At 34.1% G+C, this 72089-nt stretch overlaps 5 protein-coding genes across 5 annotated transcripts in view; 3 read left to right on the top strand and 2 right to left on the bottom strand.

Annotated features, from left to right (window-relative positions):
• The first annotated feature begins 863 nt into the window (after positions 1-863).
• Positions 864-4110, top strand: LOC133338730 (pre-mRNA-splicing factor ATP-dependent RNA helicase DHX16). Its single transcript, XM_061546853.1, has 5 exons — positions 864-1210; positions 1272-1725; positions 2081-2297; positions 2353-3385; positions 3452-4110. Exons 1-5 carry the CDS (start codon positions 864-866, stop codon positions 4077-4079), a joined length of 2679 nt encoding a protein of 892 aa, XP_061402837.1. The 3' UTR covers positions 4080-4110.
• A 12028-nt stretch (positions 4111-16138) lies between these two features.
• LOC133338739 (probable phospholipid-transporting ATPase IA) lies at positions 16139-30616 on the bottom strand. Its single transcript, XM_061546862.1, has 3 exons — positions 30461-30616; positions 30264-30400; positions 16139-19767 (listed from the first exon to the last, which is right to left on the bottom strand). The coding sequence occupies exons 1-3, from the start codon at positions 30614-30616 to the stop codon at positions 16182-16184; spliced, it is 3879 nt and encodes a 1292-aa protein (XP_061402846.1). The 3' UTR covers positions 16139-16181.
• Positions 30617-49412: 18796 nt separating this feature from the next.
• On the top strand, positions 49413-50358 carry LOC133338732 (prohibitin 1). Its single transcript, XM_061546855.1, has 2 exons — positions 49413-49844; positions 49910-50358. Exons 1-2 carry the CDS (start codon positions 49413-49415, stop codon positions 50309-50311), a joined length of 834 nt encoding a protein of 277 aa, XP_061402839.1. The 3' UTR covers positions 50312-50358.
• Positions 50359-52786: 2428 nt separating this feature from the next.
• LOC133338738 (acyl-coenzyme A diphosphatase NUDT19-like) lies at positions 52787-54674 on the bottom strand. The gene is made up of 4 exons (XM_061546860.1): positions 54370-54674; positions 54048-54314; positions 53257-53338; positions 52787-53194 (listed from the first exon to the last, which is right to left on the bottom strand). Exons 1-4 carry the CDS (start codon positions 54672-54674, stop codon positions 52787-52789), a joined length of 1062 nt encoding a protein of 353 aa, XP_061402844.1.
• Positions 54675-70292: 15618 nt separating this feature from the next.
• Positions 70293-72089, top strand: part of LOC133338733 (aromatic-L-amino-acid decarboxylase) — an 8551-nt gene continuing 6754 nt past the window's right edge. Inside the window, exon 1 of the mRNA XM_061546856.1 lies at positions 70293-70367. The gene's annotated coding sequence lies outside the window, so the exon portion shown is untranslated. The remainder of the gene's footprint in view (positions 70368-72089) is intronic.

The following is a 72089-nucleotide window of genomic DNA, read 5'->3' as shown; positions in this document are numbered from 1 at the left end:
ACCTTGTGAGGGACCCTTTAATAATGTTTTTAATAATCCACGTCTTGTGTTGGACCCTTAAATAATATTTTTAATAATCCACGTCTTGTGTGGGACACTTAAATCATATTTTTAATAATCCACGCCTTGTGGAGAACCCTTAAATAATATTTTTAATAATCCACGCCTTGTGGAGAACCCTTAAATAATATTTTTAATAATCCACGCCTTGTGTGGGACCCTTAAATAATATTTTTAATAACCCACGCCTTGTGAGGGACCCTTAAATAATATTTTTTAATAATCCACGCCTTGTGAGGGACCCTTAAATAATATTTTTTAATAATCCACGCCTTGTGAGGGACCCTTAAATAATATTTTTTAATAATCCACGCCTTGTGAGGGACCCTTAAATAATATTTTTTAATAATCCACGCCTTGTGAGGGACCCTTAAATAATATCTTTAATAATACACGCCTTGTTTGGGACCATTAAATAACATTTTTATAATCCACGTCTTGTGTGGGACGCTTAAATAATGTTTTTAATAATCCACGCCTTGTGGAGAACCCTTAAATTTTTTTTTAATTATCCACGCCTTATGTTGGACCTTAAATAATATTTTTTTAAAAAATCCACATCTTTAAAAGTCCCCAGAAATATTTTTATTTAAAATCCTACGCCTATAGAAGTCCGCAAACAGTATTCTTTAAATTTACACTCTTCAATTATGCCGTATGTCGCCCACCATCACTTCGACTACACAACAATCGATAACTTGTGTTATCGGTTTTTGTTTTGATTTGCCGGCCATCTCCATACAACGTTTATACATTTGTTGCTGATTTTTTTGTTTTGGAATAGAAGTCCTCCCACAGAAATCATGTCCCGTAATAATAGGAAACGGGATGCCCAGAGCAGTAGTTCCGAGGAATTGGACAGTGAGGAAGAATCTCGCCTAAGAGATATCAAGGAAAGAGATGAATTTGCTGAACGTCTCAAGAAACGAGATGAGGAGAGGACAAGGAAAATTATGGAAGCCTCCTCCAGTAGGAAGGCAATTGAGGAGGCTGCCAAACGATTGAAATTGGAGCTGGAGGATAGGGATAAAATATTGCCCAAATTGCGTATAGAATCACGTAGGAAATATTTGGAGAAACGTAAAGAGGATAAGGTGGCGGAATTGGAGGCAGATATTTTGGATGATGAGTATCTGTTTGAGGAATCGGTGTAAGTGTTAAAAATTTGTATCTAAACTCCCCCAAAATTACTGATTTTCCCTCCCTTCCAGTCTCACCGAAAAGGAGAAACAGGAACGTGAATACAAAAAACAATTGCTGACCATCGCCAAGGAACATGAAAAGGCCCGTGAACTGGAACGCATACAGAGATATCATATGCCCAGAGATTTGAAAAAGGGTGAAAAGGAAGAATATGTCGAGGTTGATGAAAATGAGAAAATGCCCCACTCGGAGCAAAAGAAATGGGAGGCAGAACAATTGGCATCAGCCCGTTTTCAATTTGGTGCCAAAGATGCCAAGGCTCAGGAGGAATATGAACTGTTACTGGATGATCAAATTGATTTTATCCAAGCCCTGACTATGGATGGTTCGAAGGATAAATCATCGAAAGAGCCAGAATTATCGGAGGCAGAAAGAAAACGTATGACCATCGAAGAGACAAAGAAATCATTGCCCGTATATCCGTTTAAGGAGGATTTGATAGCCGCTATAAGGGAACACCAGGTAAAAAGGAAATAAAATGGAATGATTTCTTGGAGACTTCTATGGAAATATTTTGAAAAAATCCGCACCTTGCGTAGGTCCACGCCTTGAAAAATATTTTCAAAAAATCCACGCCTGAAAAAAATATTTTTAAAAAATCCACTCCTTGAAAAAATATTTAAAAAAAATCCACTCCTTGAAAAAATATTTTTAAAAAATCCAGGCCTGAAAAAAAATATTTTTAAAAAATCCACTCCTTGAAAAAATATGTTTTAAAAAATCCACGCATTGAACAAATAATTTTAAAAAATCCACTCTTTGAGAAAATATTTTTAAAAAAATCCACGCCTGAAAAAATATTTTCTTTTATTTCCAGATCCTAATTATCGAAGGTGAAACTGGTTCGGGTAAAACAACACAAATCCCCCAGTATCTGGTGGAGGCAGGTTTCACGGAGGACAAAAAGAAAATTGGCTGTACCCAGCCACGTCGTGTGGCTGCCATGTCTGTGGCGGCACGTGTGGCCGAAGAAATGGGAGTGAAACTGGGCAATGAGGTGGGCTACAGTATACGTTTCGAAGACTGTACCTCAGGTAAGGTCAGATTAAGAGGAAGCTATACAAAAATATTAATATTATTTAATTTCAGAACGCACAATCCTCAAATACATGACTGATGGTACCTTACACAGAGAATTTTTATCCGAACCAGATTTAGGCTCCTACAGTGTCATGATTATCGATGAGGCCCATGAACGTACATTGCACACAGATATTTTGTTTGGCCTGGTCAAGGATATTGCCAGATTTCGTACGGATTTAAAATTACTTATTTCCAGTGCCACCCTGGATGCTGAGAAGTTTTCACAATTCTTTGATGATGCCCCGATATTTCGTATACCCGGCCGTAGATATCCTGTAGATATTTTCTATACAAAAGCCCCCGAAGCAGATTACATTGATGCCTGTTGTGTATCGGTGCTGCAGATTCATGCCACCCAGCCTTTGGGTGATATTTTGGTTTTCCTAACGGGTCAAGATGAAATTGAAACATGTCAAGAGGTATTGGCGGATCGTGTCAAACGTTTGGGTTCGAAAATTAAAGAGTTGATTATTATACCCGTTTATGCCAATTTACCCAGTGATATGCAGGCGAAGATTTTTGAACCCACACCACCGAATGCACGAAAAGTCATCTTGGCCACAAACATTGCCGAAACTTCACTGACAATTGATAACATCATTTATGTCATTGATCCAGGTTTTTGTAAACAAAATAATTTCAATTCCCGTACCGGAATGGAATCTCTTATGGTTGTACCGATTTCAAAGGCATCGGCAAATCAGAGAGCAGGTCGAGCAGGGCGTACAGCACCGGGTAAATGTTTTAGGTTATATACAGCCTGGGCGTATAAACATGAATTGGAAGATAATACCGTGCCGGAAATACAGCGTATCAATTTGGGTAATGCAGTGCTGATGTTGAAGGCCTTGGGCATAAATGATCTGATACATTTTGATTTTTTGGATCCACCGCCTCACGAGACATTGGTATTGGCCCTGGAACAGTTGTATGCCTTGGGGGCATTAAATCATCATGGGGAACTGACAAAGCTGGGTAGGAGAATGGCCGAATTCCCTGTGGATCCCATGATGGGGAAAATGTTATTGGCCAGTGAAAAGTAAGAAAGGGAGGTTTCCGATCTATATGTAAAACTAATATTTTTTCTTCTTCCCCTCCTTTGCAGATACAAATGTTCCGAGGAACTCGTCTCCATCGCCGCCATGCTCTCGGTGAACAGTGCAATTTTCTATCGGCCCAAAGATAAAATCATACACGCCGATACGGCTAGGAAAAATTTCAATCATGTGCATGGTGATCACTTGAGTCTCATGCAGGTCTATAATCAATGGGTCGAAACGGACTACAGTACCCAATGGTGTTATGAAAATTTCATACAATATCGTTCGATGAAAAGGGCACGAGATGTCCGCGAACAATTAGTGGGACTTATGCAGCGCGTTGAAATTGATATGGTCTCTTGTCTGCCGGAAACAACAAATATTCGAAAAGCGATTACAGCGGGATATTTTTATCATGTGGCGCGACTATCGAAGGGTGGAAATTATAAAACAATTAAACACAATCAAACGGTCATGATACATCCAAATTCATCGCTATTTGAGGAATTACCACGATGGGTGCTCTATCATGAATTGGTATTCACGACCAAGGAATATATGCGTCAGGTTATTGAAATTGAGAGTAAATGGTTGCTGGAGGTGGCACCACATTATTATAAGGCTAAAGAACTGGAAGATTCAACAAATAAAAAAATGCCAAAGGTCCAGGGGAGGGCAACAATGACCGAATGAAAACATTTAAAAAAATATTGTTTTTATTTTTTTTTTTCAAAGAGGGTATTTTATAGAAGGCGTGGTTTTTTTAAAAAAATATTTTTGGACAACTACATACGGCATGGATTTTTTAAAACATATTTTTGGAGACATACATAAGGCATGGATTTTTTAAAACATATTTTTGGAGACATATATAAGGCATGGATTTTTTAAAACATATTTTTGGAGACATACATAAGGCATGGATTTTTTAAAAAATCTTTTAACATTTTTTTTCAAAAATATGTTTTTAAGGTATGGGATTTTTTAAAAAAAAATTTTATATATATAAAAAATCATATTTAAAAGCTCTTTGTTTTATAATTACATTTATTTTATTTTCGTTCTTGTTTTCTTTTATTTTCATTTGGTGAAATATTACAAAGATATCATCATGGCGAATTTTGTTTACAGCTGTTATTTATTTTTATTATTATATATATTTTTTCAAAATTAATATGTATTTTACTCTGCCTCTTTATTTTGGTGGTTAGAAAGAAAATTATATTTTTAGGTGTGTGTTTTTTTGAGGTTTATTAAATTAGTTTAAATAGTTAGAGAGGGTTTTTTTATTTATTTTAAAATTAATCATTAGAAGATTGTGGGTGTCAGTAGGTTTTATTTTTTTATAAATTTCATTTTTGGTATTTTTTCGTGTTTTTTTTTCATGTTGTGGTTTTTTATTATTTTAAATAATAACACTTATCCGTAAATGTAAGACACATAGAATAGAGTTTGATGAGTTTTGTTGTTTTTTTATTTATTTAATTATTTTTTACCATTAGATGATTAATATTATAATTAGTAATTTAAGTAAAAATGTTTGTTTTAGTGTGTTTTTTTTCATTTTTCTTCAAAGTGTAAAATAATATAGGAAACAGAAGGAAATTAAGGACAGTATTAATGAAGAGTTTTGTAATATACCGAATAATGTGGAAGGAACTGTTGTTTGAAAAAAGTGAACCAATAATGAGAATTTTTGGTAGGAAGTTGTACTACCCATTAATAACTCAAAATACTAAATTATAGCTAATTCGATTAAAAAATGTTGCAAAATTCCCAAAGTAACGAAATTTGGAAGGTGCCATTAAATGGGAGCTATTCTAAAAAGTGGACCAATGTTGATAATTTTTAGTAGAGCTAGAGCTATCCAATGAGAATTCAAAATACTAAATAAATAAATTATAGCCAATTCGATTGAAAAATGAGGTTAAACTCCTCACAATGACCAAATTTTGGAGGTGCCGTTATATGGGGGCTTTCTTTTTCACTTTTTTTTATCCAACTTTGTTTTGTAAAAAGTAAAGAAAAAACTAACAACTAATTACTGATTGGATAAAGGGGTCCTCTGAAATTAATAGAGCTTCCTTTTGAAGTAACACATTTTTTCCACATAACCTAACCTCACTTTATTTGTATAACCTTAAAAAATTGTGATATTTTGCAAAAATATATTAATTTTGGATTACACACATAGATGGGTATACTGTTTCTGTGCATAATTTTGAGTTAGTTTTTTTTTAAAGAGAAATAATTGATCGACAAAAAAATTTTATAACCTAACCGCACTTAGAAAATGTTCATAACCCAATATTATTTTGAAACAAAATATATTTATATTTACTTATTGAATATGAAGGACCTCCTCTGAAATGGCTATTTCCATAAATGGAACAATACAGTTGTTTTTGTATTGATCCAATTAACCTAACCTTAACTTTAACCACTTTATTTTTTTTACCTCAAATTTTCTATTTTAAAAAAATATTTTTTTGTATACACTCTTAAATGAGTCTTTAGTTTTTGTGGATACTTTTGTATAATTTCTTTAAAGTTAATTAATTGATTTACAATGCAATACACTTTTATAACCTAACCTCACTTTGAAAATGATCATAACCCAACTTTTTTTTAAAAAGTACTCATTGAATATGAGGATCCACTAAAGTGGTTAATTATATTTAATGGAACGACACATTTGTTATATATATATATATATATCAAATCCTCAAGGGTGATCGGAATGCTGTTAAAAATTGTAGACCAATTTCAATACTTCCATCAATGTCAAAGATTCTCGAGAATGTAATGAACGAGCAAATACTAGAACATTGCCAACGATATTCAATTTTTAATTCTTGCCAATTTGCTTTTCGTAGAACTTACAACACTGCATCAGCTTAAATTTCAATAACTGATTCCATTAGGCAACAGTTGGATAATCATGTCGGTTGTACCCTAGCTTCTTCGGATGTCACCAAGGCTTTTGATCGTATTAGCCATGGTATTTTATTTTTGAAGCTGCGCGACCACTTTAAATTCTCAAAAACTGCATGTGAACTTATTTATTGATATCTCTTTGGGCGTAGACAGTATGTTACTGTAAACGGGGCTACATCTTCAATTGGCAATGTGACATCTGGTGTTCCACAGGGATCGGTTCTAAGCCCGATTCAGCCATTGTAAGTCAAATTTTCCAGCCATATGTCTATGCTGACACACATTTTCACACACGCCATCAGGAGACTCCTTGTCCAAGGATTGCTTTAAATGGACAAATGATAGAATTTGTACGTTCCTTAAAATGCCTGGGGATAAGACTTGACTCTTGTCTTATTTTTATTGATCATATCAATGACATATCTAGAAAAATATGTTTCACTTTAAGGAGATTGTATAGTCTTAGAGCTTACACCTCAGAGAATATAAGAAAACGTTTAGCCTGTTCGATATTGATGTATATCTTTAGTTATGGTATCGAAATACACTCTGGTACTTGGTCTTATAACTTAAACAGAATAGAAAATATCATACGCAAAGTAGGAAGATATGTTTTCCAACTTAGGATACTCGATCATGTTCGCGCATTTGAATTAACATCTGTTTTTCTTGGTTGTAAGGTTGACGGAACTATATAAGTCAGCGCATAGTTCTTCATTTATATAAGGTAATCAAATTACAATAGCCTGAAATTTTAATCAAGCAATTTGCATTACACTTAATTCTACTCGCAACGTGCAGATCGAAGTACCCTTGGTCAGATCATCAATTTATGATCACTCATTTGTGTTCGTGTCTTCAGAATTTCGAACTGTTAAAATCATTTCTCAATATTGGCTGAAGAGCCATTTAATTTAATCTGTACATATTTTTACGCAAGTTTCTTTTTGGTTCAACTAATTTTTCTAGTAGGAGTGAATTGAGTTCTAACCTCATTTTGATATTTTTCATAACCAAACAATTTGAAAGTACCTAAATGGATGAAAATATTTTTTATTATTATTGTTGTTATTTTTTATTTATTATTATTTCATTTGGACACACAAGTTTAAATAATTAGAATTTTTTAAGTTATAACCTCACTTTTTTAACCTTACTTTTAATAATGACCTTTGATAGTACAAATAAATACAGAGTTAAATTTTGTATTAAGATTTTATTTTATATACATTAAATTAACCTCTTCTTTTCAACCTAACCTCACTTTGAAAATGATTATAACCCATGTTTATATTGAAAAAAGAAAAACATAGATTTGCCCATTTAATATCAAGATCCTTTGAAGTTGTAATTTATCAGGAATGCCTTTTTCGATCCACTTAATCTAACCTCACTTTTTTTTAATTTTGTTATCTCAATTTTTTTGGCTTGATACCCAAATGTCGTTGGAAATGTGTTTTATTTTCTGCATATATTTATAAACTGATTGCTTTTGGGTCAATTAATTGATCCAACAGTAGTAAGTAGAATTCTAACCTCACTTTGATAAATTTCATCTACAAAATTTTTTAACAAAAGAAAAAATATTTCAAAAATTCCTAAATATATAAAAAAAAATTTTTTTTTCTTATTATTGAATTCCTTGAGGCATTACAATTTGAATTTCATTTGGACACACCAATTTAAATAATTAAGAGATTTTTTAATTATAACCTCACCTTTTTTGAATAAAAAGGACAGGCAGAGAGATACTACATTCCTACAAAATGAAAATAAATTAAAAATTCCTAAAAATACATTTTTGTGATGGGATAATTTGAATTTCATTTGGGCACACAATTAAATAATTAGATTTTTTTCATTTATAACCTCACTTTTTTTGCAATTATTATTTTTAATGACCTGCGATAACACAAATATATATTTTTTGAATAATATAGTAATATAGAATTTTTTTTGAAGACAAACAAAATTAAATATCACTGAGAATTTTGGTTTTTTATACATTACACATGTCATAACCTCACTTTTTTAAAAATTTAAATGAATTTTATATAGATTTCATTAAAAAAAAGGAAACATACTGAAGATTTTATTAAACAGATATTATTGGAAACATAACCTCAATTGTTGGAAATTGAATTTTAAAATGAAAAATATTTCACATTTCATTACAAGAGAGTATGATTAAAAAAAGAATTAAAGCTCTTATTAAATTACACCTTGAAGGGAAATTATTGAGTTCCATATTTTAGAATTTGTTTTTTTTTTAATTTAATATTTTTTATTAAAGTTTATATATAATATTTTTCTTTGTTTATAGTTCACATCAACAGAGTTTTTATTTTAAATTATTTTTTTTAAATATATAATGAGATTTTTTGTTCGTTAATTTATAATAATAATATTTATTATTTTATATTTTATAATATACACATTATATTGACAACAACAAATAATTTGCACTTATTTTAAATATATATAATTTTTTTAATCTTAAAAATAATTAAAAAATAAACTTAAGGAAAAATTGGTAGTAGTGACAAAAAACATATTTAGAATTTAAATTTATTTGTTTTTAATTTATTTACTTATTTTTATATATAAATAGTATCAAAAAAAGTAATGTGGGGGCGTGTCGTAAAAAGTTGATTTAGATATTTAGGGGGTTTTGGGGGTAGAGGGTTTGTTTGGGTGCATCTTTGGCCATTTAAAGTAGATTAGTTTTTGCTAACTCTCCTCCTGAAGGAGAGAGACATTATTTTATTTAATAATGTTATTTTATTTCATTATTTTTTTTTAGGTTATGTGTTTGTTTGCTTGGAGGTGGTGGTGTTTGGTTTTTATTTTCTTTAAAAAAAAAAACTTAGTCAAATAATACACACACACACACAGTTGGTGTAACAAAAATCGTATCCACAGTGTTGTACAAGACAAAAATTCAATATAATCTGCTATTGTTTTTGGTTTTTTGTTGTATATTGTTATATAAATATATATATAGAGAGAGGGACATTTGGCAATATTTTTTTTGGTTAGGTTATTGTTAATTTGTAAACAAAATAATTGAAATGATTTGTAAATTGTTTATGGGGTGGTGGTTTGGGGGGTACTATTTATTATACATAAAATTTGTTATATATACAAAAATATATAATTATTTATTTATAAAAGTAATAAGCAATGAATGTGTTCTTTTTTGAGGTTAGGATTTTTTCTTCAATTTTTTTTAGTTACAAAAACCCATTTTTTATTTAAATCCAAAGATGTAGTTAATAAATATTTGCAATTATTTTTTCGGGATTTTTTTTCAATTTAAAAAAAAAATTATAAAAAAATATTTTTTTTTAATTTTTTTAATTTTAAGGTTATGTTACAATAAATATGTGCAGATATTTTCAAGTATTTTTTTCCAATCCAAACCCAAAATAAGCCGAGGACAACCATACGATAACCTACACCACTAATTTTATGTAATTTGGACCGATTTCAAGACTTTGATATTCAATTTATATAAAATCGGACGAAAATATATAAGGGAGGTATATCAAAATCTAAACGGATTTCAACAAAATTTAATACATATCTTTTTAGGCTCAATTTAATACCCTATACAAAATTTCGTGACAATCGGACAAACATTGGATATTTGGTGCACCATTTATCGGAATTGCGATAAATTATTATATGGGAGCTATATCGAAATCTGAAGCGATTTTTATAAAACTCAGCACACCTAATTTTAGACTTAATTCAATACCCTATACAAAATTTGGACACAATCGAACAAACATTGGCTATTTGGTGCAACATTTACCGGAATTCCGACAAATTTGCATATGGAAGCTATATCAAAATCTGAAGCAATTTCGATAAAACTCAACACACCTTATTTCAGACTCAATTAAATAACCTATACAAAATTTCGTCGCAATCGGACAAACTTTGGCTATTTTGTGCACCATTTATCGGAATTCCGACAAATTTGTATATGGAAGCTATATCAAATCTATATCAATTTCGATAAAACTCAACACACCCTTTTTTAGAATAAATTTAGTACGCTATACAAAATTTCGTCGCAATCGGACAAACATTGGCCATTTTGTGCACCATTTATCGGAATTCCGACAAATTTTTATATGGGAGCTATATACAAATCTGAAGTGATTTTAACAAAACTTTGCACACCTCATTCTGGATTCAATTCAATACACTATACAAAATTTCATCACAATCGGACAAAAATTTACCATTCTGTGCCAAATTTCATCGCATATCGGAAAAACAACACACTTAATGTTAGACTCAATTCAATACCCAATACAAAATTGCATCACAATCGAACAAACATTGGCAAAATTTACTGGAATTCCGACAAATTTTTATATGGGAGCAATATCGAAATCTAAAGCGATTTCCCTAAAACACAACATACTTAATTTTAGACTCAATTCAATACCCTATACAAAATTTCGTCACAATCTGACAAACATTGCCAAATTTACTGGAATTCCGACAAATTTTTATATGGGAGCTATATCGAAATCTGAAGCAATTTCTATAAAATTTTATACACGCAATTCTAGACTCAATTAGGTAGACTGTGCAAAATTCAATCGCAAACGGATAATCCTTGGGCGTTTGATGCATCATTTACATGAAATCGGTCGGAATTACATATGGGAGCTATATCGAAATCTGAACCGATTTCAATAAAATTTCACACACATCATTCTTGCTTCAATTCGCTAGGCTCTGGTAAATTTCATCACAATCGGACAAATATTGACCATTTTGTGCACCATTAATATCAAATCGGAAGAAAATATATATGACAGCTATATCGAAATCTGAAGCAATTTTTATGAAACTTCATACACGTCATTCTAGCCTCAATTCGGTAGGCTGTGGTAAATTTCATCACAATCGGACAAACTTTGGCCATTTTGTGCACCATTAATCTCAAATCGGAAGAAAATATATATGGGAGCTATATCGAAATCTGAATCGATTTCAATAAAATTTAATACACACCATTCTAACCTCAATTCTTTACTCTGTACCAAATTTCATGGCAATCGGACGAATGTAGCATCTTTGGTGCAACATTTATGTGAAATCGAAAGAAAATATATATGACAGCTATATTGAAATCTGAACCGATTTCAATTAAATTTAATACACAAGATTCTAAGCTCAATTCTTCACTCTATGCCAAATTTCATCGCAATCGGACAAACTTTGGGGTGTTTGTTGCACCAATTACCTCAAATCGGAAGAAAATATATATCGAAATCAGAACCGATTTTAATAAAATTTTATACACTTCATTCTGGGCTCACTTCGATACGTTGTGCAAAATTTCGTAGCAATCGGACAGTTTTTGGCCACTTGGTGCACCGTTCTTATAAAATCGGTCGGAAATATATATGGGAGCTATATCGAATTCTGAACCGTTTAAAAAAACAATAATGCACTTCATTCTGGGCTTAATTCGATTGACTGTGCAAAATTTCGTAGCAATCGGACAAAATTTGGGTGTTTTTTAGAATTATTTTTTAATATCCGTCAAATATTTATTGTTTTTTTTTATTAATTTCGAATTTTGTTAAATAATTTTGTTTAATATTTTTTTGTATCCAATATCGGTAATATCTTCAAATATTTATTTTTTAGTTTTTTAATATTTTTTTAAATTAAATTTTAAATTTTTTTAAATAAAATTTTTAATTTTTTTAAATAAAATTTTTAATTTTTTTGAATAATTGTTTTATTATTTTTTTAATATTTTTTTTCCTATATTTGATATGGGTGCTTATGTGAAATGTTTTGTGCTTGTGTTGTTGATTTTTTTTCATTTTTATTGTAGGGTGCAAATATCTATTATAATTATTGAAAAATATTAGGAATTCATATTTTACTTATTATTAAAAAAATATGTATATAAATACTTATATTAAAAAAACCACATAAATATTATTTATATTAATAATAATTTGTTTTATAAAATGTAGTAAGTACAATACAAAAAAATGTGATTTATTTTATTTGTTTATAAATAAATTAGCTGGCTTATTACTAATAATAACAAAACAAACGTACATACAAAGTGTATATATATACAAAAAAGATTTAACAAATATATATAATTAATTATTATATATAAATAAAAAAACATCAAATGTTGAGAATTAACAAATCATTTCAATTATTTGTTTTACAAAAATAAAACGGGGCGAAAATATACAAAATATTTTTATAAATTAAAAAAAATTGGATTTTAATATTTATTTTAGGAAATTATTTAAATGCATATTTTTTGGAAAAGAAAGCAGTTTGTTTTCAGAACAAGTTTTTCATTGAGAATTTTTTATACAGATTTGTTTTTTTCAAAAATTATATTTTTAAAAATTGAAAAACAAGTTAAACAATTAAACCCTGCATACACACAAAATACAATATTTTAAATATCATTTTAAGATTTTAATTTGACGCCAATACTTTTTTGAAAAATAAAAATTGTTTAATATTTTTTTCTTTTCGAATATTTATTTCAATTTGTTGGTTTATTTCGCTATAAGGTGATATTTTTGTTTTTTAATATTTTGTATTAGGTTTGAATATTTTTTACACGACAAATAACCAGCCCAGATGAAGTAGAGAAAGTCGAAACAATAAAAATTTCCCAAAATACTAAATTCGTGTTTTCTTTTAATTGTTTTGGACTTAAGAAAGAAATTATAAACATGAAAAAACTAAGATCCAATTTTTGGTAGGGAGATTGGCTACCTCATGAGAATCTCAAATATCAATTACACCCACTTGGGATGGAAAAATGTGTCCGAAATCCTGAAAATACTGAAAATCGGAAGAAGTCCTTGTATGAGGTCTATACTTAAAATTGGACCAAATATCAAATTTCAGCCAAATCGGTTGAAAAAATGTGTTCAAAATCCTTTAAATATCGAAAATCGGAAAGTGTTGATATATGGGAGCTATAACAAAAAATGGATAAATTTTGATAATTATTGGTAGGAAGATTTATTACCCAATGAGAATCCAAAATATCGAATTACAAGCAATTCGCTTGGAAAATGTGTTCAAAATCCTTTAAATATCGGTAATCGAAAAAAGTCCTTAAATGGGGTTTAGGCTCAAAGTAGATCAGTATAGATCATTTTTGGGAGGTTTATTTGTTACACCATGAGAACCGCAAATATCAAATTACAGCCAATTCATCAAAATCCTTAAAATACCGAAAATCGGAGGGTATGGTAAAGGTTGGCTAGATAGGAAATTTTAGCAATTTTGATCATTTTGAGTAGTAATATTTATTAACACCTGAAGACTCAAAATATCAAATTACATCCAATTCGTTTGGAAAATATGTCAAAAATCCTTAAAATACCGAAAATCGGAACGTGTCGATATATGGGTGTCATATTTAAATGTGGTCCGATATAGATAATTTTTGGTAGGAAGATAAACTACCCAATAAAAACCCCAATTATTAAATTGCAGCCAATTCGCTTGGAAAATGTGTTCAAAATCCTTAAAATACCGGAAATCGGACGGTACCATAAAGGTGGACTATATCGAAAATTCAAACAATATTTATAATTTTCTGTATGGTGATTTGTTAAACCATGAGAATCCAAAATATCAAATTACAGCCAATTCGGTTGGGAAATGTGTTCAAAATTCTTTAAATATTGAAAATCGGAAGGAGTCCTTATATAGAGTCTATACCTAAAGGTGGACCAATAGAGATAAATGTTGGTAGGGAGATTTGTTACACCATGAGAACCCCAAATATCAAATTGCAGCGACTTTGGTTGGAAAACTTGACCAAAAATCCTTAAAATACCGAAAATCGGAAGGTATGGAAAAAGTTGACTATATAGAGAAAAATAAACCAATATTCATAATTTTTAGTAGGATGATTTGTAATCCCATTAGAACCCCAAATATTAAATTGCAGCCAATTCGCTTGACAAGTGTGTACAATATCCTTAAAATACTGAAAATCTGAAGATAGCATAAAGGTAGACTCTATCGAAAAATCAACCAAAATTTATAATTTTTCGTAGGAAGATTTTTTAAACCATGAGAATCCAAAATATGAAATTACAGCAAATTAGTTTGGAAAATGTATTCAAAATCTTTAAAATATTGAAAAGCGGAAGCAGTCCTTATATGGAGTCTATATTTAAAGGTGGGCCAATGTTGATAATTTTTGGTATAAAGATTTCCCAACACCTGAAGACTCAAAATTTCAAATTAGAGCCAATTCGATTGAAAAATTGTGTCCATAATCCTTAAAATATTGAAAATCGGAAGGAGTGCATCTAACCTCAAACAAGGCTAGTTGTTGTTTTTTTAATACCACATGGGTTTGCTATATGTCAATTTGGTATTCTAGAATTCCATTTGATCTTCTATAAGATTGTAATGACCATTTGGTCTCATAGAAGAGCCCATCATAGGAGGATCAAGTTGTGATCCTGTCGATGACTAATCGGTCTTATAGAACATCCGTCACTAGTTTTTACAGAGGACCAGGTGGTGTTGTAGAGGATTCGATAATTTCACAAAGGTTTAGGAGTTCTTATGGAGGATCTGGTTGGTCATATAGAGATACCACTTGGTCTCATAGAAGGCCAAAAATCATCATGTATCAAGTTAAGTGGGTCTTATAGAGTATCACTGGTCTTATGAAGAACAAGGTGATCTTATAGCAATCCAAGGTGTTATGGAGGACCAAAGTAATCTTATAGAGGTCTAAGTGGTCTTATAAAGGACCAAGTGGTTCTACAGAATTGTGGAACTTTTTGATTAGCTATAATATCTTATGATCTTATAGAAGGCCAAAAGGTTTTATAGCAGGCGGAGTGGTCTTATAGAGACCCAAGTGGACTTATGGAGGTCTAAGTCGTCATATAGAGGATCAAGTTGTTCCATGGAATTTTGGAACCTGTTGTTCTGCTATAAAGCCACTTGGTTTTATAGAAGGCCAAATCGGCATAAACAGGTCAAATGATTTTATATCAGACCAAGTGGACTTACAGAGGTCTAAGTGGTCATATAGAGGTGTCCATTTAGTGTCCTATAGAGGACCAAGTGGTTTAATAGAATTGTGGAATCTTTTGGTCTGCTATAAAGCCAATTGGTCTTATACCAGGTCAAGTGATTTTATAGCAGACCAACTATTTATCAAGTTGCCTTATAGAGGTCGAAATGGTCTTGTACCATACCGTGTGGTTCTATGGAATTGTGGAACCTTTTTGGTTCTTATAGAAGGTCAAATTAACATATGGCAGACTAAAGGGTCTTATAGAGAACCAAGTGAATTAATAGAGATAAATGGTCTTATAGAGGATCAAGTGGTCTTATAGAGGACCAATTGTTCTCATAGAAGAACAATTGGTTCTATAGAATAATGGACACTTTTTATTCAGGTATACGACCATAGGGTCTTAAAGAAGACCAAATGGTTACATTGCAGGTCATGTGATTTTATAGCAAATCAAGTGGTCTTATGGAGGTTCAGGCCACAGAGGACTAGGTGGAATTATTCTGAATTTTTTATTTCTACATTTAAACAAAAATTTTGAAAAAAAAACAGCTACGTGGAAAATTTTGGAGGTTTTCAGTAAAAAATCTACATTTGTTGTTATTGTTGTTTTTATCATTTATCAGGGTTTTCTTATTGTATTTTGGTGGTTATTTTGTATTTCACTTGTTCTTCTTTTTCAATTTTTTTTTTTAATTTCAATATTAATTTAATTTTAATTTCGATTTTTTATTTTGGATATTATATTAAAATCTTTGTCTTGCCCAATACTGCTTACGATTCTAGTTGCCACTGGGTTTTTGCAGATTCGTATCATACGAACGGATTATAACCGATTGTGAGACCGCACCACCTTCCTCCTGTGAAAATGCATAACCATGTGACAGCTCCACATCCGTATCGACGCGGGTATTCGCTCGCCTTATAAATACACTACGCAATAGCCTGGCCGTTTCCGTAAACGATGATCTCGATTCATTCATAACATCATCGGGATCATGTTTACGTATTTCCGATTCTCGTACAGCTTCGGTCAACGATTTGAATACGGTATTTTGTACAAGTTTGAAGAGTACATCGACTAGTAGGGTGGTTATGGGTACAAGGAGTAAACCAAACCAGAAAATGGGCGTTGTGAAGATTTGCCGCTCCATGCCAAGGAAATTGGCCGCGACGGGTAGGAGAGGCCAAAAATTCGAATAAATACAAATGAAAAGGAACCAAAGGCCAATGGAGCCCCAAATGGAGGCATGCGTCAGCCAGGTCCAGGAATTTGTTGAAAGACCAGCTTTCAAACAGACGGTGACCACAACATAGGTGTAGACATGATTACCCAAGAGAAGATAATCGGAGGTTTTGCCATTGGCCCAAATGGTTTCACTGCCCAAAGCCCCCAGGGGCAACCAAAAGAGTATTATCGAATGCAGCAGGGCATTGATGATCCACACCCAAAATACCTGGACATTGAAGAGTTTGGCATTTTGTGAGGGTTTATAGAGCAGGGGATATTTCAGCATGGTCTCCGCAGAGCAGACCTTTTCAAAAATGCCAATGGCAAAGGGTGGCAGGGCGGTGAACACCACATTATACAGACCAATTGTCCACCTTTCGAACAAGATTTGACCCGACCACCCTGAATAGATGGCAAACCACAGCTCTATGACATAGAGGCAGACATTTTTATAGAAGGAATAGAGGATGAGTTTGGTTATACGCCTATAATTCCATGCACCATGTACCAGCAGGAGACGCTTTAAGTAGCGGAATTGGGCTATTGAATAATCTGAGGCACAGGCCGCCTGTAGACCCTCTACCCCGGAGATGCCAACACCGACATTGGCCTTTTGGATCATGGCCACATCGTTGGCGCCGTCACCAATGGCCAGGGTCACAGCCTTGGTGGTGGTGGTAATGAGTTCTACCACCTCGGCTTTTTGGATGGGTGAAACGCGGCAGCATACCACGACGCGGCAGCTGGTACACAACTCCTGAAATTCTCTTCGCAGATCACAGCTTAGGGCATATTTCAGCGTCTTGCCATCGATGATCAAGGCCACATTGCAGTTTTTATTTATCGAAGTCTGTAGCTCACTGGAATGACGATGTATGACTTCGCGGGTGGCATCGAGGCTTTCCTCGTTCAGGATGACAATATCCATGGAGGGGGAGATGAGACGACAGGAATGGCCAATGTTAATGGCGGTTTCTTGTTTATCCCCTGTCAAGACCCAGATGTTTATCCCCGCCTCAATGAGGGAGGCTATTGTTTCAGGTACCCCATCTTGTAGCTTATCCTCAATGGCAGTGGCGCCCAATAGATGCAGGTTGTTTTCTATTAAATTCGCCGCTTCTTCCATTTTACGTTCACGATCGTTGAGGGTGGTGGAGGCTTTGTGATAGGTGGCCTGCCAATCATCGTAGACATCTTGGGGTATCGAGGCCACAGCACAGCAAAGGGTTCGCAGACCCTCTGCCGCAAATTCTTCCAGGTGTTGCAAGGTCACATCACTAAATGATTTCCCCTCATGGGCCAGACGTTCATAGATCACCGAATCGGCTCCCTTGCAATAAAGTTTTATTTCCCCCTCTGGGGTTCGACATATCACCGACATCCTCTTGCGTGTGGAGGTAAATTCCAGCACATTTAAAATCTCATAACGCTCTCTCAGGCCCAGGGCATTAATTTCCACATAGTGCGGCGTGCGGGTATCAAAAACAAAACCATACTGTTTGGCACCATCCACCAGGGCCCGCTCATCCGGACTGGCGGCATGATAGGTTATTGAACCATCGGGATTCTTTTCGGGTATCACTGTGTGGCACACGGAAAGTAAAACCAAAAATTCTCTAATGATCCCAGCATCCTGATGTTTACTAAGGAGATTTTGTACCACCAAACTCTGCTCCGGGGTGTTCTCCGTCGGATAAATTTCACTAACAATGGAACATTTTTTAAAAACCATTTCATTGCGGGTCAGGGTGCCTGTTTTATCCGAAAATATATATTTCACCATACCCAATTCTTCATTTAAATTCGAAGTTCGTGCCATGGCTGGAGTATTCGATTCCACGTGATACATTTGTATATCGCAATTAATAAATTGAGCCTGTAAAAATCTCACCAGTTCCAGGGTAACTTGCAGCGAGATGGGTATTAAATTGTTGAAGAGAATGAAGAAGGTGAGGAGATTGTAGCCAAAGTTTTTACTCTTGAAATCATCGAGGCCCAGATACCAATCGGCTGTGAAGTATTGTCGGGTCCAGATGAAATTGAATACGCCACTGGTCAGGCACAAGACCAGCAGGATCATAAAGAGCATTAAAATTTGGGTATTCGTCAATCGGTCCACGGTGGATCTTTTCAGCGGGGCCGAAGTGGAATTTTTCATCAATTTCGTATCATGCCCCGTGTAGACCACCATACCAAATATCCATGAGGTATTACGCAGCACTGCACCACGTTGTAAAATCTGATCCGGACCTAGAGACACGGCCGGTTTATCATGTTCCTTCAAGACCCCATTGAATTCGTATAGCAAACGATTCGGCAACTCACATTCCATTACCCCAGCCAGTTCGACCAGATCTCGGGTCTCCAGCAACCTTGCCGTGGCTGGCACTCCTTGGCGTATTTTCAAATTTGTTTCCCCATCCAAATTGGAGGTCTCAATAAAACACATGGCCTGAGGCTCCGACGAGGACAGCAATATCAAATCGGCTGGGAAAAAGGTATTATTGGGAATTTTCACAACATCGCCCACGGCCAATTGTTCCCAACGCACAGTCATCCAGGCGCCATCTTTTAGCCTCTCCACCGTGCGATGATTGATTTCATTATCGGCCCGATGCCGCTTAATGTCCTCCACAATTTCCTTAATACCACTCACAGCCAAAATAAATATCAATGGCACTAATGTGGTATATCGTCCCGTTGGCGACACATCGGGAATCTGTTGCAGCAAGGCAATCAGCAGGAAAAAACAATTCGAATACCTTCGAAACTGTTCGAACAGGAACGATGGCAGAAAACTTATAAAACTATATTTTGCTGTGGATATATGATTGTTACAGAACTTCTGGATCTGTGGGCGATTAATGAAGATAATACGTTTCTCGGAATCATCGAGGGGCGTACCCAAGCCGGTGCCACCTGCACCACCACCTCCGCCACCATCTGAGGGGGTTTTCATATCATCATCGGGTGTTGTGGCGGGTGGGGTACGCATATGTATGCGGCCACGTAACTCCTGCCATAATCGTTGACCCCACCACAAGAAAATCGGTTGTTGCTGGCGTCGTTCATGTGTTGAATTGGCGTTTCCGCTTCCGTTCGTTGCGTTATAGTTGTTGGCCATAATAACATCGCTTCTAAAGAAGAAGAAGGAAAATAGAAAAGAAAGAAAAAATGGGTGTGTTAGACAATGGTCAGACAGACAAATGCGACAACAACAAAAATAGTAATATTGATTTTTATTGGTTGGCTGGTTGGTGGTGTTGTTGTTGTGCTCGTAAAATAACCAGAAGCCCTCGGTAGTAGCTGCAGGAATAATTTATAATATTTGTTTGAAGGTTTTAAAAAAATTTTCAGAAAATAAAGACTTGCTAATGACCAGCAGTTCAAGGATAAATAAAGGATTACAAGGATATTCGTGTGTGTGTGCAAAAAATACTGGTGGCGTAGGGGATGATGGATACCAAGCAACGGCTCTGATTGGCTTTAACATGGCGAAGTCCAGGCTTATCTTGGACCCCTTTCATCTCAATTGTAGACTCTGAACTCCCCGTGGTGCCACCTGGGGTAGCTATTTTCATCACCCGATGAAATAATGAGCTAATATAAAACCGAACCTACTATGAACAAGCAAATAAAAAGAAAACCAAACCCCCCTAATGTTGACGACCCCCGCAAACGTATAAAGGACCACGATCTGCACTTGGAATGTGCGCACGTTCTACAGAACAGGCGCAGTGTTCGCTTTGGCGGATGTACTCAAGAAGTACAAAGCCGATATTATTGCCTTACAGGAAATGCGATGGAAAGGGACTGGCGTAAGTAAATCAGACGATTACGCCCTGTATTATAGCTGGCATGAAATGAGACGTGAATTTGGCTGGGGATTTCTGGTTAATATTAGAATAAAAGACCTCGTCCAGATTCACTCCAGTAGATGTCGAAAAACTTCTGGTATCAAATAGTGGCGGTGAAGAGGATACCCCAGAACCAATAAGAGATAACCGTATAGAATGTATACCACTTAGCCAAGATGAAGTCAGAATAGCAATTAATCGGCTGAAGAATAAAAGCAGCAGGTGCCGATGGGTTACCAGCCGAACTATTCTAGACTGGTGGTCAGATGCTGATTAGTACAATTTGGCTAGAAGAATGCATGCCCAATGATTGGAACCTCAGCATCTTGTGTCCCCTGCACAAAAAAAGGAGACAAGACGATATGTGCCAACTATAGAGGAATTAGCCTCCTTCCCATCGCATATAAAGTGCGATCCAGTGTGCTGTGTGAACGACAATGACATTATTGGACCATATCAATGCGGCTTCAGACCCGGCAAATCCACCATCGACCAGATTTTCACTCTGCGCCAAACCCTGGAAAAAACCACGAAAAACACATTGACACACTTCATCTATTCCTCGACTATAAAGCCGCATACGACAGACCTATCCGCTCAGAGTTGTATAAAACCATGTCTGCGTTTGGCATTCCTGCAAAATAAATACGGCTATGCAGAATAACTTTAACTGGCACAAGGTCAGCAGTTAAAGTCGGAAAGGACCTCTCGGGGATTCAGACAAGGTGAAAGTTTGTCGTGTGACCTTTTTAACATCCTGCTGGAAAAGGTCATACGAGAGGCAAAGGTGAACTGAAATGGCTCCACCAAACAACACCATTTACTCGCCTACGCCGATGACATCGACATAATGGGTCGAACACTGAGAGCGGTAACAGCCACTTTTGAAAAAATTGAGAAGGAGTCTGCCAAAGTGGGTCTGGCAGTAAACGGCGAGAAGACCAAGATGATGGTATCAACGCGCAAGACGTCCAGTAGACTCGGACCAACTGTGGAACTTGAGAACTACTGCTTCGAGGTAGTCAAAGATTTTATATACCTTGGTAGCGCCATAAACAGAACGAATGACATCAGGTTTGAAATTCGTAGAAGGATAGTGATGGCCAACCGGTGCTACTATGGTCTGAGTAAGTAGTTTAGAAGCAGGACCACCTCCCACCAGACCAAACTCACACTCTACAAGACGCTGATACTACTCGTGCTGTTATATGGATCTGAAGCATGGGTACTTGTGCAAGCAGATGAGATAGCTCTTGGGGTGTTTGAAAGAAAATTTCTCCGAAAGATCTACGGGCCAATCTGCGTCGACGGTGAATATCGGCGTCGAATAAATCACGAGCTCTACAATTTATACGCGGACATCGACATAGTCAGTTGTATTGAGCTGCAACGACTACGTTGCCTAGGTCATGTTGTGAGAATGGATGAAGATGCCCCAGCCCAGAAGACATATAAAAGCGAACCAGCTGATGGTTCACGCAGAAGGGGAAGGCCACGAATACGATGGAAAGACCAAGTAGAAAAAAACATCTTGGAACGCGGTCTTTCAAATTGGAGAAGAAGCGCACAAGACCGACGTGCTTGGAAATCTTTTTTAAGCTCGGCTTATGGAACGAATGTTCTGTCACAAGCCAGTAATTAAGTATAGGTTTGGAAAAAAAGAATGGAAAATCAGCAGGTCTATTAACTGTTTGACATTTAGGTATCGGAACAACTCAAGCTCTTTTCCATGATGAAGGAAACACAGAAGATGTTAGTATTGAATTAATCATATCGAGAATATAATCACCAACATAGGAGAACATAAGTCTAACAAAATCTACAGGTATTCCGTCCACACCAATAGACGCCATAAAAACATAATCAATTTGAACACAATTAAAGGAGCATCCAACATCAGATTCATGTAGAAGAAATAAGCCACTTCATCATTACCTAAGCAGCCACACGTCCTGAGAAATCGCCACCGAGCAGTGGAACCAAATGCTTTAAATTTTCTGGAATAATACCTTCTTCGCTCACGTCGAATAATATATTTTAAAAACCCACAACTTTTATAGGCCCCATAGACCTTTAAAAAAATAAGTTTTAAAAACCCACGCCTTTGATAGGCCCCTTAGACATCGGAAAAAATATGTTTTAAAAACCCACGCTTTTGATAGACCCTTAAAATATTTTTTTAATAAATCCACGCCATTGAAATCCCCTAAAATATTTTTTAATAAATCCACGCCTTTGATAGAACCTTAAAATCATTTTTAAAAAATCCACGCCTTTGATAGAACCTTAAAATCATTTTTAAAAAATCTACGCCTTGTAGTAGTCTTTTAAAAACATTTTTTAAACTATCCAGGCCCCATAAAAACTATTCTATTTAGATTCTTTTATTTTTTTGTATTAATGACGCGGGATATTCAATTAATTTCTTTTCATATTCTCTTCCGCATTGCCACGCGGAGTTCATTGACTTGTTATAATAACACTAAATACTACTAATGACCCTATAATTTCCTTCCGAAATTTCCTTATTGCTTTATTTTTAATTTGTATCGAAAAGTCAAACGCTAAATTAAAAGGATTTTTCCAAGTTACATTCATTAATCATTCTCTGTTCTAAATTATTTATCAATTGTGCTGACGACAAAAGTCCTGGAACCACCCCGCAGAAATTCTCAGAATAATTCCTTATTAATAGACAATTGAAGGCACACATTAACGCCTGCCATTTAAGTTTATGTAAATCCTTCGAGTGTCCTTTTTGTGGTTCTCCAAATACGAGGTTTAGTTGGGAAGTTGAATTAGAGGCTAGATAGTATTATAAATCAGTTACTTATACAAAACACTTTCCCCCACATCCTTCGAATATTTTAACGGAAAACCAAAAATGTTCTAAAAAACAAATGACGTCGTCCACCCGTATTATTAAATTCCTACCAAGTCCCCTTAATCCCCCTGCCCAATTCTCTGTCAAGGTCTTTAATTAGAAATGAATTTCCCTGTTCAGTATTTTTTTTTTGGTTTTCCAATATGAAGTTCCGATATTCATATACATATTTTCATGGAAAGGTTACTGCCGCTACCCCACCACCATCATCATCGACTACCTACCAGCAGTTCAAGACCATTAGCGTGACTAGAAGTCATCACTGAAATTTTCAAAATGTCCACTGATTTATTATTACTTGAGAAATGTTCGAATGTCTGTTACGTTTAGAACTTGGCGGGTTTTTTGTCAGTCGAAAAGTTTTTTTTGATGGGTGGGTGGGGTGTAAACGTCGTAAATGTTGTTGTTTTTTTTTTTGACAATTTACACACATGTGTTGTGTGTGTTTGTGGTTATAAATTCCATTTTATTGTCCAAATACTGTGTAATTATTTTGTCAAACAATTGTAAAAAAACATGTATCGAAGGGCTTTCAAAGTGGTCAGTGGTAAAGGGAAAAAATTTTCACGTGGATTTAAAAAATATATTTTTAAGGGTCTACATAAAGACCTAAGGCGTGAATTTAAAAAAATATATATTTTTAAGGGTGCGAATTTAAATAAAAGGTTTTTAGGTTCTACAGAGAGTCAACATAAAGCCTGGCTTTTTAAAAAGATCTTTAAGGCGTGGATTTTTTAAAAAAATATTTTTAAGGGTCTTCATAAGGCTTGGATCTATAATATCTGCATTTCCGTACAATTCAATATCACCATTTTCGTATTCGAATTTTTTGTGATCATTTTTTGGGTCAAAATAAGGCGTGGATTTTTTAAAACATATTCTTGGATCTATAATATCTGCATTTCCGTACAATTCAATATCAACATTTTCGTATTCGATTTTTTGTGGTCTTTTTGGGTCTATATAAGGCGTGGATTTTAAAAAAAAAAAATAATTTTAAGGGTCTTCAATATCACCATTTTCGTAATCGAATTTTTTGTGATATTTTTTGGGTCTAAATAAGGCGTGGATTTTTTAAAAATATTTTTAAGCGTCTACATAAGACGTGAATTTTTTAAAGAATATTTTTAAGGGTCTACATAAGGTGACAATTTTTTAAAAAATATTTTTAAGGGTCTACATAAGGCGTGGATTTTATAAAGAATACTTTTAAGGGCCTACATAAGGTGTGAATTTTTTAAAGAATATTTTTAAGTCTACACAAGGTGTGGATTTTTAAAAAAATATATTTTTAAGGGTGTGGATTTAAAATATCTCCATTTCCATACAAATCAATATCACCATTTTCGTATTCAAATTTTTTGTGGTCTTCTATGGGTAGAAGACATTCAAGAATCCTTCATCTATATCCATATTTAGGGATAATATTATTTTTAAAGATTAATCAATATCAATAAATTAAAATAAGAGGTCCTTAAACATAAAAAAAATATGTTGTAGATCTTTCAGTTATGAATTTTTCAGGATATATTAAAAAATATATTTTCACAACCTTAGTTTGTAAAGGAAATACATTCTTTAATTCTTTTCACACCTTCTATACCTTCCTTATAACTCATTTTCAAAAATTCTCCATTCATTAAAACTAAAGCTTTCCAAAAATTCCCCCGTCCCGCAATAACTAATCTTTTTAATGTAAAAAATGGGAAATAACATTTCATTAATTTATGTAAGCCTTAAATTAATATCAATACACCACACACGTGTGTTTGGCCTCCGTAGGTCTACATTTTCTGTTACAATCAATAAACAAGATATGAAATGGGAAATAAGCCAGGAGAATAAACACGAAATCAGTTAGAACAACATATTAATTCCCCAGACTAATACGAGTGTGTGTTTTGCATTTCAGAACACATCGGCGAGTGAGGAGTAGGAGTCTCCGAGGTGTGTGGAGGTCGATATTGATGACGAGTGTGTTCTTACACATGTGTGGGACATTGTATAGCCTGCAGAACTTATTTTGGGGGTGTTAATATTGACATTTGTTTACTAAGCACACACAAACAACAGCAACAACAAATAATTAATTAACTGAATTTGTTATGGAAAAAGTTCAATTTATTGGAAATTTTTCTGGTTTATGAATAATAACTTTATTTAAAAATTTGTTGAGGTCATTTCTTTAAAAACAGAAACCGAAAAAAGTGGAATTTATATATTCAAAAAAAAAAAAAAAAGAAAAAAAAAAATATTTAAAAAATCAATAAGACATCAATATAGGGTGTATACCACCCAGCCAAGATGAAGTCAGGCAGCAGCAGGTGCCAATGGGTTACAAGCCGAACTATTCATGACTGGTGGTCAGATGCTGGTCAGGAGCATGCACCAGTTGATTAGTACAATTTGGCTCGAAAAATGCATGCTACATGATTGGAACCTCAGCATCCTGTGTCCTGTGCACAAAAAAGGAGACAAGACGATATGTGCCAACTATCGAGGAATTAGACTTCTTCCCTTCGCATATAAAGAGCTATCCCGGTGTGCTGTGTACACGACTGAAGCCAACGGTCAATGACATTATTGGACCATACCAATGCGGCTTCAGACCTGGCAAATCCACCATTGACCAGATCTTCACTCTGAGCCAAATCATGGAAAAGACCCACGAAAAACACATCGACACATTCCATCTACTCATCGACTATAAAGCCGCATTCGACAGACCTATCCGTTCAGAGATGTATAAAGCCATGTCTGCGTTCGGCATTCCTGCAAAATTAATATGGCTATGCAGGATACCTTTAAGTGGCATAAGATCAGCAGTTAAAGTCGGAAAGCCCTTTAATACCGAACGAGGATTCAGACAAGGTGATTGTTGGTCGTGTGATATTTTTAACATCCTGCTGGAAAAGGTCATATGAGACGCAAAGGTGAACAGAAATGACAATCTGTACACCAAACAATACATGTTACTCGCCTACGCCGGTGACATCGACATAATGGGTCGAATACTGAGAGCGGTAATAGCCACATTTTAACAAATTAAGAAGGAGTTTGCCAAAGTGGGTCTGGCAGATGCTACTATGGTCTGAGCAAAAAACTCAAAAGCAAGTCCACCTTCTGCCAGACCAAACTCACACTTTACAAGACGCTGATACTACACGTGCTGTTATATGGATCTGAAGCATGGGTACTTGCGCAAGCAGATGAGGCAGCTCTTGGAGTGTTTGAGAGAAAAATTCTCGCTGACGTCCAGTAGACTCGGACCAACTGTGGAACTTGAGAACTACAGCTTCGAGGTAGTCAAAGATTTTACATACCTTGGTCCCGCCATAAACGAAACGAATGACATCAGTTTTGAAATTTGGAGAAGGATTGTGATGGCCAACAGATGCTATTATGGTCTACGTAAGCAGTTTAGAAAAAAGGACACCTCTCGCCAGACCAAACTCACACTCTACAAGACACTGATACTACCCGTGTTGTTATATGGATCTGAAGCATGGGTACTTGCGCAAGCAGATGAGCCAGCTCTTGGAGTGTTTGAGAGAAAAATTCTCTGAAAGATCTATGGACCGATCTGCGTTGACGGTGAATATCGCCGTCGTCGAATGAACCATGAATTGTACCAGCTATTCTCGGACATCGGCATTGTTAGACGTTGGCTAGGTCATGTTGTGAGAATGAATGAAGATGCCCCAGCCCGTGCTGTTATGTGGATCTGAAGCATGGCTACTTGCTCAAGCAGATGTGGCAGCTCTTGGAAGGTTTAAGTGAAAAATTCTCCAAAAGATTAATGGGTCGATCTGCATTGACGGTGAATATCGCCGTCGAATGAACATGAGCTATACCAGCTATTCTCGGACATTGACATTGTTAGACGTATTGAGCTGCAGTGACTACCTTGGCTAGGTCATGTTGTGAGAACCATCAGCTGATGGTTCACGCAGAAGGGGTAGACCACTAATATAAAATGGAAAGACCAAGTGGAAGACAACATTGCCGAATAGGGTCTTTCAAATTGGAAAAACTGCGCAAAAGACCGACGCGTCTGGAAATCTTTTTTAAAGCTCGGCTTATTTAACGAAAGTTCTGTTACAAGCCAGCTAAGTAAGTATAGGTTTGGAAAAAAACATTTTAAAAAATCCACGCCTAGTATAGGTTTGGAAAAAAAATTATTTAAAGATAATTTGTGGAGTTAATTGAAATAAATTTATTATTTCCATTAATTCCACAAATCGACCTTGTGTAACCTATAAATGAGAGTTGCCGTCATTGTAGTAGTAACGGTCAGTGGTCATTAAGTGTTTGTCATTTAACCTTAGAGAACACATGTTTACTTTGGTGTTGCTGTCACTGTTGTTGTTGTTCTTCGTTGATAAACCTGAGTGACATATTGCCCTTTTGCCGTTAGACATAGGTGACAAGTGTAAGCAATGAGAGAACAGCAATAACAACAATAAATAAATATGGGAGTCATTCTCATCAACGTCACAATGGCCATCATTATCAAAAATGTCATTAATATCCACAAACACATTTGACAGGTAATTAGGATATAAAACAAACAGAAAAAAAAATAAAATCGACAGTAGAAAATCGATTGTAAGCCATTAGGGGTCAGGAAAAACCAAAACAAATAATACAAATAAATATTTAATTAATATTATTATTAAATATTAATTTTTTTAATTAATAATTGAAATGGATACTATAAGGGAGAGCATGCACACACAATCACACACACACACTGAGATTGGGAGAGGGGACTCTCTGCAAACGTCATTAGATTTTCGAAGAAAACCAATTATGAGAAGAAGAAGAAGAAAAAAAATCACAGTTTATTGTAAAATCACAACGCAAAAAAAATTGGTGGCGAAATTTTAGAAAACTTTTGTTGTTGTTTTTCTTTTTTTTTTGTAATATATTTTAGCTACCTCAATGTTTCGTAAGGCATTTTGTTGGAATGAACGGATATTTGCGGCACTTGTTGTAAATCAGAATTTAGTTTTCTTATCTCCAAAAAAAATATTTGAAATTTTTTTTCAAACGAGATTTTGAATCACTTCACTTGTTGTGATTTTTTTTTTTATTTATTTTTTATTATGTTTTAATTTTATTTCTTTGGTTCAATAACAACAATTTGTTCAATTAATACTACCCGACTGTTTCGACATTGCGAAAATAAAAATTAAAATGTTTATAGCGAATAAAAAACCAAATAAAAATATTCACTGATAGATAATGCGACGGGATCGAGCGAGACTGACTGAAAAAAGGGGTTCTCTGTGTTCTGATACACTACTCAAAAACAGAAACAAAACATGTAGATTACATTCGGACAGACATGGTATATGTTTGTGCATTGAAAAAATTTTGTGGTCCCTCCTTCCGCTCTCTCCTCACCAACCCGTGTGAGTAGTTTTTATTTACAGATAATCAAAAAATAATGAAAAACAAAAAATTAAAAAAAAAACACACAAAGAGTGAAAATTTCACTGAGAATGCCAAAGAGTGAAAAATGAGTGTGATAAATATTTTGCAAGGAGGGGAAGAGGAGTGGGTAAAGGGGTCTAACTGTTGCGTTGTTGGACTAAGTGATGAGGTAGTACCCTTCAAAACATTGATTGTCGTGGTCAACCAAGAGTGATAAGGAAAATACAAATACACTGAGAAAAATTGAGAGGCCCAAAATTAATTTTTTTATTTTTAAAAAATATTTTTATGCGTGGATTTTTTAAATAATTTTTTTTTTAAATAATGTTCACTAATCCTGCCATGATGATCAGATTTGTCAATGATTGCCACTTGAAGGTCTTCATCAGCGGCTACCTTCGAAGGTCTGTCATATGGCTCTCGCTGTCTTTGGCTACGAACTTTGGAGATCGCCTTTCCAGAGGAGGTTGATCCCTTCTCTGTACTAGGCTGTTTCTCCGCCGTTTGTATGTAGGTTTGTAGGTATGAGGTAGAAGGGTCTGCCATACGAGAAGTCATCGTCTTCTTTGGTGAGGGTTGCGGGCCTTCTGAAGAGGGGATGCGCTTCAAAGATTTTCTCTGTGGGCGACATTTGCTCCCCCAGGAGAGCAAATGTCTCTCCGAGATCAAATTCCCGTCTCGCCCCACGAATTTGCGGAGATACGATATAGCACATTTGTAATGCTTCGCAGCAGCTACTTCTCGAGCCTTCCCAACTCTTGCGCCGCTGTCCGTTGCTGGGGTTTCGACAGATTTCCCATCGTCGGACATCGCCTCCGTCGCAGATTACCTCTGAACTTTGTCGGCAGGTGCCGACACAGGACCTGTTGTAGTCAGACTTGATGTCGGTCGGTCAACAAGGTATGCGCTCCTGTAACTAAAATCGATGCGGCCCTTTGTACCTTATCTAATATACTGGATGTCGACTTGTGGCTCAGACAGTTCCACCACACAAGACAGCCATAGGATAGGATGGGCCTTGCCACGGTGTTATACAACCAGTGTATATTCGATGGTTTTATCCCCCAGCTTTTTCCAATGGAGTTCAGCGTTCCTATTCCATCGTAGTTGACAGTCCAGGATTGTGCCGAAGTACTTTGCTTCGGGAGATAGATGATGTTGCACTCCATCCAGTGTTTGTGGAGCAAAAACGCCGAGATTACGCTTGCTGGTGAACATTACCAGTTCCGTTTTCGTTGGATTTACACCAAGGCCGTTCGCCTGTTGTAGTCAGACTTGAAGTCGGTCGATCAACAGGGTCTGCGCTTCCTTCGTTAATACTACAACAATCCCCCTGTGTAGAATTGGCTGGGATCACCGTGGTGTTCAGCTCATCATCAACAGTTAGGGTAAGATTCAGTAGCAGTTCCTCCGGAAGCATATCTCCACATTGCTCTTCTTCAGTCTGCCAAACTGATCGAAGAGTTCCTTACTTTGCTCCTCTAGGCTATCGCGCATAGCGCTTAGAGTCCCGTGTAGGTCATCCCCTCCCAGAACTACAGTCCTGTCAGCCAGAGACTGATTTTCACCAGTCTTGACATGCTCATTTGCCTAAAGAATAGCCGGTTCATCAACGTTTTGGATTTGAATTGATGCACTTGTAACAAATACCGCTGCAGGTGCCAAGGCATCCACACCTAGAACAGCCGGATCACAATCGTTTGATCTCGACGACACGTGGCTTGTGACCTCACCAACGATTGCCGCCGGTATTGGGTTATTAATTCCCTTCAACGTAACATTATTCTTTTTACTTCTTTTAGCCATCGTAGTTGATCCATTTTGGTCCACGAGGGTTCCGAAGATCCCCAAGGTTTCCACGAAGTGCAGAGAAAGACCTAGGTCAGTTTCACTCTGCACATCATGGAGACCCCCTTCCCATCCGCCACCCATGAAGATGGGCATTGGCAACTCTCCTACTCCTACTACCACGCCAAACAAGGAGTGGATTTTTTAAATAATTTTTTTTTCAAGGTCTATATATGGCGTGATTTTTTTTTAATAATTAAAAAAAATATATTCTGGCTGCTTTGTAAATAAATAATTTTTAAATTTTGTATCAACAATAACATCATCAATTGAAATTAAAACATAAAATAAACAAACAACAACATTGTTTTCTGGCTATAAAAAATCCATTGATTACCCCCTTTAACAGCAATTGAGATTCGCTAATTATACTTCGTGTGACAACAGCAGCAGTTGATTACAATTTTATTGTTTCGATATTTACTTGATCGGTTGTTGTTGTTTTTTGTTTTGTTATTTATTGTCTAGTCAGTAAAACTAAATAGTAAATGACCAGATTTGAAATTGATGACTCATTGACTATTTCAAAGAATTTTCAATGTAAATTTAATCAAAACAAAAAACTAGTAGTTGTTTAGATCATAAATTTTGAAATATAATTACTGTTTCAAATATTTCGAAGACGAGTTGTATTTTAATTTTATTTTAAATTTACAGCTTGTTATTCCAAAGAGTAGATTTGGGAACAAGAGCTAGGTAGACACATCCATATGTCTGCCAAATGTGGTCGATATTGTTGTTGCTGTTCTTCTATTGTTGTAGGTCAAGAAACTGAAAAAAATAATACATTTGGCAGACTAGCAAAGTGTTTTGGAATGAATATCACCGCCATCCAATACATCCGTCCATATGGAATTTGAAATTTTATTTATATATTTTTGTCAAGGTTGTATAATCAACATGTTTTTTTTAATTTTGGTCAAAGATAAAATAACAAAAATAGCAGCAAATATTTATAAAATATTTTTGTTGATTATTTGTATATATAGATGTTAAAATAATTATTTAAAAAATCCACGACTGTTATAGGTGGCGAAAAAAATTATTTAAAAAATCCACGCCTGTTATAGGTGGCGAAAAAATTATTTAAAAAATCCACGCCTGATATAGGTGCCGAAAAAAATAATTAAAAAAATCCACGCCTGATATAGGTGCCGAAAAAAAATTATTTAAAAATCCACGCCTGATATAGGTGGCGAAAAAATTATTTAAAAATCCACGCCTGATATAGGTGGCGAAAAAAATTATTTAAAAAATCCACGCCTGATATAGGTGGCGAAAAAAATTATTTAAAAAATCCACGCCTGATATAGGTGCCGAAAAAAAATTATTTAAAAAATCCACGACTGATGTAGGTGCCGAAAAAAATTACTTAAAAAATCCACGACTGATGTAGGTGCCGAAAAAAAAAATTATTAAAAAAATCCACGCCTGATATAGCTGGCGAAAAAAAAAATTATTTAAAAAATCCACGCATGATATAGCTGGCGAAAAAAATTATTTTAAAAATCCACGCCTGATATAGGTGGGGAAAAATTATTTAAAAAATCTACGCCTGATATAGCTGGCGAAAAAAAAATTATTTTAAAAATCCACGCCTGATATAGGTGGCGAAAAAAATTATTTAAAAAATCCGCGCCTGATATAGGTGGCGAAAAAAAATTATTTTAAAAATCCACGCCTGATATAGGTGGCGAAAAAAATTATTTTAAAAATCCACGCCTTGTATAGATGTTAGGTCCTTGAAAAATATTTTTTTTAGTTCCCTGCCCTAGTGACCATTTCTCTGTCGCAATCATGTGGATATTAAAATAAATATTGAATTTTTGATATCACAAAAAATAAAGATTAACATTTTAATTTTTGTTGTTCACAAACTAAAGTAACCTGAGATTAGATAAGACTCAACAATTTGTCTGTGTGACAATCAGCACTTAAAAATAGGAGGACGATGAGTAATAAAAAATAATAAACCCCCCTTTGCAAAAAATAGAATAGTTATCGGAAGAAATAAAATCTGCCTTACTTACGTACTTACGCAAATACGATAAGGAGGGTCAACGAGGAAATGTAGCGAGCGAACATATCGCTTAAGAATATTTTCAATATTTTTTTAACTACTCATACTCACAACCACCACTACACTTGCCATTCTATTCTGTTTACCTAATGGCAAACGAGCCCTAAATGGCAAATCAATAATTGATTCATTTGTATGTAGAACCATCAACGAAATGCCGACCATTCGACCGTGAGACATACCAACTGACCGACCAATAATTTAAGTGCTTCCACAAATATGAAAAAAAAATCCAAACGCTCATAGGCAAATTGTCAAAAGATGTTAAGCAAACACAAATATGAAGCGAAAATTATTCTACTGGCGTAATTTTACCATTCAATATTATGGTTTTTGGAATTGAATTGATGTATGAAATAATTAATAGCTCTCAATTAGAAAAAATTATTTAAAAAAAATCCACGACTTATGTGGGACCCTTAAAATAATTTAAAAAAAATCTACACCTTTTGTAGGACCCTTAAAAATATTTATAAAAAATCAACGCCTTGAATTGTATAAAATATCCACGGCTTGTGGTAGGCCTCGAAAATTTTCACGCCTTGGATAGGCCTCGAAAAATTTCTCGCCTTGGATAGGCCTCGAAAAAATCCACGCCTTGGACAGGCCTCGAAAAATTCACGCCTTGGACAGGCCTCGAAAAATTCCACGCCTTCAAAGGCATCGAAAAAAATGATTTTAAAAATCCACGCCTCTTATAGGTCCCGAAAAAGATTATTTTAAAAATCCACGCCTCTTATAGGTCTCGAAAAAAATTATTTCAAAAATCCATGACTCTTATAGGACGCTAAAAATATTTTTTTTAAATATCCATGCCTTGTGGTAGACCCCTAAAACTATTTTTTATTAAAAATAAAACCTACCACAAAAATCTCAACCTTGCACTATTATCATCAGACCCATGATAAGACTCAATTTCATTTGCAGATCAATGTAAACATGGGTGTAAAATTACATCCATCACTTGACAATTCTATACGAACAATTTCTGTTATAAAATTATTTATAATATCAAATAAATTACAAAAAAATTATATGAATCACAATAACTGGCTTGACTCATGTGACAGATGATGATGACAAATATCAGTTAAACATAACCTTATTTTAATAAGCAACAAATACAAAAATACTTTCAAAAAATATTGAAAGTGGAGTTGACTAACAGATATGTATGTAAACAAAACTGAAGCAACTTCGATTTATTTATGGTATTCAATATCATTAAAAAAATTTAAATTATTTTTAAATATTTTTTTTCGAAACCTGGAATGGAATTTTTTTCAAGACCTCTACAAGGTGTGGATTTTTTAAATATTTTTTTTTTCGAGACCTCGAAAAAATATTTCTGGGCTTAAAAAATATAATATTCTATGTCCATTTTTTATTATCTGCCACGTAATTTGTCCTCTTTTGCGGTGTTTTCCCCTCCACATTTATATTCATGAAGTTGGTTTTGTGGCTGCTCTGTCATATGCTGCAAATATTTTACAATCAATATAAAAAATCCACATTTAACCAGAAGATAACGACGTCTATTTGTGGGTCAACCACATTATGTGTGTTGAGCATATGTAGAAAAATGTGTGGCAAGAAAATACTGTTATAGTTGTTGATAAACCCGTATATGGCCAACATATATCATATTACATTTAAGCCGCTCAAAGGGAAAACCATCAAATGTATTTGTAGAAGTTTATCATGGAAAATAATAAAAATATGTAACAGTAAGGGGCAAAAGTATACCAAGGGTAGGGGTATGAAATGAATGAGTATAGGACCATAAAAATATACTTTTTAGTTGTCGAACAAAAATTATTTAAAAAATCCACGCCTTGTTTGGATGTCGAAAAAAAATTATTTGAAAAATCCACGCCTTGAAAAATCCACGCCTTGTTTGTGTCTCGAAAAAAATTATTTAAAAAATCCACGCCTTGTTTGTGTCTCGAAAAAAATTATTTAAAAAATCCACGCCTTGTTTGTGTCTCGAAAAAAATTATTTAAAAAAATTATTTAAAAAATCCACGCCTTGTTTGGGTCTCGAAAAAAAATTATTTGAAAAATCCACGCCTTGTTTGGATGTCGAAAAAAAATTATTTGAAAAATCCACGCCTTGTTTGGATGTCGAAAAAAATTATTTGAAAAATCCACGCCTTGTTTGTGTCTCGAAAAAAATTATTTGAAAAATCCACGCCTTGTTTGTGTCTCGAAAAAAATTATTTAAAAAAATCCACGCCTTGTGGTAGCTTCAAAAAAAAATTATTTAAAAATCCACGCCTTGTTTGGGTCTCGAAAAAAATTATTTAAAAAATCCACGCCTTGTTTGGGTCTCGAAAAAAAATTATTTGAAAAATCCACGCCTTGTTTGGATGTCGAAAAAAAATTATTTGAAAAATCCACGCCTTGTTTGGATGTCGAAAAAAATTATTTGAAAAATCCACGCCTTGTTTGTGTCTCGAAAAAAATTATTTGAAAAATCCACGCCTTGTTTGTGTCTCGAAAAAAATTATTTAAAAAAATCCACGCCTTGTTTGGGTCTCGAAAAAAATTATTAAAAAATCCACGTGTTTGTGTATCGAAAAAAATTATTTGAAAAATCCACGCCTTGTTTGGATGTCGAAAAAAATTATTTAAAAAATCCACGCCTTGTTTGTGTCTCGAAAAAAATTATTTAAAAAATCCACGCCTTGTTTGTGTCTCGAAAAAAATTATTTAAAAAATCCACGCCTTGTTTGTGTCTCGAAAAAAATTATTTAAAAAATCCACGTCTTGTTTGGGTCTCGAAAAAAATTATTTAAAAAATCCACGCCTTGTTTGTGTCTCGAAAAAAATTATTTAAAAAATCCACGCCTTGTTTGTGTCTCGAAAAAAATTATTAAAAAATCCACGCCTTGTTTGGGTCTCGAAAAAAATTATTTAAAAAATCCACGCCTTGTTTGTGTCTCGAAAAAAATTATTAAAAAATCCACGCCTTGTTTGTGTCTCGAAAAAAATTATTTAAAAATCCACGTCTTGTTTGGGTCTCGAAAAAAATTATTTAAAAAATCCACGCCTTGTTTGGGTCTCGAAAAAAAATTATTTGAAAAATCCACGCCTTGTTTGGATGTCGAAAAAAAATTATTTGAAAAATCCACGCCTTGTTTGGATGTCGAAAAAAATTATTTGAAAAATCCACGCCTTGTTTGTGTCTCGAAAAAAATTATTTGAAAAATCCACGCCTTGTTTGTGTCTCGAAAAAAATTATTTAAAAAAATCCACGCCTTGTTTGGGTCTCGAAAAAAATTATTAAAAAATCCACGTGTTTGTGTATCGAAAAAAATTATTTGAAAAATCCACGCCTTGTTTGGATGTCGAAAAAAATTATTTAAAAAATCCACGCCTTGTTTGTGTCTCGAAAAAAATTATTTAAAAAATCCACGCCTTGTTTGTGTCTCGAAAAAAATTATTTAAAAAATCCACGCCTTGTTTGTGTCTCGAAAAAAATTATTTAAAAAATCCACGTCTTGTTTGGGTCTCGAAAAAAATTATTTAAAAAATCCACGCCTTGTTTGTGTCTCGAAAAAAATTATTAAAAAATCCACGCCTTGTTTGGGTCTCGAAAAAAATTATTTAAAAAATCCACGCCTTGTTTGTGTCTCGAAAAAAATTATTTAAAAAATCCACGTCTTGTTTGGGTCTCGAAAAAAAAATTATTTGAAAAATCCACGCCTTGTTTGGGTCTCGAAAAAAAAATTATTTGAAAAATCCACGCCTTGTTTGGATGTCGAAAAAAACTTATTTGAAAAATCCACGCCTTGTTTGGATGTCGAAAAAAAATTATTTGAAAAATCCACGCCTTGTTTGTGTCTCGAAAAAAATTATTTGAAAAATCCACGCCTTGTTTGTGTCTCGAAAAAAATTATTTAAAAAATCCACGCCTTGTTTGGGTCTCGAAAAAAATTATTAAAAAATCCACGCCTTGTTTGGGTCTCGAAAAAAATTATTTGAAAAATCCACGCCTTGTTTGGATGTCGAAAAAAACTTATTTGAAAAATCCACGCCTTGTTTGGATGTCGAAAAAAATTATTTGAAAAATCCACGCCTTGTTTGTGTCTCGAAAAAAATTATTTGAAAAATCCACGCCTTGTTTGTGTCTCGAAAAAAATTATTTAAAAAAATCCACGCCTTGTTTGGGTCTCGAAAAAAATTATTAAAAAATCCACGTGTTTGTGTATCGAAAAAAATTATTTGAAAAATCCACGCCTTGTTTGGATGTCGAAAAAAATTATTTAAAAAATCCACGCCTTGTTTGTGTCTCGAAAAAAATTATTTAAAAAATCCACGCCTTGTTTGTGTCTCGAAAAAAATTATTTAAAAAATCCACGCCTTGTTTGTGTCTCGAAAAAAATTATTTAAAAAATCCACGTCTTGTTTGGGTCTCGAAAAAAATTATTTAAAAAATCCACGCCTTGTTTGTGTCTCGAAAAAAATTATTAAAAAATCCACGCCTTGTTTGGGTCTCGAAAAAAATTATTTAAAAAATCCACGCCTTGTTTGTGTCTCGAAAAAAATTATTTAAAAAATCCACGTCTTGTTTGGGTCTCGAAAAAAAAATTATTTGAAAAATCCACGCCTTGTTTGGGTCTCGAAAAAAAAATTATTTGAAAAATCCACGCCTTGTTTGGATGTCGAAAAAAACTTATTTGAAAAATCCACGCCTTGTTTGGATGTCGAAAAAAATTATTTGAAAAATCCACGCCTTGTTTGTGTCTCGAAAAAAATTATTTGAAAAATCCACGCCTTGTTTGTGTCTCGAAAAAAATTATTTAAAAAATCCACGCCTTGTTTGGGTCTCGAAAAAAATTATTAAAAAATCCACGCCTTGTTTGGGTCTCGAAAAAAATTATTTAAAAAATCCACGCCTTGTTTGGATGTCGAAAAAAAATTATTTGAAAAATCCACGCCTTGTTTGGATGTCGAAAAAAATTATTTGAAAAATCCACGCCTTGTTTAGATGTCGAAAAAAATTATTTAAAAAATCCACGCCTTGTTTGGGTCTCGAAAAAAATTATTTAAAAAATCCACGCCTTGTTTGGGTCTCGAAAAAAATTATTTAAAAATCCACGCCTTGTTTGGGCCACGAAAAAAATATTTAAAAAATCCACGCCATGTTTGGGTCTCGAAAAAGATTATTTAAAAAATCCACGCCTTGTTTGGGTCTCGAAAAAAATTATTTAAAAATCCACGCCTTGTTTGGGTCTCGAAAAAAATTATTTAAAAAATCCACGCCTTGTTTGGATGTCGAAAAAATTTTTTAAAAAAATTCACGCCTTGTTTGGATGTCGCAAAAATTTTTTTTAAAAAAAATCACGCCTTGTTTGGATGTCGAAAAAAATTATTTAAAAAATCCACGCCTTGTTTGGGTGTCGAAAAAAATTATTTAAAAAATCCACGACTTGTTTGGTTGTCGAAAAAAAATTATTTAAAAAAAATACACGCCTTGTATACATACTGACTTAGCTGGCTTGTGACAGAACTTTCGTTCCATATGCCGAGCTTAAAAAAATATTTCCAGGCGCGTCGGTCTTTTGCGCAGTTTTTCCAATTTGAAATGCAATATTCGGCAATGTTGTCTTGCACTTGATCTTTCCATCTTATTCGTGGCCTTCCCCTTCTGCGAGAACCATTAGCTGGTTAGCTTTTATATGCCTTCTGTGCTGGGACATTTTCATCCATTCTCACAAGATGGCCCAGCCAACGTAGTCGCTGCAGCTCAATACGTCTAACAATGTCGATGTCCGAGAATAGCTGGTACAACTCATGGTTCATTCGACGGCGATATTCACCGTCAACGCAGATCGGCCCATAGATATTTCGGAGAATTTTTTTTTTTTGTATATGGCGGTACCAAGGTATATAAAATCTTTGACTACCTCGAAGCTGTAGTTCTCAAGTTCCACAGTTGATCCAAGTCTACTGGACGTCTTGCGCATTGATACCATCAGATTGGTCTTCTCGCCGTTTACTGCCAGACCCACTTTGGCAGACTCCTTTTCAATTTGTTCAAAGGTGGCTGTTACCGCTCGCAATGTTCGAACCATTATATCGATGTCATCGGCGTAGGCGAGTAACTGGTGTTGTTTGGTGTACAGAGTGTCATTTCTGTTCACTTTTGCCTCTCGTATGACCTTTTCCAGCAGGATGTTAAAAAAGGTTACATGACAAACTGCCACCTTGTCTGAATCCTCGTTCAGTGTTAAAGGGCTCCGAGAGGTCCTTTCCGACTTTAACTGATGATCCTGTGCCAGTTAAAGTTTTCCTGCATAGCCGTATTATTTTGCAGGAATGCCAAACACAGACATGGCTTTATACATTTCTGAACGGATAGAGCTGTCGAATGTGGCTTTATAGTCGACGAATAGATGGAATGTGTCGATGGGTTTTTCGTGGGTTTTTTCCAGGATTTGGCGCAGAGTGAAAATCTGGTCGATGGTGGATTTGCCAGGTCTGAAGACGTATTGGTATGGTCCAATAATGTCATTGACCATTGGCTTCAGTCGTTCACACAGCACGCTGGATAGACATTATAAGCGATGGGAAGGAGGCCAATTCCTCTATAGTTGACACATATCGTCTCCTTTTTTGTGTACGCCTTGTAAAGATGCCGAAAAAAATTATTTTAAAAAATCCACTCCTTGTTTGGGTCTCAGAAAAAAATCATTTAAAAAACCACGCCTTGTTTGGGTCTCGAAAAAAATTATTTAAAAAATCCACTACATTTCTTGCTTATATTTGTGTAATCAACACGAACCAGAAAAATCGATATCAACATCATCACCCCATCATAACTTTCATCCACCCATCTATTCATCTGTCCACCCACCCCCCTTAGCAATGAAAAATAAAAATAAAAATCTGTTGAATATCAAAAAATGACGGGACCCGAACACCACGGTCAACAATGTAAACACAGAGCAAGAACGAACATAAAAACGAAAATGAAAAAAATATTATACAGAAGGCTCAGCAGCACCCTCTAAACCCAAAAGAAGCCCAACAGGTGGTGGTGTATATAACACAGCAACTACAACAACAATAACAAAGATGAGCACCTATCAAAAACATTGGCAAATTTCAGAAGGGGAGAATTGACACGGGGTGCAAAATATAAATCAATGATGGGTGAGAGAGAGTGAGAGAGAAAAAGGGAAGAGATGGAAATATAGGGTAGAAAAATATGGGAGAGTGTGGGTTTAGGTTGTCATATCCCAAGCAGCTATAAAACATCATGGGATTGTTGTCACAAAACAACCTCGTAATGATGATGACGACAACTAATCTGTTGGCAACGACAACCATGCCTACAATAATGGCAACAGCAACAACTACAAAAACGATGGCGAGGCTGATGATGAGGCTGGTTTTCTTTTGTGATGCCATGGTTTTGACAACTTTTCTCCCAATAGAGATGACATTTAGAAAGAAAGGAAAATCGAAAATGAAGATGGAAAGACAGAAAAAAATAATTAAGAAATAAATTTTTGTCTGACGTCGCTGGGTCGTCTCAGACCCTTTAGAAAAGGGTCTAAGAGGAAGCGAGAGAGAGAAGAGCGAATTAAGAATGAAAGTAAGTCAGTGTGTGAGTGTGGTGTTGTGTGAGCTCTGAGGTTTTTCTTGAGTGTCCTTTAAGTGTCCGCCGCTGTTAGTAAAATGACACTGTGACATATAAAACACACATAGACACACACACATACATACACTCTGGTTATAATTGACATACATATTCATCACTTGCATAGTATATGACGACTTTCCGATTTAGTTTTTCTTTCATTACAAAAAAAAGAAACAGAAAAAGAAAAATAAAGAAGCAAAAAAGCCGCAAATGCAAAAATAGGAAAAGCCAAAGAAAGTAAAAATCTAGAAATGCTAAAAAGATCCGCATATGGCTCCTTTTGTATGTAAGGTAAAAAAATGAGACGACCATTCGTATAGGATATAAGAAGTACAAGTAAATTGTTTTCAAATAAAAAAATAATCGAAATATTGTAAAGAAATTCTCATCCTTATGATATCATCCTCACATCATCATCGTCCTCACATTATGATTCGAAACCATTATCATCGTCAGGGTATATAAAAAGAATATATAAAAACCGTAAAATGATTGTTGTTTTTATTACCAATACGCCAGCAGTACCCGCAGCACCAGACCCCTCTCCAATGAGATGGAGAGCAGAGGTATACTGCGGGACTGGTGAAATTCTATTTCGCTACGATGGCGTTGGCATTGTGGATGTGGATACATTAAAAATAAAATACTCTGGGCCAAATAAGCGAGACGATGACAACATGGCCAAGACGTTTCACGTTTTGTTCGCAATTCCAGCGGTCCGAAAATAATAACAACAACCCCATCAACCAACCAGTACAACGGCGATGCATTTAAATTTATAAAAGTCTCTACACCTGAGAATAAACAACAATAACAAATGGAAAATGGTACCAGAGGGAAATATTAGCGAAAGCAGGTTTGAAGTTGGCAAGGATATTATGACATATGTTATGGGTAATGGAACTTTTAAAGGATGTGGATACATATTTAAATTAATTTTTTTTTCGAGGTCCACAGAAGTAATTTTTTTCGAGACCAAAACAAGGCGTGGAGTTTCTAAATAATTTTTTCCGGGACCTATATAAGGCCTCATAGATAATGCATCTATGTCATCTAAAAGACATAGATACACCAACTATGTCATCTAAATGACATAGATAATGTATCTATGTTATCTAAATAACATAGATAATGTATCCATGTCACCTAAATGACATAGATATTGTATCTATGTCATCTAAATGACATAGATAATGTATCTACGTCATCTAAATGGCATAGATAATGTATCTATGTCATACAAATAATTAGATAATTTATCTAAATTACATTTATAATGTATCTAGGTCATTTTGAATGTTGTATATACTTTATCTAAGTCATTTAAATTGTCTAGATAATTTATCTACATCAGTTATTAGCCTAAAATCATACCCCCTTGATGCTTATCAGTAAACAAGCACATGTTGAGTTTATTAGAACTCTCATTCTGAGGAGATTTCTTTTTTGCTTTCGCACAAAAAATTTATGGCACTACTCTAAACAAAAATTGATACAAATTTTATTAGAGCACTAGAAGAAGAAAAAAATACGCGTTGCTTTGTGATTTCCGGCATATAATAAAAGAAATCTAAACACATCAATAAAACCATTAACATTTATTTTTCTGATAAGCTAGCAATACTTTCATGTAGGGTACTGTTTGTGGCCCAATTCGTCTTTGTTTAGATAAGAAAAAATCTATTTTTTTTATTAAATATTGGGTGCCAAGTTCAATAACATTTAAAATTCTGTGTGGTCATGGTCAATCGTAATAGATGACCATAATTATTAATTTATATGACTTTTTATGTTGCATACTTTTAGAGGTTATGTTCGGGTGAGACAATTACTTGCACTAGCAAACCTCCATAAGTATGGGGACCAAATACTGTCCTCCGAGATTGGAAATGCCAAACAAACATTGTGGCAGAAAAATATATACCACGCAAAAAAATCAAAACGAAGACGAAGAAATACTTTCCCCACTGACCGACTAACTCTGGTGGCTGGCTGGCTATTTGGCTGCTGCCTTGTTGTATTGCCAAGAAATTGTATATGAATTAAATATAAAAAAAGAAACAACAATAACAAAAAAACCAACAACAAACCGAAAAAATAATATAACTCAAGATCCAATAATAAAAAATTAAACAAAAAAAATCAAGATGAATGACAAGCAACGTTAAATAGCCGATTGCGGTTGCCGTTGCTGCTGCTACAATGATGATGAACATGAAGGTGTTTCCAAGTGTGTGTGAGTGAGTCTGCTTTGGAAAAAAATTTTTGTTGTTGTTGAACTTTGATGCTGTGACAAATCAAGGTCTAACAAAAATCCAAACAAAATTAGACAATAAAAATATTTGTTTTGGAAGTCACGAGGAATTTTTTAAAAATATTTTTTGGGGTCTACACTTTTTAAACGATTTTTTCCAAAGTCTACATAAGGCGAGGATTTTTTTCCAAAAGTCTGGGTTTACACATGCAACTTTTGGAAGCAGAATTGCTGAGTTCTTAGAAGTGAGAGGTATAAAAAGTGACAAGGGGGAAGAAATTCAAACCGGTTACAATGTCAAAATTACCAATAAAAATTTATGTCTATAATCGGTTATGGTCCCCCAATAGTGACAAAAATCACCATATCATTTAAAAAAAGGTAAACAAATACTTCGGTTCCATTAAACCGGTTACAATGTCAACATTTACCAATAATTATACCTTTGAAAAAAGCATTGGGTTAATGGATAGCTATTCTTATAAGCTTTAAAATGATACCCATATTAATACCATAAAATCCGCAAAACCGGGTATAACACGGTTTCGGTACCCGAATATCCGGTTTCATCCCCCGAGAATGGAATATGTATCCATTTCTTTGAAAAAAAGGTAAAAAAATACTTCGGTTCCATAAAACCGGTTACTATGTAAACATTTACCAATAAAAATATATGTAAATACCTTTGGAGAAAAAAATATCAGGGTTACTAAAATAAAATGGTTCCGAAACACAACTCAATGAATTGGTATTCTCATAGGCTTTAAAATGATACCCATATTGTCACCATAAACCTGCATACCCGGTTTTAACCCGGTTCCTGTAACCGAATATCCGGGTCGATAACCGATAACGACTCGCAAAAATTAAATATAAAAATTAAAAAACATAAAGGCTCCATAAAAACGGGTTAAACCCGGTTCCTGTAACCGAATATACTGGTCCATAACTTTTTACGACCGTCAAGAAAAATGGAAATATATAATTTTTTTTTAAACTTCCAACAAAAATAAGCAGGTGTATACACCCCGCCTATAATTTGCGGGAAGTCTACGGTCGATTTTACTAAAATAGAGTTGTCCCGGATATTACGATACATCGTTTAATAGATAGGAATTTTTATAAGCTTTAAAATGATACCCATATTAATACCGTAAAATCCGCAAAACCGGTTATAACCCGGTTCCGGTACCCGAATATGCGGTTCGATAATCGGTTACAACCCCCAAGAATGAAATATCTCTCCATATCTTTGACGAAATAGGTAAAAAAATGCTTCGGTTCCATAAAACCGGTTATAACCCGGTTCCTGTAACCAAATATACGTTTCGATAACCTATTATGGCCGTCAAGAAAAATATATATCTTCATAAAAAGGGTAAACAAGTCAAACCTTTGAATATGATTTCACACACCGAAACAATTCGGTTCTACTAAAGTAGAATTGTTCCGAACATTCCGCAAGATCGTTTAATAGATAGGAATTTTCATAAGCTTTAAAATGATACCCATATTAATAGCGGTTCACCAAAAACCGGTTATAACCCGGTTCCTGTAACCGAACATCCGGGTCGATAAACGGTTACGACCCCGAAAAATGAAATATATCTAAAAATTTTAGAAAAAAAACCTTTAAAAAATTATCGGTTCCATAAAACCGGTTATATCACGGTAACAATAACCAAATATTCAAGTCCATAAAAATATATAAATTTCCATAATTATGTTAAAGATTTCAACCTTTGGAACAAATTAAAAAAAAATAACGTAGTTTTTTCTTAGCTAGAGTTGTTCCACACATTTTCAAACATGTTTGAACACAACAAAACACAAGACAGGTTTTAATTTTGTTTTTGTTTTACACTTTCCATTCATTTTTTGTATTTATTTACACACTATTCAATAGTTTACATTCCTCCTTTTCTTCTTCAAAAATTTTCTTCTCATTTTCCTTTTTACACTCATTTTCTCAACACATGGTGTTTGTTTTTGTTTTAGAATTCGCATAGATTGTTTTTTTTCACACACACAATTTTTCTGTTGTTGTTGTTGTTGTTGCTTTTCCTTTTTTGCATTTTCGTAACTATGCACAACACAACAAACCAACAGACAGACAGATGATGGACAAACATGCACACACGCACGCCTACATACAAACACTACATACAGATTTTTCTTCGCAAATGCGACTTTCTTTTGCGGTCGATATTCAAAAATTTTCTCCATCGCCAATAACAACAACAATAAAAACACCAACAATTTTCTTGTACTATTTGCATAAACATAACAACAAACACACACACCACATAAAAGCTTAAAAGAAAACTCTCATTAAATATTTATTTATTTACTTTTCTTTTACATCAGCTGCTGGATAATTTTTTTCTTGCTTGCTTGGCCTCACTTTTAGTACAACATGTTTTGTTTTGCACACTATTCAATGATTGATTTGTCACTTTGCTTTTTATTTGTATTTTTTTTTTTTTTTTGTTTTATTTAACTTTTAAGTTATACTTTTGTTGTTTTCTTTTTTGGTTTATTTCCTAATTCGTTGTCATATTTTTTGCCATGGAAAAATATGACCGATTGAAGGCAAAAAAAAAAAATTAATTCACAGACGTTTAAATTTGTGTATAAACCACCCGAGTCGAAAGTTGAAACACGAATGACATGTGAAAAGAGACAGTGTTTAATCGGTAGGGTTGTATAGATCGACTTTTGATTAATCAAACAGGCGATAAACGTTTGATGGAAGGAAATATCGTTAATTCGATTACTTAATGAATATTATTATTTATTGAGGGAAAAGCGTGTAAATTGAATTAAATATTGATATATTTTAATGGATAATATTTGGAAAATTTCTTTATACAGTTGCACGGCATTACAAACATACAAATAAATAAACTATGACTGTATAATTAGAAGAATAATTTTAGTTCAATTTCGATTATCTGTTGGGATCGATATAATCGATTTTTTCTTGTTAATCAAATAAACAGATGAAATATATATTTTAATAGATAAATAAACGGCATTTACATTAGAACTTTTTGCCGGGTTAACCAACTTTATGAGGATTTATTTGACATATATACAATCGAATTGACAATTTATACCCACCGGGTTAACGAAATCCGGTATAATGTAAACGTACTTTAATACTAGCCTAAAATTTTAAATCCTCAAGAAACTACTTTTTCATTTTCGTATACAAATTTAATTAACGAATAGATTAAAATTTCTCGGATATATTCACTCTACAGTAAATAAATGACAAGTGGTAACGTACCTTTGGAGGGGAGTTATTAGAACTTCGTTCAAATAAGATGTTGGTCCATTGTGTTAATTTGGGATATCTGTAAAGACAAGAAGAAAGACAAATGATTGTCATTAGGAAGTTTCGATTGTAGTGCATATATAATATTTAGCAAACAGCTGATGTATCTTAAGAGGATGTATAGACTAGGGTTATGACTTTTTTTCTCAAAAACGACACGTTATTATTATTAGCTTTATATTAGGTACAGTTGACCATCAGTGTAGAGGTACCTGAAGATTTTGCTCTATTGAAATATGTATTTGAATGTTTGTGGTGGAAGTACGAGGAGGACTGGATCGATGTGTCCCATCTTCGAACACGGTCTAAATTTGGATTTTGTTGTCTCTATGCCCTTGAGGACCTTTGTGTGATTAACATCGAATACTTTCGACAAGCCAAGAGTCACTAAATCTGTTATATTGCACGATCTGTTGTGGCAGAGTGCTCTGCTCATATGTGTGCTTACAGTGCGTAATGCTGTTGTTGCTCTGCGACTCTCCCAAAATCCATGTTAATGTTGGGCAAGGGGAAACCTACTTATTAGCAGAGAGAGGAGTAGTGACTCAAATATCTTTGCTACTCGAGACAGAAGGAAAATCGGCCAATACGATTCACCACTGCTGGTGAATCGTATTGAATCACTCTCTGGGTGACAAGGCGAACTATGAATTTCCAGTTAAAGAAACTAACGCACCTCTTCGGTCTTGTTGCAAAGCTTCAGGTGGTCTAGACACATTATCCGCTCACATACTAATCTGTTAACTTCAAGGAGAGTTCTTTCACTTTTAGGTCTTCATATGCTGTAAGGCAAATCTCATCACGCTCACTCGCAAGTACCGTCGCCTCTTCTGAGGAGTTTGGTCTTACTTCGGCTATTCGTCCAGTAGGTATATTGCGGTCGGCTGCAGCAGTTACGATGTCTCGAATATTCTTCTTAGAACCTGGGGAATGGCCAGCTCTATGAAGCGGCAATTGTAAATTTTTTGAAAATCCATCTTGCCATGGTTCAGAGAAATTCTGCGTTCAAGGCAATGAAATCGGGTCTTCGGAGAACCGAGAGAAATGTCATCCTATGACATTTACCAGAATCTGTACGATGTGGCAATATCCTCTAATTCTCGTTGAACATCCTCATTCGCTGTGCAAAGCGTGGAGCTGTTCTCCTAGACTGGAGGTTGTTTCTGGGACTGTATCTTTGAAATTGGGAGAAGTTGAATTAACACTATGGTTTGCTATGTGAAGAATTTGAAAAGAGGTCATTAGTGGGGATTACTTTGAAAAACAGATTACCCTACAGCCCACGACAATAGAGAGGATGAGATCTATGGAGGAAAGTAATCGAAAATTCGACCAAATGATAAGGCTTCACAAAAACCGAGGAATTCTGAACCACGTACATTGGGGCAAGTTCTACGAAGGATAAATTAGTACTTTTAAATCCCAACTCTATCTACATTCGAAGTAGTATCTCTGTGGAAGCCAAGTACCTCGAAACCATCCATGAAAATTTTGGCTAACATACAAGGGACAGATAATTTATTATGTTATTGTAAGAATGTCTGTACGATACGGTAGTGCCTCGGTGGAAATGACCGAGTGTCTATGATCCCAGAATCGACGAGGCGAGAATGGTGACCCTAAATATCATCCTAAGTGGACTCCCTAACGCCGGGAGATTTGGCGATCTCGTTCCCAGCAGTGTATACGGTTTGTATTCAGGTTCACGACTGTATTCGAAGGGAGCGTTTTTGATACCTGGGCACCTCAGTCAGTTTTTCAGGCTTAGTTGCCCTTACCATGACAAGAGACAATGACATACATGACCTCATGTACTCTCTTCAAAATATTTCTTTGGAGCTGTCGAACACCTTTTTTAAATAAATTTGATATTCGATTTTCCATTTATTGGTCTGTTCCCGAACCGCATGAATCAACTCGATTTTACTATTTTCTTCGATATCATAAAGGAAAAAAGTGTTATCGGAGTAAAAAATGGTAGATTCTTGCAGTACGGGAACATACCATATGTTGGTGTAACTGCCATGACGCCTTCAGTATCGATCCCTGAGCTTTCTAGACGTGGATTTTTAAAGAATATTTGTGAGCGTAACCTGAGCTTTCTAGGCGTGAATTTTTAAAGAATATTTTTATGCGTAACCTGAGCTTTCTAGGCGTAAATTTTTAAAGAATATTTTTTTGCGTAACCTGAGCTTTCTAGTCGTGAGTTTTTAAAGAATATTTTTTTTTGCGTAACCTGAGCTTTCTAGGCGTGAATTTTTAAAGAATATTTTTTTGCGTAACCTGAGCTTTCTAGGCCTGAATTTTTAAAGAATATTTTTATCCGTAACCTGAGTTTTCAAGGCGTGCATTTTTATTACTATGGTAAAGCGTAACCTAAAGTATAAACAATATACCAGCAGACAATTGATAGGGGCCTTATCAATTTATAAAAAAAAAATCCTTCATTCAAGCCTTATCAATTTTTTACGTTTTCAAATAAATACAATGACCTATTGTGTATATTTATTTAATGTTTGACAGAAGAAGCCACTACCAACAGAATAGCTTTTTTTTGTTATCCACCTCAAGTTATTCTATAGGACCCTCTTTTGACATAAGCAATGCTTATGTATTAATCGCTTATTATTCCGTTTTTAGTGAAGAACTAATTTTTACTCTCAAAAATTTTAAATGTCAAAGAAGAAAAGCTACAGAAATTACAGCTACCAAAATACGTTAAATTATATAACAATTCTTATTGGAAAATCCTGCATAAAGTTTTAAATATTTGATTTTGTCAACTAAATATTTATTTTTGGCGTTCAAAGTAATTTTAAAGGAAAAAGTATTTAAATATTATTAAATTCAATGATTTATTTTGCTAAAACACGTTTAATGTAAACAAAGCCATGTTAACAAAACCGTTACGTCTAATGCCACCTTAATTTAACTCGAGAGAGTCGCATACATCCAACATTGAAGCATGGCAATCCATTTCTTATCAGTTTATTTGCCGTTCATCTGTCAAAAAATATCGATAACACTGTCATTGGTACATTTCCCAGTTATCGATAGTATCCTCGTTTTTGCGGTAGGCAAAGAAGTTGTGTGATTTTGTAATAGGGCTTTTTTCAGTTAATTCTCGTATTAAATAATACAAAAAAGGTATGGAAGTGTAAAAAATAAATCGTAGCAAAGAAGATGTATATGAATGATAAAGAATAAGAGATGATTTATGGTGTAAATAATGAAGAACAAAGTGATTTAAATGCCGCCTGCGAAAAATCTAACCTAAAAAATGTGAAATGATGAAATTACACTTTGCTCGAATGCAATAGAACAAAACGAAACTTGCATGTTTTTTTGTTGAGTGTTTGTGTGTGTGAATTTAAAGTGATAATAAGACTAATTTACTGTTCAATGTGTTTCTTCCAGTAAAAAATAATGGCTGCTCAATTCTTCAATCGCATTGGTCAACTCGGTTTGGGTGTTGCTTTGGTCGGCGGTGTTGTCAACTCGGCATTATATAATGTGGATGGTGGTCATCGTGCCGTAATTTTCGATCGTTTTACCGGTGTCAAGAATGAAGTTACCGGTGAGGGTACCCATTTCTTCATCCCCTGGGTGCAACGTCCCATTATCTATGATATCCGCTCACAGCCCCGTAATGTCCCCGTGGTGACTGGCAGTAAGGATTTACAAAATGTCAATATTACCCTGCGTATCTTGTATCGTCCCATTCCCGATCAATTGCCAAGAATTTATACCATTTTGGGTCAAGATTACGATGAAAGGGTTTTGCCTTCCATTGCTCCTGAAGTCTTGAAGGCTGTGGTGGCTCAATTTGATGCCGGTGAATTGATTACACAGCGTGAGGTAAGATCTTGAAATTCAAAATTTGTTGTTGTTGTTTTTCTTAATAATTTTGTAAATGTTTCCAGATCGTTTCCCAACGTGTCTCCGATGAATTGACCGAACGTGCCAAACAATTCGGTTTCATTTTGGACGACATCTCCATTACCCACTTGACCTTCGGTCGTGAATTCACCCAAGCCGTTGAAATGAAACAGGTTGCCCAGCAAGAAGCCGAAAAGGCCCGCTTCGTTGTCGAAAAGGCCGAACAACAAAAATTGGCTGCCATTATTTCCGCTGAGGGTGATGCCGCCGCCGCCGAACTCTTGGCCAAATCCTTTGCCGAGGCCGGTGATGGTTTGGTTGAGTTGCGTCGTATTGAAGCTGCCGAAGATATTGCCTATCAACTATCCAGATCCCGTGGTGTGGCCTACTTGCCCGGCAATCAAAGCACATTGCTTAACCTGCCCAGCAACACCTTGGCCCAATAAACAGCAGTTACTACTTTAGATGGATATTAAGTTTTAGCATTTAAATATCGTTTTTTCTAATGCGCGAGAAAAAGAAGAAGAAGAAAGCACACACATCTACACAACCTCCCCCAACAAAAAAATCCAATCCCCAACCAAAACTTTTTTCGTAAAAAAGTTGAAAAACCTGTTAACTTTTAATTTTTGTTAGACCCAGCTAACTCTAAAGAAGAAAAAAAACAATCCCAAGAAATATTTCAACTCTTTGAAAGAGTATTTCGAACATCTTTTTAATTTTTTTAATCGTAAGAATTTTTGTTAAGTCAAAGAAACTCATTAAACCACAAAAATGGGGCCCCATTCGTTCCCATCGCTCCTTGGCCATTAATCATCTAAAATTTAATTACACTATGACTTTTATTTTATTACCTAAGTCTGTAATTCAGTTTTTTTTACCACTACATTTTAACTTAATTGGTAATATTGGTTAATGGTTCCAGGGTGCATGTTTGGGTCCCCAAGTTTGTTTTACAAAACATAATTGAGTTGTGTTAATTTTTTTCTTATTGGTTTAAGAATTTTTTGTAAATTTCTAAGTACAATAAAACAACAAAAAGTTATTAAAAATAATAAAAATCAAAACTACAACAACAATTCAATGATGAACTTAAGGAAATCTCTTCATGGGGGCTGTTATAGGCGAGCTGAATAGAGCCTCTATAGGCGAGCTGAAAGGGAGCCTCTATAGGCGAGCTGAAAGGCAGCCTCTATAGGCGAGCTGAAAGGCAGCCTCTATAGGCGAGCTGAAAGGCAGCCTCTATAGGCGAGCTGAAAGGCAGCCTCTATAGGCGAGCTGAAAGGTAGCCTCCATAGGCGAGCTGAAGGGCAGCCTCTATAGGCGAACTGAAAGGGGCCTCTATAGGCGAGCTGAAAGGGAGCCTCTACAGGTACATTGAAATTGACAAATCCACGCATTGAAAAAGTATTTTGAAAAAAAATCCACGCCTTGGGTTATGGACTTTGAAAAAAATATTTTGAAAAAAATCCACGCCTTGGGTTATGGACCTTGAAAAAAATCCACGCCTTGGGTTATGGACCTTGAAAAAAATCCACGCCTTGGGTTATGGACCTTGAAAAAAATCCACGCCTTGGGTTATGGACCTTGAAAAAAATCCACGCCTTGGGTTATGGACCTTGAAAAAAATCCACGCCTTGGGTTATGGACCTTGAAAAAAATATTTTTAAAAAATCCACGCCTTGGGTTATGGACCTTGAAAAAAATATTTTTAAAAAAACCTCGCCTTGGGCTATGGACCTTGAAAAAAATATTTTTAAAAAATCCACGCCTTAAAAAAATATTTTTAAAAAATCCACGCCTTAAAAAAATATTTTTAAAAAATCCACGCCTTAAAAAAATATTTTTAAAAAATCCACGCCTTAAAAAAATATTTTTAAAAAATCCACGCCTTAAAAAAATATTTTTAAAAAATCCACGTGTTAAAAAAATATTTTTAAAAAATCCACGCCTTAAAAAAATACTTTTAAAAAATCTACGCCTTTAAAATTTTTTTTAAAAAATCCACGCCTTAAAAAATATTTTTAAAAAATCCGCGCCTTAAAAAATATTTTTAAAAAATCCACGCCTTAAAAAATATTTTTTTAAAAATCCACGCCTTAAAAAAATATTTTTTAAAAAATCCACGCCTTAAAAAATATGTTTAAAAAATCCCCGCCTTAAATTTTTTTTTTTTTAAAAATCCATGCCTTAAAAAAATATTTTTAAAAAATCCACGCCTTAAAAAAATATTTTTAAAAAATCCACGCCTTAAAAATATTTTTAAAAAATCCACGCATAAAAAATATTTTTAAAAAATCCACGCCTTAAAAAAATATTTTTAAAAAATCCACGCCTTAAAAAATATTTTTAAAAAATCCACGCCTTAAAAAATATTTTAAAAAATCCACGCTTAAAAAAATACTTTTAAAAAATCCGCGCTTAAAAAAATATTTAAAAAAAATCGACGCCTTAAAAAATATTTTTAAAAAACCCACGCCTTAAAAAATATTTTTAAAAAAATCCACGCCTTAAAAAATAGTTTCAAAAAATCCACGCCTTAAAAAGTATTTTTAAAAAAATCCACGCCTTAGAAAAATATTTTTACAAAAATCCAAGCCTTAGAAAATATTTTTAAAAAATCCACACCTTGGGTTATGGACCTTGAAAATAATATTTTTAAAAAATCCACGGCTTGTGTTATGGACCTTAAAAAAAAATATTTTAAAACATTTTTTTTTAAATATTGAATTTGTCTTGTTTTTTGAAATTTTCTAGTCTTTATTAATTGGTTTTTAAATTTTCTATTTTATTACTTAAACGGATATATAAATGCACTTTGGGTGGAAGACAATTGGGTTAATGGCACGGACAATTACAGCCTTCAAAAGGTGACCTCCATAATTTCACCTTTTCCTCAAAATTTTTAGCTGAGGTCCTCCTCAATCCCTTTTCTTGGGATTTGCATTAATCGGCGCGATATGACCATGTGGCAGTTGATAGTTCAAACGCAACACGGCATCATTGGGTCCATAAAATTCAATGCGATGCATTTTCTCCACACCCTCACGAAATTCTTTGGCTGTCTTGTCGATTTTTTCAATTTCCGGTTTGCAATTTTCTACCGAATACCGATCATCACCAGGCAAGAGATTGACACGAGAATCCTTACACATATATTCTATGGGTAGGGTAACATCGAGACCTTCATGGCGTCGTTGTAGGGCAAAATTTTTCAAATCTTCCAGCTGGGTGAAATTCAACAGACGGGAAAGTTCATAGATTTGTGGTGGTGGCAGCCAGATTTCTTTGTTGAAATGTTGTTGCAGATACTCGGCTGGGGTGCGCCACTAAAGGAGAGGAAGGGGATGCGTTAAGTGAATAAATTAATTTCGGAATTTTGGTAACTTACCGCAAAATCGGTGACCTCATTCTTCTCTTTTATTACATCCGGAATTGTTTGCAGGGCAATCATAAAGAAGGCTGTGTTGAATCTAAAAAAGGAAACGATAATTTTTTACAACGTCGATGGAGAGCTATTGGGAGCCTATAGCTCGCCTATAGAGGCTCCCTATAGCTCGACTATAGAGGCTCCCTATAGCTCGCCTATAGAGGCTCCCTATAGCTCGCCTATAGAGGCTCCCTATAGCTCGCCTATAGAGGCTCCCTATAGCTCGCCTATAGAGGCTCCCTATAGCTCGCCTATAGAGGCTCCCTATAGCTCGCCTATAGAGGCTCCCTATAGCTCGCCTATAGAGGCTCCCTATAGCTCGCCTATAGAGGCTCCCTATAGCTCGCCTATAGAGGCTCCCTATAGCTCGCCTATAGAGGCTCCCTATAGCTCGCCTATAGAGGCTCCCTATAGCTCGCCTATAGAGGCTCCCTATAGCTCGCCTATAGAGGCTCCCTATAGCTCGCCTATAGAGGCTCCCTATAGCTCGCCTATAGAGGCTCCCTATAGCTCGCCTATAGAGGCTCCCTATAGCTCGCCTATAGAGGCTCCCTATAGCTCGCATATAGAGGCTCCCTATAGCTCGCATATAGAGGCTCCCTATAGCTCGCCTATAGAGGCTCCCTATATCTCGCCTATAGAGGCTCCCTATATCTCGCCTATAGAGGCTCCCTATAGCTCGGCTATATTGGCTCCCTTTAGGTCGCCTATAGAGGCCTATTTTACCATTTCTAGAAATTCTCCCTTCTCACCTTTTCTTAAACGAAGTCGGTGTAAACCAATTCGACCATTGATGTAGACTCCACAGATCCGGTACAATTTCCAGCTCCTGACATAATTCCAAAAATTTGTTGCTATCGTTATGAACCAACTTCTGCCAATGGTTGCGATCAAAGTCCTCTCTAAAATTACCATAACCTTCCCCACCGCCTTGGGCCAAAGATTTACGATCGCGGCAAAAGATAACACCCAACTCTTCGAAGGCCTCACGGACAGCAGCAATGCGCAGGGAAATTTCCCTAAAGAAAAAAGTTCTGAAATCCGTTCTACATTTAAAATTCCAATTTTACATACCTCTCAATAGCCTCCGGATTGTCATTATCATAAATAGCCGATTTCTTATCCTTAGGTACCTCGGTCAGTGCCGACAGCTGTTTGCTGGCACCCATTTTTTCAAAATGTTTTCTCCATAGAGGTGTCTCATCGGAGGCCTCGAAAACACCACCGGGGAATACAGCGGAATTTGGCATAAATGAGGCCTGTGGAGGCCTCTTGAAAAGCAAAGCTTTGAAGTCGGGATTCTGTGCCGTTTTATCACGGGCCAAGATAATTAAACTGGCGGATTTTCGAAACTTTGCGGCAGCTCCTTGCATGGCCATTTTTGAAGAACTGAATTTCAGTGGGTCAAATGGGGGAAGAATGGTAGGCCACCAATGTTATCACTGTTATCTGCGTCAGCTGCCTGATAAACAACATTTGGGAAAGAGTCACCTGTTGCACAACAAAATTTCAAAGCCGGCCAAATTTAAAAACGTTCCAGAAATCTTATTCAGCTGATTGAATTTGGTGGTTACCATAAGTAGTGACGTACGCGGATTTTTTACAAATATTTTTTCAAGGGCCCATAGCCCTAGGCGTGGATTTTTTACAAATATTTTTTCAAGGGTCCATAGGCATGGATTTTTTACAAATATTTTTTCAAGGGTCCATAGCCCTAGGCGTGGATTTTTTAAAAATATTTTTTCAAGGGTCCATAGCCCTAGGCGTGGATTTTTTAAAAATATTTTTTCAAGGGTCCATAGCCCTAGGCGTGGATTTTTTAAAAATATTTTTTCAAGGGTCCATAGCCCTAGGCGTGGATTTTTTAAAAATATTTTTTCAAGGGTCCATAGCCCTAGGCGTGGATTTTTTAAAAATATTTTTTCAAGGGTCCATAGCCCTAGGCGTGGATTTTTTAAAAATATTTTTTCAAGGGTCCATAGCCCTAGGCGTGGATTTTTTAAAAATATTTTTTCAAGGGTCCATAGCCCTAGGCGTGGATTTTTTAAAAATATTTTTTCAAGGGTCCATAGCCCTAGGCGTGGATTTTTTAAAAATATTTTTTCAAGGGTCCATAGCCCTAGGCGTGGATTTTTTAAAAATATTTTTTCAAGGGTCCATAGCCCTAGGCGTGGATTTTTTAAAAATATTTTTTCAAGGGTCCATAGCCCTAGGCGTGGATTTTTTAAAAATATTTTTTCAAGGGTCCATAGCCCTAGGCGTGGATTTTTTAAAAATATTTTTTCAAGGGTCCATAGCCCTAGGCGTGGATTTTTTAAAAATATTTTTTCAAGGGTCCATAGCCCTAGGCGTGGATTTTTTAAAAATATTTTTTCAAGGGTCCATAGCCCTAGGCGTGGATTTTTTAAAAATATTTTTTCAAGGGTCCATAGCCCTAGGCGTGGATTTTTTAAAAATATTTTTTCAAGGGTCCAGGCGTGGATTTTTTAAAAATATTTTTTCAAGGGTCCAGGCGTGGATTTTTTAAAAATATTTTTTCAAGGGTCCAGGCGTGGATTTTTTAAAAATATTTTTTCAAGGGTCCAGGCGTGGATTTTTTAAAAATATTTTTTCAAGGGTCCAGGCGTGGATTTTTTAAAAATATTTTTTCAAGGGTCCAGGCGTGGATTTTTTAAAAATATTTTTTCAAGGGTCCAGGCGTGGATTTTTTAAAAATATTTTTTCAAGGGTCCAGGCGTGGATTTTTTAAAAATATTTTTTCAAGGGTCCAGGCGTGGATTTTTTAAAAATATTTTTTCAAGGGTCCAGGCGTGGATTTTTTAAAAATATTTTTTCAAGGGTCCAGGCGTGGATTTTTTAAAAATATTTTTTCAAGGGTCCAGGCGTGGATTTTTTAAAAATATTTTTTCAAGGGTCCAGGCGTGGATTTTTTAAAAATATTTTTTTCAAGGGTCCAGGCGTGGATTTTTTAAAAATATTTTTTCAAGGGTCCAGGCGTGGATTTTTTAAAAATATTTTTTCAAGGGTCCATAACCCTAGGCGTGGATTTTTTAAAAATATAGAGTTTCCCCTCCGTTCTACCATTTCCATTTAATTTTATTAAATTTCTCTTCTCGAATTTCCATAGGAAATTAAATTCTTTTCTTTCCTTGTTTTCTTAACTGATTCCCCCCAACCTCCTCCCACCTCCCTGGTCCTTAATTTCTTCCACTTCAACTCCCAATAAATCAATCTCAGCAGCCACTATTATGTGCCATGGTCATCATCAAGGAGATAAGTCCTTGTGGAAATAAAAGAGATAGAAGAACCAACAACTCCTTCAAAGAAAGCACTTAACGACTGCAACAAGTGGTCGAGTGGGGTGGAGGAGGGGAGACATGATGTCGGAATGGGGGATTTTCCAAATGATTCCACTTAACATTTTCCTTTTTCTTTTGTGTGTTGGTGTGTCTCCTTTGCATAAAAGAAACATTAAGAAAAGAAAGAGGAAGAGAAATGGAAACATTTTTTCGGGGGTGGGGGTAAAAAGAGGTTTAGGGATGCCAGGGTGGAAAATATAGAAGTCAGGACACGATAAAGGAGGGCTATAAAATATAGAAACTTTTTCTTTTAATTGACCAAAAACCAGGTCTATAAATTTTTATAAGGTGTCTTGGATATCGGATGTTGACATTTTTTGGGGTTTAGCATCCTTTTAGGAAAATTGAGGTTAGGTCTGATCTGAAAATTTTCTAAATTTTTTTTAAAAATTGAGGATAATATTTACTAGGGTCCAAACTCCTTAATTATTCCCTAAAGGGGCCTCAAAAAAGTTCTCCTCTCTTGATTCCAAACAAAAATTCCATCTCGGAAATCCCACAATTTTCCCCTGCCCTTTTTACCCATATTCCTTTACCCTAAGAATCCTCCATCCCATTGGCCTTAGTCATCCTCATCTGTGTGCCATTAATCTGTTGATTCAGTTGATTGCGAAGCAACAAAAAAATAGAAATCTGAAATCTTAAGTAGCCAAGTTAAACGTCACAAACATGCATTCACTAACCCCCCAACCTATCCCGACCATACCTCTATAATTTCCGCACATATCATTTAACACCTAAATATGGGGGGATTTTTTTCCTTAAATTCCGGCTCCCCTCCATTGCCTACGCAATTTGAGCCAGTTCTTGTTGCTCTGATCTCTGTGCTATTCACGTGAATTTTTCATCTCGGCTGAGGTTGAGGAAATCCCCCAGCCATCGTCAGAGTCACAGTCATCATCATCCGCATCGTCGTCAGCATCGCCATTAACGCCTGGTTTACGACGAACAATAAACGAAGACTGAACGACGTCACAATTGAATTAAAATGTATTTCAATGGAACAAGTTTCAGAAAGGAGGGGGTGGGGAGAAGAAAGGGGGGAAAGGGGAATACAAATAGCCAAAATGGGGAAGGCAGAGATGGGAGTTATGTTCAGTAATTTTTTAAAAATATTTTTCCAAGCATACACACAAGGCGTGGATTTTGAAAACAAATATATTTTTTTTCAAAAAGGCGGGACCATACCCCTATTGGTAACTAAAAGCCAAAACTTCGGATAGTTGAATTTTTATCAGAAAACGTTGCTGAATTGAATTTTTCTAATGGAAATCATCGTTATATGGTGATTTTCTTAAAGGAAAACGTTGCTGAATTAAGTTTTTCTATAAAGCACCCTTGCTGAATTGAGTTTTTTCTATAGAAAACATTTGCTGAATTGAATTTCTCGTAAGAAAACTTTGATTGTAGATCAGAAAAACAGTTTAAACTTAATTTTTTACCTTGCAACAACTTTGCTGAATTGAATTTTCCTAATGAGTATCATCGTTATATGGTGATTTTCTTAAAGGAGAACGTTGCTGAATCAGTTTTTTCTATAGAAAACGATAGTTGCCCTTCCCTCTGAAATTATTTTTTTATTAAAATTAAAATAAAATTAAATATTCACTGCAAAAACTTAGCCGAATTGAATTTTTCTAATGAAAATCATTGTTATATGGTGATTTTATTATAGGAAAACCTTGCTGAATTAAGTTTTTCTATAGATCACCCTTGCTGAATTGAGTTTTTTCTATAGAAAACATTTGCTGAATTGAGTTTCTCGCAAGAAAACTTCGCTGAATTTAATTCTAGGTCAGAATTGAATTTTTCTTCTGTGATTTTCTATAGAAAAACTTTGCTGAATTATGTTTTCTATAGAAAACCCCTTGCTGAATTCCGTTTTTCTAAAGTATAACGAAAAAAAGAAAGAAAAGTTCGCTGAGTTAAATTTTTCATTGCAAAAACTTTGCTGAATTGAATTTTTTTAATAAAAGAATGGCTATATATTAATTTGTAGCAAAAAATCTTTGCTGAATCAAGTTCTTCTATTAGAAATATTTGCTGAATTTAGTTTATCTTAAGAAAACTTCGCTGAATTATATTGTCTATTACCAAAACTGTTTTAAAAATGAATTTTTAATTGCAAAATCTTTGCTGAATTGAATTTTTCTAATGCAAGTCTTCCTTATATGGTGATTTAATACAGAAATGCATTGCTGAATAAAGTTTTTTTTATAAAATTTTTTGATGAATTTAGTTTCTATTAACAACAACTTAGCTTAATTTAATTTTTCCTACAAACAATTTGCTGAATTAAGGTTTTTAATGAAAATCATATTTTTGTGGTGATATGCTACAGCACAACTTTGCTGAATGAACTTTTCTATAAAATACGTTTGCTGAATTCAAATTATTGTAATAAAATTTAGCTGAATTGAACTTTTTATTTCAAAAACTTTTCCAAATTAAAATTTTCATTGAACCTTATAGCCTAGACAGACGACAGCCTTAATTTGCATTAACATCCTTAATTCAAATTAACTTGTACATTATCCTCATTTTTATGTGTTGTTAATGTACAAAATCAAACTGAATTTATACTGAATTAGGCAATTTCAATATGGCAATGCTGTCGAAAATTAATTGTTTCTTGTCAAATTTATTTTTATTTATGAAAATAAAAATAAGAAATGAAGGCAAATTTCAACCATTTCTTAAATTGGGAGCTGTTTAGCTATGATCATAGTTGCTATTCCTCCATTATGTCATGTATCTATTTCCTAAAGATGTAATCCCGAAAAATATCGAAACAAATGTAAAAAAAAATCATCCTACACACAGACAAACAATTGTTTTGAAGCAAAAAACTGTTTCGTAAATGCAGAAACTCTCGTCTGTCAGGGGTAAATATTAATTCAAATTAAGAATTTTTTAATGCAAATTAAGCCTGTCGTCTGTCTATGGTATTACCTTCTGTTGCTACCTACTACGATTGAAGTTCTACCCTATTAAATTATTATATCGGCATACAACCAATTACGCTTATCAATACTTCTGTTCCGATGATAAGATTTATTTTTATTTTCGTTTTTTTTTTTGCAAATTTTATTATTTTTATAATTATTTGAAACCCATTCACCATCACGTATTGTTTAAATTTATTTACGTGCTGTAAACAGGTTGGTGTAAAAATCAGCCACCTGAAACGGAACGAACTTTCACACAATTTATTTCTTACCACCTATATTCAGATTTATATTTTGAATTATAATAGGGGAAACTGGGAGCCATCATTTCCTCTGTGAAGTAATCTATTGGAGCATCATCATTAGGTTCCAAAAATCGATCGATTTCGGATTTAAGTTCTAAGATTATTTTTTGCTCATATTCGAACCTTTCCTACCTTCGTTCACGAATGCTGAACATGTTAGTTTCTGGAATTGAAATTTGTGAAGGGAAAAAAGTGAGGAAGCTTTTTTGCTAATCAGGAAGATAAGCAGAACAAATTTTTATAGTTTTCTGATAAGTTCTGCAGTGGTCAGATTTATAATGACAGATAAAATCAAGAAGTCGATTGGCGTATCGACAAAAATTTTTTTTCAGGTCATAATCAAAGGCGTGGATTTTTTAAAAATATTTTTTCAAGGTCCATAACCCAAGGCGTGGATTTATAAAAATATGTTTAATGGCTCTTTTTTTTAATAGTTTCAGAATTTTTTCCCTCACACCTCCCATCCCTGTTACCATTCCGATGATTCAGTTAACATCACACACAATTTGACTTGGTTAAATCACTGCCGCCTTTGTGTACTAACTAAGCTAATAGAGCTCAGCGCCAGAGGGCCAGATTTACAACAGTGTAGTGGCAGATTCTTCACACACACACACACACTCTCTTCACTCACTCGGCTATTCATTTAAGCGTGACATTGTCAACAGCAAAAAAATCCCATTCGACAAAAGTAGAAGAAGAGCACGAGTGCTCTTATTTTTATTTGACGAACTTACGTTATGACCGGTATTTGGTGACAGTGACAGACGTCACTGAATTGATTTGATAAACAAATTATTAATTCATTTGTTAAAAATTGTGACGTTTTTTGAGATTTTGTTTTGATGTTTTTTTTCTATAAAATTTTGCGGATTTGTTAATAAACTTGTTCGATAATTTGTTTATTTGAATTTTTGGCTGGGATTTACCAACAGGTGTTCCAAAGAATTTGCTGTGAAACTCTACTGGTTATAGGGTACATAGGATGTTGGGCCATTTAAAATGGTTAATGGGATGAGGTTACACAAACACATTCATACATATTCATATGTGGTTGAATATTCTTATTCCTTTTTAAGTAATGAAAAAAGGATATAAAACAGGGACGAACTTTTGGGAAAGAACAAAAAAGGCGTCCTCGAAAAATATAAAAAAAAAATCAGGGCTTGGATGAACTTTTTTTAAAAATTCCACGCCTTGGATGGACCCTTGAAAAAATATTTTTAAAAAGAAAAACTAAATTCAGCAAAGGTTTTCATTGGTAAAACTCAATTCAGCTAACGTTTTTCTATGCTAACACTTAATATGATAATAATTTCGAAGATACGGTTCCATTCAGCAATGATTTTCTATAGAAAATCAAAATTCAGCAGAGGTTTTCTTTAAAAAATTCTCAATTCTGCAAGGCTTTTCTATAGAAACCGTAAATTCGTTCATGTATTTCTTAAGAGAAACTTAATTTTGAAAAATTTTTTTTGATAACTACTTCATTCAGCAATTTTTTTTTTTAATTCAGCAAGGGGTTTCCTATAGAAAACTTAATTAAGACCAACTTTTTCTCAAAATAAAACAATAAAACAAAGATTTCCATTCGAAAAATTCAATTCAGCACAGTTTTCGTAATGAAAAATGTAATTCAGCAAAGGTTTTCTTCAGATAAACTTAGCTCAGGAAAGTTCTACGTTAGAAAACCTGAATTCAGCAAACATTTTCTATCGGAAAACTTGATTCAGCATCATACATCAATGATTTTTCATTATAAATAATAATTCAGCAAAGTTTCTGCAAGTAAAATTTAAATTTAGAATAATTTTTGTAATGAATAATGTAATTCAGCAAACTTTTTGTAATGAAAAATTGAACTCATCGAAGTTTTCTTAAAAATAACCTAATTCAGCAGTTCTATGTTAGAAAAACTGATTTCAGCAAACGTCTTCTATAGATATAACCAAGATGTTCATTAGAAAATTTCAATTCAGCTAAGTTTTTGCAATGAAAATTTTATTTTAGAACACTTTTGTAGGGAAAAATTCAATTCAGTGAATTTTTTTTAAGAAATACTGAATTCAGCAAGGGCATTTCTAAAGAACACATAATTCGGCAAAGTTTTTCGATATCAAACCAATGGCTATCATAAGAAAAAATTCTATTCAGCTATGTTTTTGTAATAAAGCAATTTAATTTAGCACAATTTTTGTAATAAAAAATTCAATTCAGCCAAGTTTTCTTAAGAGAAATTTAATTTAGCAAACGTTTTTTATAGGGTAACTCAATTCAGCAACGTTTTCTGTAGCAAAATTACCAAATAATGACGAGTTTCATTATAAGAAATCAATTCAGCTATGTTTTCTAATGAAAAATGTAATTCAGCGAAGTTTTATTAAGTAAACATAAATTAAAAAAATTTATACTTTAGAGACATTAATTTAGCAAGGGGTTTTCTATAGAGAAACTTAATTCAGCAAGGTTTTTCTGTAGAATATATAATGATGATTTATATTTGAAAAATTCAATTCAGCAAAATTTTCGTAATGAAAATTTGAGTTTAGAAAAGATTTGGTAATAAAAAATGGAATTTAGCGAAGTTTTCTAATCAGATACTCAATTCAGCAACGTATTTTCTGTAGAAAACCTTATTGAGCAAGCGTTGTCTATAGCAAATCACAATATAACGATGATTTTCATTAGAAAAACTTAATTGAGCGAAGCTTTTGTAAAGTAAGCAACATTTTTTTCTAGGATATTACCACAAAAATATGATTTTCATTAGAAAAATCAATTCAGCAAAGTATTTGTAAAGAAAAATTAAATTATGCGATGCTGACTGTAATAAAAACTGAATTCAGGAAATATTTTTATAGGAAAAACTTTATTCAGCAAAGTGTTTCTGTATTAAATCACCATATAAGGAAGATTTGCATTAGAAAAAGTCAATTCAGCAAAGATTTTGCAATGAAAATTTCAAATTCAGCAAATTGTTTCTAATAAAAAATAATTTTTAAGTTTTCTTAAGAAAAAACTGAATTCAGCAAACGTATTTTATAGAAACGCTAAATTCAGCAAAGTAGGTCAATAAAAATAACAATAAACGAAGATTAATAGATATAGATAAGAAAAATGCAATTCAGCAAAGAAATCATTTAATTCAAAACTGTTTTTCTGATCTATAATTAAATTCTGAGAAGTTTTCTTACGATAAAGTTAATTCAGCAAATGTTTTCTATAGAAACTACTCAATTCAGCAAGGGTTTTCTATAGGAAAACTTAATTCAGCAAAGTTTTTCTGTAACAGATCACAGTATATGGACGATTTTCATCAGAAAAATTCAACTCAGCAAAGTTTTTGCAACGAATATTTAAATTTAGCACAATTTTTGTAATAAAACAATAAATTCAGCGAGGGTTTCTTAAGGGAAACTAAATTCTGCTATCGTTTTCTATAGAAAAACTTGATTCAGCAACGTTCTCCTTTAAGAAAATCACCACCTACTGATGATTTTCAGTAGATAAATTCAATTCAGCAAAGATTTTGCGATGAAAAATTTAATATATAATTAAATTCAGCAAAGTTTTCTTAAGAAAAACTGAATTCAGCAAACGTATGATGATATGAAATTGAATTGAAATGAGCAAAGTATTACAATAAAAAATCACAATAAACGAAGATTTTCAATTACAAAAATTCAATTCAGCAAAGTTTTTGGAATGAAAACTTTAATTCAGCAATGCTTTGATCATAAAAACAATTTTTATAATGGAATATGTAATTCAGCACAGTTTGTATAGTAAATAATTCAACTGCGCTAGTGGCAACGGTATTGTTCCGTCTTTTTTTAATATTTTTTTTTTTTAAATATCTCCCTTTTCAAAACTTTTACTTAATGACCTCCATAATTCAGTACGTGTGTGTATATGTCTCTATTAATACAAAATGTTATAAAATTCTTAAAATTTGCCTACTTCGAAAATTCAATTAAAATGTCAAAATCTTAACAAAAAAAAAACAAATTTTGTAAATAAAACACAAAAAACGCCTTAGCCACAAAAAGGGCCCCTCTAAACAAATTCTCAAGACAATGCAAACACACACAGAATTTACCAAGCACTCCATTCTATATGTGGCTGAGTGTGTGTGTGATACGCACACACAACCCCCTTTTGTAAACCCCACCGACAACCAAACGACCACCCGATCAACCAACTCGGCAAACCAACCATTCAACCGGTCCTCCGTGCAAAAACTTTTTGCTTTAAAAGCTGCCCCAACCAACGGAAAGCACTCAGTCGAGTTTTGATTGTTGCTGTGTTAAGCCGTCGTCGTCGTCGTCTGTCAATAACAGTAACTCTGTGTAACTGTAACCGTCGCTAAACACTGTGTGTCGTGTGCCGTCGTTAACCTGTCTCTCTATACAGTTCTCACTCTCTCTATCGTTGAGTGTGTAACAAGTGCAAAATAAAATAAAACTATTTTTAAATAGAATTTTTTGAAAAAAAAAACAAAAATTTAAATTCAAGTGTTTTGAAGTGCTAAAAATACTCTCTTCTCTCATTCACACACTCCCTTAAACTCCTCCAATATAAGTGACTTGTGTGCAAATTTAGAAATAAAAAACGTCTAAAATTAAAAAAAAAAAAATAAATTTGCAAATTAGGCAAATTTTGTAACAAAAAAACCAGCAACAAAAGAAGTGCTTATTCTTACATCGAAAATAAATAAAAAAATAAAATAATTAAATTGTTGTTATTGTCAACAATTCCCAGCTTCTTTGTTCCTTGCCGAAAAAAAATCTGAATACATAAAAGGTAAATTAAAGTTAGAAAAATCAATTAAATTTTGTGAAAATTGTTGTCGCATGTCTTCGTTTGTTTTTTTTGTTAATGTTGTTGTCGTCTTTTTTATTGTTGTATTGAATGGCTGTTAATTTTCGCAAGCAATTAATTTCAATTAAGTTTTAAATTTGCAAACAAAAAAAGTTTTGCATGAAAAGGATTTTTTTCTTGTGTTTGTTGAGTATTTATTTTGTTGTGTGTATGTGTGTGTTCGCAGATTCGAGGGGCATATAAGATTATATAATATTTAGAAGGAATACTGAACTCAATTATTATTCGATAAACTGATTAAAACATTTAAAAATATTTTTCTGTGACTACGAAAATTGAGACTTATTGGGAATTTATTTTCAGAATCAGCAGATTAATATTGGGTCACTTTTTGAAAATATATTAAAGTGTCGAAGGGTGATAATTTTGAGAGAAAAAATATCAAATCTAGAAAACCAAGAAGCAAGGATTTTTTTAAAAAATTTTCTTGAAACAAAACTCATGACTATTTAAAAAAAATATATATTTCAAGAAATATTTTTTTAATGAAAAAATATTACAGTGATTTTTTTTTAATTTTTTGAAGGAGGATTTTTTAATGAAAGAATATTACAGCGGATTTTTTAAAATATTTTTCGAGGTCCACAACAGCATGAACTTTAAATAAAATATATATTTTTAAAAGGATATGACATCGAGAATTTTTTCGTGACTTTTTTTCAAATATATTTATAAATTCACAAAAATATATTTTCCTTCATTGTGATTTTTTTTTAAATTGTTAATAATTAGTGATTTTTTGAATATTTGTCATTGATTCAAAAACATTTTTAAAGACCTACTGAGAAGGAAGTCATTTGAAACAAATTGCAACATTATATCAAGATTTTTTTGGAATGAAAAAAAAATACTACAGGTCATATTGTCTAAAAAAAAAACTTTGAAGGGACTATATCGCGGATTTTTTTAACCTTCACCACACTGTGGTACAGGGTATTATGTCTTTGAGCATGTCTTTGAGCATATGTTTCTAACAGGTAAAAGGAAACGAAATAGACACATGGTTCCTTTTGAGAATATGCATAGAATCACTTTCTGAGTCGATTTATGCATGTCCGTCCGTCCGACGTCCTGTCTGCCCATGTATTTTTGTGAACAAAGTACAGGTTGCATTTATGATTCGATTTGGATGGAATTTGGCACAGTTCACTTATTTGGCCCAAGGACGACCCCTATTGAAATTGGAGAAAATGGGTTCAGATTTAGATATAGCTCCCATATATATAGTTTCGTCCGATTTTTTGGTGAATGATACACCAAACTCCCAATATTTGTCCGATTGGGAGAACATTTTGCACAGAGTATTGAATTATGTCCAGACTGATGTATGCCAAGTTTTGTTGAAATCAGTTCAGATTTAGATAAAGCTCCCATATATAGTTTCGTCCGATTTTTTGGTGAATGATGCTCCTATCTCCCAATATTTGTCCAATTGAGACAAAATTCTGCACAGTGTACTGAATTAAGTGCAGCCTGATGTCTGCAAAGTTTTATTAAAATTGGTTCAGATTTAGACATAGCTCCTATATGCAGTTTCGTCCGATTTTTTGTGAATGATATAGCATACTCCCAATATTTGTGCGATTGAGCAAAATTTTGCATAGCGAATGCAATTGAGGAAAAATGATGTGTGATAAGGTTTGTTGAAATTGGTTCAGATTTTGATATAGGTCTTAAATATATTTTTGTTCGATTTATGCAATTGGTGCACCGAAGGGCCTATGTTTGTTCGATTTACACGAAATTTGGCAGAGGGTATTAAATTGAATATAAAGTGATGACAAAAAACAAATGTTCTATGCAAAGGGTGCTCCAATGGGTCCATGTCATTATATTTCCCATACATAATTTTACTCGATTTTAAACAAATGGTACACCATAGAATCCAAGTCTGCCCGTTTGACACGCAATTTTTATTGATTTCAGAATGGTATGTGTATGGGGGTTTTCAATTGCTTCAAATATCTATCTAGATAGCACATTTAATTTCGCCCGATTACATCGTAATGGTCCTCCATAGATTCTATGTCTGTTCTATCTACAGGATATTGTAGATGTTAACATATCTTGTGTGTACCCAAAGTGGTGAAGGGTATCATATAGTCGGCCCTGTCCGATTTTGAAATGTCCATACTGGTTTTAAGTGCATTTTTAAGAGGGATTTTTTTTAAATATATTTTTTCAAGTCAAAATTTTATGATAAATATTATTTTAACTCTATACATCTTAAAATATAATTTTTACGTTTTTTAAATTTTTTGAGAAATATTTTTAATTTTTTAACGGTAAAAAAATATAACAAACTAAAACCAGTGAGCGGAGCAGTATAGTCGGACGGGGCCGACCATACGATACCCTACACAACTACCACGAACTCTAACTTTTTGAGGATGTTTATTCCGAGTCTGAGTAATATTTCGTGATATTTGCCCCCTCTTGTCCGATTAAAGTTTAACAACACCTCTTCCTTACTTTTTTCGAATATTCAGTACAGTCCTTCTAATTACTTGTCCAGATTACCTTCACGATGGGTGTGTTGTGATTTTCGGATTATACTCTACTCGAAAACACACAAAAAATTATGTTTTCGGTCCATTTCATCCCAAAATTTTAATCTGATCATCACCGAAAATTGTAGGCGTTGTTCTTGACCATAACTGGAACTTCATGAAAAATTTCAAAGCCATCAGCGCGATATTTCTCCCTCTAATGTGGTAATGGGTTACTAAATAATATCTGAATACATAAGCACCTGTAAATATTTGACTGTAACTTCCACATCTGAGTAGATACATCACTATATTTGGTATCAATTTAAAGCCCAACCACTCCTCTTGGATATGCTATCAACTCCTGGGGTCTACATCCTCCAGGAGTAAATATATGCCATAGAATACAAATTTTCTCATTTTTCACACAAAAGTCAGGGTCCATTTGACCCGCTAAATATTGACCAATCTTTATCAAAACATGCATGCTTATTCTCTGGCCCGATCCCCTTCTCCATGCAAAAATTCGCGGTGTTTGGGCCATAATTGCGGCCTCTGGAGCGACCAGAAAAACCGACAAAAATTTAGTATTTGGTCCATTTCATCCCCTAAATATTAACCGATCTTTTCCAAAAACAATAGGGGTCTTCATTGGCCAGAACTCATCCTACATGCAAAATTTCGTGAAGATTGGTCCATAACTGTGGCCTGTATCGTGTTTACAAATTATAATTGACAGACGGACGGATGGACGGACACACATGTCTAGATCGACTCAGCTAGTCGAGATATGACGATCGGTATACTTAAAGGTGGGTCTAGGACCAATATTTCGCGGTGTTACAAACATTTGGGGCTGCACAAAGCTATAATACCCTGACAACATAGTTGTGTAGGGTATAAAAATGCTTGAATTTATTTTTTGGGAATTATTTTAATTTTTTTTTCAACACAAAAAATATGCATAATTCGAAAAAATATGAATAATTTTGTTTAAATTTAAAATTGAAGCATAAAAAAATAAAATTAAAAAAATTGAAACAAGTGTTTTTAATTTAAAGTCACAAAATAAAAAAATTTTAAAATTTTTAATTTTTTTATGTTTCGATTTTCAATTAATTTTTTGATATCTGCAATATTTTTTTGAGTGTTAAAAAAAAATCAAATAATTCTCATTAAATAAATATATAAACTTTGTGGTTGTTTTTTTCTGTGGGTTTATTAGATAAAAATGTAGGCGATAAGCATAAAAATTTACCACAAATGGGGGTATGCTATAATATTTTTAAAGTCCCAGTTTTTTTAAATAAAAATTAGTACAAGAAAAATATATTAAAATTTTTATAGAGTCCATAGAATTGACCTAAATTGCCATTTCGGGGTGCTTGAAAATATTTTTCAATAGAGTTTGAATATTATTCATGGTTTCATTTCGAACCCTAAAGGGGAGTAAACCATTGTATGACATTGGTTAACTTTATATTAAATGCTGGCAGATAGGCTATTTTATAAAAAAAATGACCAAGAAGTCAGGCGCCAACGAAACGAACTTCTCATTGGGGTCGTATCACTGGTAACGTAAGAACTTCGAATTGTCACAAGAGACATTTGGGTTTGAAAGGTTTTTTGTTAAGAAGCTATTAATAGCTTCTGGAGAGAATAACCCAACAAAAAACTAAGGGAACTGATGAGGATCAGTGACCAGATCCGAAACTATAGTCTTCCCTGCCTTACCCCTCGGCGGACAATGCCATACATTCCCCACAAATAAATAGTTTTTTTTTATAAAAACAACAAACTGGGATTAAGCCTGACTATTTTGCAAAAACAAAATACAAATGGTATCCCAAATAACCCGCCAACACTAGTGTTACCATTTTTTTTTTTTTTTTTTTGTAAAAAATTGCTATTGCCAAGAAATTCATGAACACAGTTTGTCGATGGTAAATATTTGCCATTGATTGGAATTGACTTGGCTTAACTGGTGGTATTGCATTGAATTTTCAATATTTGACTACCGCTAGGTACTTGCTGTACTGGTCATGTTAACACACATCTGGCCATAGTATTTATTTCGTAAATCTTGGCTAAAAATGTTTCTAAGAAAAAATTAACAAAAATAAAAAACTAAAATTAAGCTGCGCTCTTTTTGATTCTCTTTGTTTAGTTTCATATCAAGGCTAACTAGAACAGCGAGCGAGTTTATTTTTATTATAAGCTGGTCGTCAGTTTTGTCGATTTAAATATTTGTTGTTTTTGTAATTGTTTGTATGATGTTATTGCATGCAATTAAACAAAAAAAACTAAAGCTGTTGTTTTAATTTTTTTCTTAAATCTAAAACATTTGCTTGATTTTGTCTTAAACATAATTAGCTATCCTCCATGGCCCTTATAATAATTAACGATTTAAATAAACTATTATTTAATAAGGAACATTTACATTTTTTCGTCTGTCCATTGTTAATTTGTCGAGATGATATGTACATTGTGTTGGGTATGATTTTTTGTGTTATTTTTATATTAATTGTTATTATTGTCTAAAGATTTTCTGTCTAGTCTACCTATATTTCGAATGTATAATTATTATAATTGTGTTTATTCTGCCATTTAAAAATATTCATTAATTCATGTTTTAATTTTTCAATACTAAGTTTTTTTGTTTGTTAATAGTATTCTATTAATAAATTAAAAAAATCTTTAAAGTTAATTTACATTAATTTAACTACTCGTTTTTTTATTTACAACAAAAAATGTGATGTCTCATTTTGCCTTGAATGTTTAATTTTTTATTTCTTATTTAAATTTTTTGTCTGAGAACTTCTTAAATGTTTAAGCATGCTTTCTGTTTGTTTTGTTCAATGTTTGGCCTAAATAATTTATTCCAAATTTACCTATTAATAATTTAATTTTGTTTTAAATTTCCAAATTTAATTCTTTTCCTAAATCCAAAATTTGAATTCGAAATCCATACAAACCAGAAAACGTGCTAACTAACCAAACACCATCATGTCTGACAAGAAAGATTCTGTAACTACTAATAACGAATCGAAATTCAAAATTAATGAGGATAAATTGGATACGAATGTTTCGGTGAGTTGGTTTAAAAAAAATTAATAAATAAATAAAATAAAAATAATAAAAAATCATACAACAACAATTACACACACCTCAACAATATAAATCTACGTTTTATAGACCTAAGCAGAGCTATTCTGAATATGAAAATTTTCGAATGTCAATGAATTCTTATTAACTAAAAACGTCGTTATGTTCTGCCGGACCGTACTTTTTTTACCCTCAAACATGTGATATGCATATGGAACATGTTCTGGAAATACATTTTTCATTCACTAGGAATTTGAAACATAAATCTTCAAAATACCGAACATGAAGCTGATCATCCTTTTGTGTGGGAGCCCAAATCATCAAACTGCCGATTCTAGACCGTGTACTCTATATTAGAGACATTGAAAAAAAGAATCTATATCAAAAATAGTCAGCAAAACTGTTTTTCACTCTTGTTTAAAGGAACTATTCTGCAAAAGGAATGATCGGAACTAGATCTATCGTCTAATTCAAGAGAAAACCGGACATGGCATGGAATCTCCAAGAAATTTTCCGTCGTTTTGCAAAGGGACAATGAAGTATAATTGCGTTGTACCGCAACGAAATAGTTTAATGAAACTATTCCGCAAAAGGTACGATAGGAGCTAGAACTATCGTCTATTTCAAGAGACAGCCGGACATGGCAATATTAACATTGACTTTTATTCCAATCAATAATAAATATATCTTAATGGATCTCCCTGGAATATTTCGACGTTTTGCAAGCGGAATAACAACAAAGTAGAGTAGGGTCCTACCAAAACGACCCTACTCTACTTTGTTGTTATTCCGCTTGCAAAACGTCGAAATATTCCAGGGAGATCCCTTAAGATATATATATTATTGATTGGAATACCAATGTCCTGGAGGGTATCGCCTTCGTTCCCGACCATACATATACTGACAGGTACTTGAAATAAAAATATAGGGAACATACCAAAAAGTGTACCTATACCGACATTTCTACAAACCGATTATGGTTCTAAACATTGGTCCTAGACCCCATGTTTCTTTGGACAAATTTGTTTCAAAAAATGTTGTTTTCATCCAAACTTTGCCCATCTTATTATTTCTTCCAAACTTAGTTCAAATTCGAAGTTCAAAGGAACTATTCTGCAAGACAAACGATCGATACTAGACCCCATTCATTATTCATTTAATTAATTTTGGTACCTTTTACCTAGTTGGGATCAATAATAAATATATTTTATTCCATTTCCAGGGTATATTTCGGCGTGTTGCAAACGGAATGACAACAAAGTAGAGTTGGGTAGATTCGGTACGAACTTGTTCAAAGGACCTATTCTGCAAAAGGAACGATCGATACTAGACCATATTCTTTGTTCATTTAATTCATTTTGCTACCATTCACCTACTTCCGATCAATAATAAATATATTTTATGGGATCTCCGGGGAATATTTCGGCGTTTTTCAAATGACCAAAAAAGTAGAATTGGGTCATTCCTGAACGAATTATTCTGCAAAAGGAACTATCGGTACTAAGCCCTATTCTTCGTTCATTTAGTTGATTTTGCTACCATTCACCTAGTTCGGATCAATAATTAATATATTATCTCCAGGGTATATTTCGACGTGTTGCAAACGGTATGTCATCGAAGTAGGGTTTGGTCATCACTGAACGCACCAGTTCAAAAGAACTACATGTTCTGCAAGAGGAACGATGGTAGGCTTAATTTTTCATTCAT

This window comes from Musca vetustissima, unplaced genomic scaffold (assembly GCF_032173495.1).
Source record: "Musca vetustissima isolate MV318-11 ecotype Yass unplaced genomic scaffold, APGP_CSIRO_Mvet_v1 utg12465, whole genome shotgun sequence".
In the NCBI taxonomy this organism is placed as follows: domain Eukaryota; kingdom Metazoa; phylum Arthropoda; class Insecta; order Diptera; family Muscidae; genus Musca; species Musca vetustissima.
The sequence above is the reverse complement of the archived record's forward strand: the minus strand, read 5'-3'. Positions and strand labels throughout refer to the sequence as shown.

Bases quoted from the DNA above. Each gene is read 5' to 3' on its own strand.
- LOC133338732 (XM_061546855.1), top strand. From the start codon at position 49,413: ATGGCTGCTCAATTCTTCAATCGCATTGGTCAACTCGGTTTGGGTGTT. The intron at 49,845-49,909 runs GTAAGATCTTGA...AAATGTTTCCAG, and splicing joins AATTGATTACACAGCGTGAG to ATCGTTTCCCAACGTGTCTC.
- LOC133338730 (XM_061546853.1), top strand. From the start codon at position 864: ATGTCCCGTAATAATAGGAAACGGGATGCCCAGAGCAGTAGTTCCGAG. The intron at 1,211-1,271 runs GTAAGTGTTAAA...CCTCCCTTCCAG, and splicing joins TATCTGTTTGAGGAATCGGT to TCTCACCGAAAAGGAGAAAC. The intron at 1,726-2,080 runs GTAAAAAGGAAA...TTTTATTTCCAG, and splicing joins CCGCTATAAGGGAACACCAG to ATCCTAATTATCGAAGGTGA.
- LOC133338739 (XM_061546862.1), bottom strand. From the start codon at position 30,616: ATGGCTAAAAGAAGTAAAAAGAATAATGTTACGTTGAAGGGAATTAAT. The intron at 30,401-30,460 runs GTATTTGTTACA...GCTATTCTTTAG, and splicing joins ATGCCTTGGCACCTGCAGCG to GCAAATGAGCATGTCAAGAC. The intron at 19,768-30,263 runs GTTTGGCAGACT...CTTCTTCTTTAG, and splicing joins AGTAAGGAACTCTTCGATCA to AAGCGATGTTATTATGGCCA.
- LOC133338738 (XM_061546860.1), bottom strand. From the start codon at position 54,674: ATGGCCATGCAAGGAGCTGCCGCAAAGTTTCGAAAATCCGCCAGTTTA. The intron at 54,315-54,369 runs GTATGTAAAATT...TTTTTTCTTTAG, and splicing joins AATCCGGAGGCTATTGAGAG to GGAAATTTCCCTGCGCATTG. The intron at 53,339-54,047 runs GTGAGAAGGGAG...TTCCTTTTTTAG, and splicing joins CCGACTTCGTTTAAGAAAAG to ATTCAACACAGCCTTCTTTA.